The sequence below is a fragment of the Lontra canadensis genome, unplaced genomic scaffold (assembly GCF_010015895.1).
Source record: "Lontra canadensis isolate GAN:19392208 unplaced genomic scaffold, GSC_riverotter_1.0 scaffold38, whole genome shotgun sequence".
Classification (NCBI taxonomy): domain Eukaryota; kingdom Metazoa; phylum Chordata; class Mammalia; order Carnivora; family Mustelidae; genus Lontra; species Lontra canadensis.
This window is the reverse complement of record NW_022631032.1, coordinates 12,486,812-12,558,900: the sequence shown is the minus strand read 5'-3', so window position 1 is coordinate 12,558,900 and position 72,089 is coordinate 12,486,812.

Here is a 72,089-nt window from a genome sequence, read left to right as displayed (position 1 = left end):
GCCAAGCATGAAATTTACCTTTGGTTCCATGGGCAAAAGGAAGACATGGCATATTCTAAAGAAATGTTAGAAAGGGGATTTCAATAAGGAGAAGTGTAGCATCCATGTGCTAGGAAGTCTAAAACGGGCTCACCTTGGGAGGGACAGACATGTGGTATGAAGCAGTCAGGGCGTGGGACTGAGTCCTAAGAGAAGATGCAGAGAAATAGGAGTGGAAAGTTAAGTCAAGTTTAGGCATCTCGTTGTTGATGGGTTTGGGCATTTCCTTATTGAAGATAAAAGGATGTACACAGAGAAACAACCCCTGGAAATCTAGGACCCAGCAAGTCTAGAGATGTAAACTAAACTGTGGAAGTCGTGGTTTAAACCTAAAGAACGATGCATACACAGAGTACACATAGGAAAGAGCAGAGAACCTTAGTCACTCCCAGAGATAGAGGGCGAGGGAAGAAAAGATATAAACTGTGATCTGAGAGGAGAGGAAATGGGACCTTGTGGTGTCACCTGAACTTTGGAAGGAGACACAAGGATAGGATGGGAGTTGGCATCACAGACACACTGCTATGGTTATGACTTATTGGTTGTTCACAAGTGCATTTGCATCTTAAAGAGTGTGGAAAGTTTTGCAGTAAAGAAACTTGTTTCATTTGGTTTAGCACTGCTTTTCCCCAGCTCACTGGACACAGTACACTCCCTTATGGGATTCTCAGAGCACATTCACAATGCCTAGCAGAACCAGAATGATGTCCCAGATCCCTCAACAATTAATGCAGCGTTTTCCAATGTATCACACTGAATGCCTTGAACTCAGCAGGGGAACAGCATTATATAAATCTAAATGTCAGGAATGTTAAACATCCCAGACAGCTGGAGCTAGAAACAACCATGAGGTCAGCCCACATCTGGTCTGTCTCCAGAAGCAGGCTACCCATGGCTCCCACCCCCACCCCAGCCCTCTCAGGAAGAAGAGCAAAGAGATAAATAACTCCTTGCAAACATTCTTCCCTTCTCCACTTCTGCTTTCTGCTTCTTCTCTCTCAGGGCTTTACGTGATGAATACACCATGTGCCTCAAATTATTTATTTCTCTTTCCAGCATTTCAACAATAGAGGGATTAGAGTACCACATTTTTAAACAGCAGACTCTTGAACACTAGAGGTCACAACCATTATGAGCTGGGACAAAAGACAGGGCCAGGGACTGAAGGGGAAGCCTTGCACTAGAAAGTCCAGGTGAGTTCTGGGCATGGGCTGTAGCCCTTCACTTTGCTGGCTGCCTGGGTCTGGCTGGCCTGCATGCATTCACCACCCACCTCACCCTACCACCTACCCAAGACGAAACAGTCCCTCCTGGCTCCTCCTTCTTTCTAGTAGAAGTGGTGCCAACTTTTGTTGTCTGGAGGAAAGGACCTAAGGGCATGGACTTCAGAGCCGCCATCTACCCATGATAAACTACCCATGATCCTTGTAGGACTACAGAGTGATTTAGAGGTACCTAAGAGAAACACACCTTGAAGACTCAGAAGAGACATCACAGTTTATTAACTACTTAGAGCAGGGGTCACAAACTATGACCACTGGGCCAAGTCTGGCTTGTCATTTGTCTTTTTAATAAAGTTTTATTGAAACACTTTATATATTACATATTGTCTGCTTTTACATATTGTCTGTGGCTGCTTTTGCCCTACAAAAATAGCAGTGCTGAGTAGGTGCGACAGAAACCATATGGTCCACAAAGCCTAAAATATCTACCCTCCGGTCCTTTACAGAAAAAGTTTATTGACCCGTGGCTCAGATAACATGGCTTAGAATATCCCCCTTGCCCTCATTCATTCATCCTCTCTCTCTCTTTCTCTCTCTCTCTCTCTCTCTCTCTCTCTCTCTCACACACACACACACACACACACACACCCTTCTCTCCTCCCATTGTTGTGCCCTGACTTAACTTTGCTTAAGTATCTCCCAGTCCCTGAGTGTCCCTGTCAGTCCTTACTTTTCCATCTCTGGCCCTCCCTGGGATGGTTTCCCTCTATCCCCTCCTGCCTTATCTGTTTCCATTAATAACTGATTATGTATAAACAAAGGCATGTTGTTTTCTCATTTGTTGAACTTACTGAGGGACCAGCTCTAATTATGAAAGTGAATGAGTAGGAGCTTTGTATTTCTCTGGGAAAAAAAAAGAGAAAATCTAATTGCTCTTTAGCTCTGTGGTCCTCAGCGTTTTCCTGTTGTGGTTCAACAGCTCACGGTTGAAAGTTCCCTCCTACACACTTATCCCTATAGCTTTAAAATCCTCCTTAAAGAATGTCATTGTGCATAGTCTTTAGTCCTAGTTACCTGAGAAACAGTCAGTAGTGACCCTAAAATATTCTAGCCCACATCTGTAATCCAAGTTAGGAGACAATAATTGGAAGCATGATTCTGTAATACTTTGGGAGGGTTTCAGTCACTTGAGAGGTTTTTCACAAGTGAGCAATTATGGGGTCAAAGCAGAAATTCAGCAACAGTGGTTCCATTTATTGTAGAGCTCATCACAGTCTGACTTGTATAATTGTGAAATTGTGAGCAAATTGGGAACCGAGAGTCTATCTTACTTATTTGCATAACCACCCCACCCTAACCTATCCAAGGACCTTGCTTATTAGCCAGCCCGTAGTGAAAATGAGGTACTGTCAATTAGAGCTGCTGCTTTGTGCCATGGATGTGTTGAGTGATTTGCATTCATTTTCTATTCTGACAACTACTTTGCTCAGAAGTTATTAGTCCCATCTCACATATGAGGAAATTAAAGTTCAGAGAAATTAAGTAGCTTGCCCAAGGCCTTATCCTTCCATGGCAACTGTGTCAGGGCTTTCAGATGGAGTCTGGCTCAACTCCCTGCCTTTGGGTCCCCATGTCGTGTCTGCCCTTGATGGCCTGACATTGACCCTTGCTTCCTCCCTCACACACACCCCGGTCTGTGGCCCAGCATCAGCTTTACCCTGCACTTCTCTTCTATTCCACACTCTTGTCACACCTGGTCTGGATCCTGAGAGAGATGGGTGCCTCTGGGTCAGCGAGGCAGAGGGGCTCAGCAAAGCACCACACCACTGTCCTGAGAGAGGCTGTCATTGCATAGAAAGGCACTGATCGTGCTCTTTGTCTACATTTCTGGAAGAAGGAAAAAGAGGGGCTGGAGTATCACCTTAGGAATCCTATCTGGGTACACAGCCTTGTGAGGTTTTCCCAGACCAGCTGAAAACAACATGGCTCCATTCTAACTTGGCCCATTCTTCTTTGACCTTTGGGCAAGATGGACATCCCAGGGACATAACAAATTCTGCCACTAAGGAAGTACCTCTGGGACATATTCTGCTTCCCAGGGGTTAACCTCACTGCTGCCACCCACACTCAGCCACCAAGCCATCCATGCCCTATATGAATGTGACCCCGACGATGATGTATCCTGGGTATCTTCCTACTCCCACCCCATCAGTTTTGCATAACCAAGGTCACATGGGAGTCCCATGGTGGAACATACCGTTCAGGAACCTCACAGGCCCCCAGATGCTGGCAGCAGATATTTTTGAATGGAGGTAGGCAGTCTCCCCATCCACCACTGGCTTAGCTGCAACTAACACTGGTGCATGCCCAGTCTCCAAGGTGTTCTTCCTTCAAAACTGGCAGAGAACACCACCTGCTCTCACACCTGCTGTCACCAAGCCCAGAGAATCTGAAAATGGTTTACTGCTCTCATCAATCTTCATTCTTACATTCCAGTAGCTCATTTCAAGGTGGTGTTGCTGCCAGGGCCAAGCACTTGGGATTCTGGCTGCAAAACCTGGCTTCCATCAGCAAGTAGATCTACCCCAACCAGTCAGTAGCTACCAGCCCTCCCTTCCCCTGTCCTTCCCACCCCTTGTGTACAGAAGAAGCAGAGAAGGTAAATTTGGAAAGAATTTCCAAATCACCCAGTGGTGGGGTTTTAAATGTAAGATACAGATAGACTTCCAAGAGTTCACGAGTCTCCTGAAGTTATATGGAAAAAACTACCTACACACACATATACACAGTTGTATACTGTTCTGGGGCAACAGTCCATAGTTTTCAATGGATTTTCAGAGGAGTTTATAGCAAAATAAGAGATAATAATGAGCAATTTAATAAGGTCTCCTCATTTTATGGATACAAAAACTCAGACCTCAAAGCAAGCTATAAGAGTTGTGATTCACCAAAGATCCCCAGCTGTCTTTCCTTTCCCTTTTTATTCCTACTTTGATGTCAAAGAGGGATGCAACAAGATCTGAGCAGAAGCTCTTCCTTCCTGTAAGGAAGCTCTTGAGCCCTGATATATGTCCCAAACACCACTGCTTGGAGGTCACTGTAGTAGTTGGTCCTTCATCCACTTGCTCATTGGACCCTTTGCCAATGACAGAAACCCAGTTCTCCTCGCTTGCATCTTCTAAGGGTGACCTCAAAGTGGGGGTGGGGTAATTTACACTGATGCCTATGCATCTCCCTGCCCTCTGCTCCTTCTGCTACTCCATCTCTCCTTCTTGGCTACTGTTGGGGTCACTCCCTCCTTTTTTTGATTTCCACCTGCATTTGCCCACTGTACTGTCAAAGCTTCACTTAACCAACAAAGCCCCAGGCCATCCCTCCATTTCACTGTGGTCTCCCGAAGGCCACTCTTGACCCTCCTGGGACCCCACTACCCTAACACCTCCAGTACCAGTCTAATGTCCCTGCTCTATTCAGGTGGTCCAATATGGCTGGAACCCAGCTATGACTGCTTCGAGCTCTTCATGCCCATACACTATACTCAGCGAGGTTGCCAAATAGAATAACCAACTTCCCCCGTTTGCCTAAGCCCAAAAGGATTCCCAAGTCATGAGATTACCAGTGCTCAAACTGAGACAGTCCCAGGCAAATGGGAATGGTTGGTTACCCTGTGAGGTCAGACAGTACGTGGCAGAGGTGAAACCCAAATGCAGGCCTATTCTGCTTCCAAACCTTTGTTCTTTCAAAGCACCAGCCCATGAAATACTGTATATATGTTCAACACACAGAGCAAAAACATGTAAGAAAGTGACACCAAAATGAGACCTGCTTTCCTCTAAAGAACATGATATGTGCAATGAGCCAATTCACAGGTGTCTAAAAATTAATTGATAAAGTTAATATATTACCTTAGGGTAACCATATGTCCCGGTTTGCCTGGGACAGACTCGATTTACACCTGTTCTCTCGACATAATTATTAATAGCATTCTCATTTTGGTCTCAAAAATGTCCTAGATTAGACAATAAATTACGTGGCTGCCCTGACCATTATATCACAGAACCAGCTGATTAGGATCTTGATGAATAGGGCCCTTCCTCATGCCTCTAACTAAAACCCAGCATGGCTTCCCCTGCTACTGACAGTGCACGTTCACTCTGCAGACCAATTGCCCTGAACACGCAGCGTTCTTCCAGCCCCATCCCTCAGCTGACCGGAGCTCGCCTAACCAAAGGAGCAGGCCCTCCCCAGCTTTCAAGCAGAACCCAGCCTGAGGAATCAGTCTTCACATCACTTCAAAGAAGCAGACCAGGCATTAATTGGCACTCTGCAAAGATTTATGCACCATATATCATTATCTCCTGCTGAGAAACAAGACAGATATAGGGCATATGGCGGGTCCTTTAGAAAAAGGTGTCTTGACAGATCTTTGAACCTAAAATACCTTAAGTAATTGGGACACCCACTCAGGGACATGCAAGATAAATGACCTGGTTTGTAGAGTACCCATGCCCCTGGATGCCTGCCCCTCCCCCTCCTCCATTTTCTCCTCTTCCTCTTCCTTTCTAGAGGCCTTAAGAGCCTCCTATAGCCTCTCTCTGCTCATTAGTAGCTCCACAGTGAGACAAATTGGGGCAGGGAGAAGAAGGGCATATTAGTCACTAGGAGTAGGCTGGATGGGAGAGGAGGTGGAAATGAATGCCTTGAATGAAGTTTGAGTTAGCTGGAGGATTAATTTATTAAACTCTACCTGCTATCCCAGTCCCTCTAATTAGCAGGGGCTAGAGCTTTGGAGTTAACATACATACATGTAAACCACTTAGTGTGTGGCCCAGAACATAGCAGGTACTCAATAAAGTGGGAGCAGTGGTAGTGGTGAGGCCTGCAGTTAAGGGAGTAGCAAGATCAGAAGAGTCCATTGTACCCAGTACCGAGGGCTACTTGGGGCCCAGTTCAACTCAGCTGTTAATCGGAGCATTCAGAGCTGGGTCACACACACATCTCCGTTCTCCCCCAACCAACTATCCTACCACACACACTTCTGCCCCAGGGACTGTAAACTCAGTAGACAGCATGGGGCAGGGATGGGAAGAGCTGTGCGGATCTGTCCCAGGGAGTCCCAGTGCTCTCCCACTGCAGTTCAATAAATATTTTGGCCACAGGATGTTGTGCACAGGATAAAAAGAGGAAAGATCAGGACACTGTCACAATCTGCTGGGGTCTCACAGTGGGGTGGGAAACATACTCAAGTAAAAAGCCCATCTCAATCTGATCCCATAAGCTAAACAATAGAGGTGAGTGCAGAGTGTATTGGGAATGCAGTAGGCCTCCTGAGTCGAGGTCCAGGATGACTTCCTGGAAGAATGGAACCCTGATTAAGCCTGAAGCCCTGTAACAATGAACCAGAGGAAGGGTAGGAAACCAAATATCCAGGACCAGAGGTGGATACTATCAAGGCCTTAGAGAAAATCAGCATTCTGAGTATGTTTGAAAATTAACCTAACAGACATTCTTATTTTTTAACTTGTAAGACGTTTTCAAAGAGAAAAGCCCTTGGGCTCATTCCTGATTCTAAGAAAACCTTTTATATTGGTTGGGTTCATTATAATTCAATCAATAAGGTCATGGTTACAAGTTAATTATCACAAGTGTGGTGAATAAAATCCACTTCCTATAGCAATCATAAATTACAACTCTAAAAAAATAAATTCAGTGTTTTACAGTAAATGCTCTGACATTCTAAATGAATATTTTCTTTTTAAGTTTACCAGTTACAAGTCAGCAGGCCTTAAGGGTATTGAACAAACCTTTTAATACATTAGGAAGGCTAGTTTTTGCTTCTTTCAGTAAATACTTATTAGAAACTCAATTTTACGACAAGATTCGGAGTAAATACAGATTAGCTTAAAACTTCGGTAAGTGGTATATAAATATTCACTAATCATCTTATCTTTCTTTCTGAATGAAGAGTTGTAGTTTATCCACTGATTCACATTTTCAAAAACACTTATATCAAGACCTTCTCAGCCTCTCAAAGTTCCTATTAAACAGTTCTGTTCACTAGCAGAAACTTAATTTTAATCAAAGCCAAATCAAGGATTTGGGGGACATGCATTAACTTATTTCCATAGTAGTGTTAACAGAGCACACCTGCTCACTTGCCTGGCCCTCTGCTTACTCTCCTGTGAGCTGGATAATTGCCTGCACCCTCTCCTTTCTAGAGGCTTGTGATGATTCAAGATGCCTTGACATATGAACTTGAGCCATGGCTATCTCCTTCAACCTGGTTATCTCCTTGCCTCATGTTAGGAGTATGGAGAATGTCCAGTACAATATGCAGGCCCTCAGTGAGAAAGAAGGGACAGTTCTATGAGCAGTATCAATTCCAGAGAGCTATCCTTTCGACTTCCAGTGAAAAAACACTAAGCAGCCCTCAGCAAATTCCTGCTCCAGAACCAGACTCCTCTCTCCCTTCCATGGACTGATCCTTTCTCTCTGCCTCCTCAGCCTTGGTTCACTCCTGTGGTTGACATCCTCCTCACTGCCAGAGCCCTGCTGCCTTTTCCTGCCAGTCCTGTGGCTCTCAGAGGTCTTCAAAGAGAACTAAACAAATCTCCAGCCCTACCTCTTGAGTCCCTAGGTGTGTGAGATCATTCAGTCTCCACCCAGTGCCCATATACTGGGGCCTTTAGCTCTTGGAATTTGGGACACAGCAAGGTGGTGTGTTCCCAAAGCCACTGTCACCACTCACATCTGTGTGGAACTGGGAGCCTGTACCAAGATGTGATTTGTTTCCATAGCTCAGAGCCTGAGAGAGTCTGCAAGCCTGGAGAAACCTCCAGGTAAAAGGAGATTCATTTCTCTGTACCTCTGCACCAAGGCCTTTACCCCCTTGACCAACGAAAGCCATTCCAGGCCACTGAGGTCATTATCTGAACTAAGGACACAAGAACTCAGAAAAGGTTTTGGAAATGAAAAATTAAAAAGTAAATGGTCAAAATAGAGGAGAAATAAGTAGATACGGCATGGATCACAGTCACAGTGGAAGTGAGACTTGGAGAAACCTGCTATAAAAAAAAAAAAAAAAAAAAGATGGAGAAAGAAACCCCAACCAGAGGAGCACGGTGGGATGGGGGTGTCAGTAAGGGAAGCGAGGCTGGCACACCCACACAGCCTGCAGGGCAGCTCAGAGCCGCACTGAAGGCTGGACACCAACTGCCACCTTGTTGGGTTTAAAGGCTGACTATGGGGACTGGAAATGTTTCTACCGAGATCAGAACAAAAACACTGCAAAAGCTTTGGGGAAACCTAAGATGATTAGTGGCTAACTTCATTAGCCATCCTGAGTGGTCCATGCTAGCAGTTACTGGTGGACTCAAAGGTGCCTCGTGCTCCCATATGCATGCTCCCATGAGAAAACTCTCCTTATTAGAGGATATCAGCATCAGATTGGAGACAACTCTGTACAGTATGGAAAAGAGATTCAGCGTGATCATCTTCTCCATCATGTCTTCTTCTCAGCACAAGGAGGGATCAAAGGTGAAAGAACAATTTGGAAGCCATCTAAGGAATGGAAGCTACATGCAGGGAGCAAGTAATCTAGAGAGCAGGAGCAGGAGGCCAAAGTGTTCTGTGTGCTGGGCCAACCTCCTGGAGACTGGGCCCTTGCAGAGCTGGAACCAGCAGGGGAGAGCAAAAGCGTGAGCATGAACATCAGAAGAAAGCAAGAGTGGCAATCCTTATATCAGATCAATTAGATTTTAAGCCAAAGACTATAATAAGAGATGAGGAAAGGCACTATATCATACTCAAAGGATCTGTCCAACAAGAAGATATAACAATTTTAAATATCTATGCCCCTAACGTGAGAACAGCCCACTATGTATACCAGTTAATAACAAAATCAAAGAAACACATCGACAATAATACAATAATAGTAGGGGACTTTAACACTCCCCTCACTGAAATGGACAGATCATCCAAGCAAAAGATCAACAAGGAAATAAAGGCCTTAAATGACACACTGGACCAGATGGATATCACAGATATATTCAGAACATTTCATCCCAAAGCAACAGAATACACATTCTTCTCTAGTGCCCATGGAACATTCTCCAGAATAGATCACATCCTCGGTCCTAAATCAGGTCTCAACTGGTATCAAAAGATTGGGATCATTCCCTGCATATTTTCAGACCACAATGCTCTGAAGCTAGAACTCAATCACAAGAGGAAATTTGGAAAGAACCCAAATACATGGAGACTAAACAGCATCCTTCTAAAGAATGAATGGGTCAAGTAGGAAATTAAAGAAGAATTGAAAAAATTCATGGAAACAAATGATAATGAAAATACAACGGTTCAAAATCTGTGGGACACAACAAAGGCAGTCCTGAGACGAAAATATATAGCGGTACAAGCCTTTCTCAAGAAACAAGAAAGGTCTCAGGTACACAACCTAACCCTACACCTAAAGGAGCTGGAGAAAGAATAAGAAAGAAACCCTAAACCCAGCAGGAGAAGAGAAATCATAAAGATCAGAGCAAGATCAGAGCAGAAATCAATGAAATAGAAACCAAAAAAAAAAAAAAATAGAACAAATCAACGAAACTAGGAGCTGGTTCTTTGAAAGAATTAATAAGATTGATAAGCCCCTGGCCAGACTTATCAAAAAGAAAAGAGAAAGGACCCAAATAAATAAAATCATGAATGAAAGAGGAGAGATCACAACTAACACCAAAGAAATACAGACAATCATAAGAACATACTATGAGCAACTCTACGCCAACAAATTTGACAATCTGGAAGAAATGGATGCATTCCTAGAGACATATAAACTACCACAACTGAACCAGGAAGAAATAGAAAGCCTGAACAGACCCATAACCAGTAAGGAGATTGAAACAGTCATCAAAAATCTCCAAACAAACAAAAGCCCAGGGCCAGATGGCTTCCCGGGGGAATTCTACCAAACATTTAAAGAAGAACTAATTCCTATTCTCCTGAAACTGTTCCAAAAAATAGAAATGGAAGGAAAACTTCCAAACTCATTTTATGAGGCCAGCATCACCTTGATCCCAAAACCAGACAAGGATCCCATCAAAAAGAGAGAATTACAGACCAATATCCTTGATGAACACAGATGCAAAAATTCTCACCAAAATACTAGCCAATGAGATTCAACAGTACATTAAAAGGATTATTCACCACGACCAAGTGGGATTTATTCCAGGGCTGCAAGGTTGGTTCAACATCCACAAATCAATCAATGTGATACAACACATTAATAAAAGAAAGAACAAGAACCATATGATACTCTCCATAGATGCTGAAAAAGCATTTGGCAAAGTACAGCATCCCTTCCTGATCAAAACTCTTCAAAGTGTAGGGATAGAGGGCACATACCTCAATATCATCAAAGCCATCTATGAAAAACCCATCACAAATGTCATTCTCAATGGAGAAAAACTGAAAGCATTTCCGCTAAGGTCAGGAACACGGCAGGGATGTCCGTTATCACCACTGCTATTCAACATAGTACTAGAAGTCCTAGCCTCAGCAATCAGACAACAAAAGGAAATTAAAGGCATCCAAATCGGCAAAGAAGAAGTCAAACTATCACTCTTCGCAGATGATATGATACTATATGTGGAAAACCCAAAAGACTCCACTCCAAAACTGCTAGACCTTGTACAGGAATTCAGTAAAGTGTCAGGATATAAAATCAATGCACAGAAATCAGTTGCATTTCTCTACACCAACAACAAGACAGAAGAAAGAGAAATTAAGGAGTCAATCCCACTTACAATTGCACCCAAAACTATAAGATACCTAGGAATAAACCTAACCAAAGAGACTAAGAATCTGTACTCAGAAAACTATAAAGTACTCATGAACGAAATTGAGGAAGACACAAAGAAATGGAAAAATGTTCCATGCTCCTGGATTGGAAGAACAAATATTGTGAAAATGTCTATGCTACCTAAAGCAATCTACACATTTAATGCAATTCCTATCAAAGTACCATCCATTTTTTTCAAGGAAATGGAACAAATAATCCTAAAATTTATATGGAACCAGAAAAGACCGCAAATAGCCAAAGGAATATTGAAAAAGAAAGCCAAAGTTGGTGGCATCACAATTCCAGACTTCAAGCTCTACTACAAAGCTGTCATCATCAAGACAGCATGGTACTGGCACAAAAATAGACACATAGATCAATGGAACAGAATAGAGAGCCCAGAAATAGACCCTCAACTCTATGGTCAACTAATCTTCGACAAAGCAGGAAAGAATGTCCAATGGAAAAAAGACAGCCTCTTCAATAAATGGTGTTGGGAAAACTGGACAGCCACATGCAGAAAAATGAATTTGGACCATTTCCTTACACCACACATGAACATAGACTCAAAATGGATGAAGGACCTCAATGTGAGAAAGGAATCCATCAAAATCCTTGAAGAGAACACAGGCAGCAACCTCTTCGACCTCAGCCACAGCAACATCTTCCTAGGAACATCGCCAAAGGCAAGGGAAGCAAGGGCAAAAATGAACTATTGGGATTTTATCAAGATCAAAAGCTTTTGCACAGCAAAGGAAACAGTTAACAAAACCAAAAGACAACTGACAGAATGGGAGAAGATATTTGCAAACGACCTATCAGATAAAGGGTTAGTGTCCAGAATCTATAAAGAACTTAGCAAACTCAACACCCAAAGAACAAATAATCCCATCAAGAAATGGGCAGAAGACATGAACAGACATTTCTGCAAAGAAGACATCCAGATGGCCAACAGACACATGAAAAAGTGCTCCATATCACTTGGCATCAGGGAAATACAAATCAAAACCACAATGAGATACCACCTCACACCAGTCAGAATGGCTAAAATGAACAAGTCAGGAAATGACAGATGCTGGCGAGGATGTGGAGAAAGGGGAACCCTCCTACACTGTTGGTGGGAATGCAAGCTGGTGCAACCACTCTGGAAAACAGCATGGAGGTTCCTCAAAATGTTGAAAATAGAACTACTCTATGACCCAGCAATTGCACTGCTGGGTATTTACCCTAAAGATACAAACATAGTAATCCAAAGGGGCACATGCACCCGAATGTTTATAGCAGCAATGTCTACAATAGCCAAACTATGGAAAGAACCTAGATGTCCATCAACAGACGAATGGATAAAGAAGATGTGGTATATATACACAATGGAATACTATGCAGCCATCAAAAGAAATGAAATCTTGCCATTTGCGACGACGTGGGTGGAACTAGAGGGTATCATGCTTAGCGAAATAAGTCATTCGGAGAAAGACAACTATCATATGATCTCCCTGATATGAAGGAGAGGAGATGCAACATGGGGGTTAAGGGGATAGGAGAAGAGCAAATGAAGCAAGATGGGATTGGGAGGGAGATAAACCGTAAGTGACTCTTAATCTCACAAAACAAACTGAGGGTTGCTGGGGGGAGGAGGGTTGGGAGGGGGGCTGGGGTTATTATGGACATTGGGGAGGGTAGGTACTATGGTGAGTGCGGTGAAGTGTGTAAACCTGGCGATTCACAGACCTGTACCCCTGGGGGAAAAAATATATATGTTTATAAAAAATAAAATAAAAAAAAAAAGAGTCACTTACGGTTTGTCTCCCTCCCAATCCCATCTTGTTTCATTTATTCTTCTCCTACCACCTTAGCCCCCCATGTTGCATCTCCACTTCCTCATATCAGGGAGATCATATGATAGTTGTCTTTCTCCGAATGACTTATTTCGCTAAGCATGATACCCTCTAGTTCCATCCACGTCGTCGCAAATGGCAAGATTTCATTTCTTTTGATGGCTGCATAGTATTCCATTGTGTATATATACCACATCTTCTTTATCCATTCGTCTGTTGATGGACATCTAGGTTCTTTCCACAGATTGGCTATTGTAGACATTGCTGCTATAGACATTCGGGTGCACGTGCCCCTTTGGATCACTACATTTGTATCTTTAGGGTAAATACCCAGCAGTGCAATTGCTGGGTCATAGAGTAGTTCTATTTTCAACATTTTGAGGAACCTCCATGCTGTTTTCCAGAGTGGTTGCACCAGCTTGCATTCCCACCAACAGTGTAGGAGGGTTCCCCTTTCTCCGCATCCTCGCCAGCATCTGTCATTTCCTGACTTGTTAATTTTAGCCATTCTGACTGGTGTGAGGTGGTATCTCATTGTGGTTTTGATTTGTATTTCCCTGATGCCAAGTGATATGGAGCACTTTTTCATGTGTCTGTTGGCCATCTGGATGTCTTCTTTGCAGAAATGTCTGTTCATGTCTTCTGCCCATTTCTTGATGGGATTATTTGTTCTTTGGGTGTTGAGTTTGCTAAGTTCTTTATAGATTCTGGACACTAACCCTTTATCTGATAGGTCGTTTGCAAATATCTTCTCCCATTCTGTCAGTTGTCTTTTGGTTTTGTTAACTGTTTCCTTTGCTGTGCAAAAGCTTTTGATCTTGATAAAATCCCAATAGTTCATTTTTGCCCTTGCTTCCCTTGCCTTTGGCGATGTTCCTAGGAAGATGTTGCTGCGGCTGAGGTCGAAGAGGTTGCTGCCTGTGTTCTCCTCAAGGATTTTGATGGATTCCTTTCTCACATTGAGGTCCTTCATCCATTTTGAGTCTATTTTCGTGTGTGGTGTAAGGAAATGATCCAATTTCATTTTTCTGCATGTGGCTGTCCAATTTTCCCAACACCATTTATTGAAGAGGCTGTCTTTTTTCCATTGGACATTCTTTCCTGCTTTGTCGAAGATTAGTTGACCATAGAGTTGAGGGTCTATTTCTGGGCTCTCTATTCTGTTCCATTGATCTATGTGTCTATTTTTGTGCCAGTACCATGCTGTCTTGATGATGACAGCTTTGTAGTAGAGCTTGAAGTCTGGAATTGTGATGCCACCAACTTTGGCTTTCTTTTTCAATATTCCTTTGGCTATTTGCGGTCTTTTCTGGTTCCATATAAATTTTAGGATTATTTGTTCCATTTCCTTGAAAAAAATGGATGGTACTTTGATAGGAATTGCATTAAATGTGTAGATTGCTTTAGGTAGCATAGACATTTTCACAATATTTGTTCTTCCAATCCAGGAGCATGGAACATTTTTCCATTTCTTTGTGTCTTCCTCAATTTCGTTCATGAGTACTTTATAGTTTTCTGAGTACAGATTCTTAGTCTCTTTGGTTAGGTTTATTCCTAGGTATCTTATAGTTTTGGGTGCAATTGTAAGTGGGATTGACTCCTTAATTTCTCTTTCTTCTGTCTTGTTGTTGGTGTAGAGAAATGCAACTGATTTCTGTGCATTGATTTTATATCCTGACACTTTACTGAATTCCTGTACAAGGTCTAGCAGTTTTGGAGTGGAGTCTTTTGGGTTTTCCACATATAGTATCATATCATCTGCGAAGAGTGATAGTTTGACTTCTTCTTTGCCGATTTGGATGCCTTTAATTTCCTTTTGTTGTCTGATTGCTGAGGCTAGGACTTCTAGTACTATGTTGAATAGCAGTGGTGATAACGGACATCCCTGCCGTGTTCCTGACCTTAGCGGAAATGCTTTCAGTTTTTCTCCATTGAGAATGACATTTGTGATGGGTTTTTCATAGATGGCTTTGATGATATTGAGGTATGTGCCCTCTATCCCTACACTTTGAAGAGTTTTGATCAGGAAGGGATGCTGTACTTTGCCAAATGCTTTTTCAGCATCTATGGAGAGTATCATATGGTTCTTGTTCTTTCTTTTATTAATGTGTTGTATCACATTGATTGATTTGCAGATGTTGAACCAACCTTGCAGCCCTGGAATAAATCCCACTTGGTCGTGGTGAATAATCCTTTTAATGTACTGTTGAATCCTATTGGCTAGTATTTTGGTGAGAATTTTTGCATCTGTGTTCATCAAGGATATTGGTCTGTAGTTCTCTTTTTTGATGGGATCCTTGTCTGGTTTTGGGATCAAGGTGATGCTGGCCTCATAAAATGAGTTTGGAAGTTTTCCTTCCATTTCTATTTTTTGGAACAGTTTCAGGAGAATAGGAATTAGTTCTTCTTTAAATGTTTGGTAGAATTCCCCCGGGAAGCCGTCTACCCCTGGGCTTTTGTTTGTTTGGAGATTTTTGATGACTGTTTCAATCTCCTTACTGGTTATGGGTCTGTTCAGGCTTTCTATTTCTTCCTGGTTCAGTTGTGGTAGTTTATATGTCTCTAGGAATGCATCCATTTCTTCCAGATTGTCAAATTTGTTGGCGTAGAGTTGCTCATAGTATGTTCTTATGATTGTCTGTATTTCTTTGGTGTTAGTTGTGATCTCTCCTCTTTCATTCATGATTTTATTTATTTGGGTCCTTTCTCTTTTCTTTTTGATAAGTCTGGCCAGGGGCTTATCAATCTTATTAATTCTTTCAAAGAACCAGCTCCTAGTTTCGTTGATTTGTTCTATTTTTTTTTTTTTTGGTTTCTATTTCATTGATTTCTGCTCTGATCTTGCTCTGATCTTTATGATTTCTCTTCTCCTGCTGGGTTTAGGGTTTCTTTCTTATTCTTTCTCCAGCTCCTTTAGGTGTAGGGTTAGGTTGTGTACCTGAGACCTTTCTTGTTTCTTGAGAAAGGCTTGTACCGCTATATATTTTCGTCTCAGGACTGCCTTTGTTGTGTCCCACAGATTTTGAACCGTTGTATTTTCATTATCATTTGTTTCCATGAATTTTTTCAATTCTTCTTTAATTTCCTGGTTGACCCATTCATTCTTTAGAAGGATGCTGTTTAGTCTCCATGTATTTGGGTTCTTTCCAAATTTCCTCTTGTGATTGAGTTCTAGCTTCAGAGCATTGTGGTCTGAAAATATGCAGGGAATGATCCCAATCTTTTGATACCAGTTGAGACCTGATTTAGGACCGAGGATGTGATCTATTCTGGAGAATGTTCCATGGGCACTAGAGAAGAATGTGTATTCTGTTGCTTTGGGATGAAATGTTCTGAATATATCTGTGATATCCATCTGGTCCAGTGTGTCATTTAAGGCCTTTATTTCCTTGTTGATCTTTTGCTTGGATGATCTGTCCATTTCAGTGAGGGGAGTGTTAAAGTCCCCTACTATTATTGTATTATTGTTGATGTGTTTCTTTGATTTTGTTATTAATTGGTTTATATAGTGGGCTGCTCCCACGTTAGGGGCATAGATATTTAAAATTGTTATATCTTCTTGTTGGACAGATCCTTTGAGTATGATATAGTGTCCTTCCTCATCTCTTATTATAGTCTTTGGCTTAAAATCTAATTGATCTGATATAAGGATTGCCACTCCTGCTTTCTTCTGATGTCCATTAGCATGGTAAATTCTTTTCCACCCCCTCACTTTAAATCTGAAGGTGTCTTCGGGTTTCACATGAGTTCTTGTAGGCAACATATAGATGGGTTTTGGTTTTTTATCCATTCTGATACCCTGTGTCTTTTGATTGGGGCATTTAGCCCATTCACATTCAGGGTAACTATTGAGAGATATGAATTTAGTGCCATTGTATTGCCTGTAAGGTGACTGTTACTGTATATTGTTTCTGTTCCTTTCTGATCTACTACTTTTAGGCTCTCTCTTTGCTTAGAGGACCCCTTTCAATATTTCCTGTAGAGCTGGCTTGGTGTTTGCAAATTCTTTCAGTTTTTGTTTGTCCTGGAAGCTTTTAATCTCTCCTTCTATTTTCAATGATAGCCTAGCTGGATATAGTATTCTTGGCTGCATGTTTTTCTCGTTTAGTACTCTGAATATATCATGCCAGCTCTTTCTGGCCTGCCAGGTCTCTGTGGATAAGTCTGCTGCCAATCTGATATTTTTACCATTGTATGTTACAGACTTCTTTTCCCGGGCTGCTTTCAGGATTTTCTCTTTGTCACTAAGACTTGTAAATTTTACTATTAGGTGACAGGGTGTGGACCTATTCTTATTGATTTTGAGGGGGGTTCTCTGAACCTCCTGGATTTTGATGCTTGTTCCCTTTGCCATATTGGGGAAATTCTCTCCAATAATTCTCTCCAATATACCTTCTGCTCCCCTCTCTCTTTCTTCTTCTTCTGGAATCCCAATTATTCTAATGTTGTTTCATCTTATGGTGTCACTTATCTCTCGAATTCTGCCCTCATGGTCCAGTAACTGTTTGATCCTCTTTTGCTCAGCTTCTTTATTCTCTGTCATTTGGTCTTCTATATCACTAATTCTTTCTTCTGCCTCATTTATCCTAGCAGTGAGAGCCTCCATTTTTTATTGCACCTCATTAATAGCTTTTTTTATTTCAACTTGATTAGATTTTAGTTCTTTTATTTCTCCAGAAAGGGCTTTTATCTCTCCAGAGAGGGTTTCTCTAATATCTTCCATGCCTTTTTCGAGCCCGGCTAGAACCTTGAGAATCATCATTCTGAACTCTAGATCTGACATATTACCAATGTCTGTATTGATTAGGTCCCTAGCCTTTGGTACTGCCTCTTGTTCTTTTTTTTTGTGGTGAATTTTTCCGCCTTGTCATTTTGTCCAGATAAGAGTATATGAAGGAACAAGTAAAATACTAAAAGGGTGGCAACAACCCCAGGAAAATATGCTTTAGCCAAATCAGAAGAGATCCCAAATCGTGAGGTGGGGAGGGAAAGGGAATATAAAGATGTTCAGAAAGAAAAAAAGAAAAAAAAAAAGAAAAAAGAAACAAACAAAAAAAGAAAACCAATAATGAAAAAATATAAAAAGGAAAAAAAAATATATATATATATATTAGATAAACTAGTTTAAAAACGTTAAAAAAGAAAAGGGTAAAAGTTAAAAAAATTAGCAGAAGAAGAGAAAAAAAATTGAAAAAGAAAAAAAAATTAAATTAACTGCAAGGCTAAAGAATCATGGGGAGAAAGCCATGAGTTCCGTGCTTTGCTTTCTCCTCCTCTGGAATTCCGCTGCTCTCCTTGGTATTGAAACTGCACTCCTTGGTAGGTGAACTTGGTCCTGGCTGGGTTTCTTGTTGATCTTCTGGGGGAGGGGCCTGTTGTAGGGATTCTCAAGTGTCTTTGCCCCAGGGGGAGTTGCACCGCCCTTACCAGGGGCCAGGCTGAGTAATCCGCTCGGGTTCGCTTTCGGGAGCTTTTGTTCGCTGAGCGCTTTCCGTAGAGTTCCAGAGGACGGGAATGAAGATGGCGGCCTCCCGGTCTCCGGCCTGGAGAAGCCGAGAGCCCGGGGCCCCACTCCTCAGTGCGCCCTCAGAGAACAGCGCCCAATTACTGCTTCCCCGTGCTAATACCTTCAAGCTCTGCAACACTCAGACACCCCCGATCCTTCTGTGACCCTGCGGGACCTGAGGCCACGCTGACCCCGCGTGGGCTTCACCCCGGTTAAGCCTCTGGAGCGATGTCCCTCAGCGGAACAGACTTTTAAAAGTCCTGATTTTGTGCTCCGTTGCTCCGCCGCTTGCCGGGAGCCAGCCCCTCCCCCCGCGGTCTATCTTCCCGTCGCTTTGGATTCACTTCTCCACCAGTCCTACCTTTAAGAAAGTGGTTGATTTTTCTGTTTCTAGAATTGCTGTTCTTCTTTTCTTCGATCTCCCGTTGGATTTGTAGGTGTTTGCAATCTTTAGATAAGCTATCTAGCTGATCTCCCGCTACCTGAAGTAGTCTCAGCTGCTACTTCTCCGCCATCTTGACTCCTCCCAACTTTGGTTCTTCTTTTTAATGATCTTGTTTTCTTAAATGTTTGGACATTCTTAACTACTGTTTACACTTGAATTTAAAACTCCTATTTGCCTGAATATGTAAGTACCCATTCCAGCTGCCTTGGGTGACTTGGTGAGACGGGGGTGGTGTGGGGGAGAGGGAGAGAGAAGGCAGGAATTGCAAGCTAGGAGCTCTCACCTTCCGTCCACCCACGAATGTAAGTCATCTGAAGTCACTGCTTCCCTGATCTGACTCAACTGTCCATCTGAGTTTCCTGGGTCAGGACTCCTTCTGCATCAAGACAGCTGTGTTCAGAGTTTATTCTGGCAGCAAATGCATGAATGAGGCACCCTCTTTTTTTCTGTCTTTTCTCCTTAGATGTCTGGGGTAACTTCCAGCTCTGTTCTGCCTCTCTGGGTTGTCGCTCCTCTTTTGGAGGTTTTATCCTACATCTAAACATCATCCATACTCTCTGTTCAGTAGGTATGGGGAAGGAAAGGGACCTGGTAGGTTCTGCTGTTCCAAATACTAAGTTTTATTAATTAAGCTGGCAGTTGCCCCAAAGCCCCTCCTGATCACTATTTATTGAGTTTGAGCTTTAAATATTTCTGGAATCTGTATTACTTCCACAGTAGTTTTCTATTGTCCATGTTGGGGGCTGTGGTTTTTTCTTTCCCTTATGTTTTTGTAGTCTGATCCCATCTGCTTTCCATCTCCCAGGAATTTCTCAGAATCTGTCTAGGGATAGATCCCTTTCTTGTTTCACAGGCCTATTGTGAATTCCTTTACCTCCTCCTCCTTTCATCCATGTATCTTATTAACCTTCGCAATGATTCAAAGGCTGAGGGAATTACTATTACCTTATTTTTCAGAAAACTGAGCTTGGACAGGCTGACTGCTCTAAGGGGTCACAGCTTAGCACTGGGACCCTGGTTCATGAAACTCCCCACAGTGTACAAGTATTCTCTCCATTTGTCAAAGACCTTCTCTGTGTTTGCCTCCTGGTTCCCTCTAGCTTGTGACTGGAGAGCTCCTTGAGGGCCCTCGTTGTGTCCCCTGTAGCACCTGCACAGTGCAGACAGCACCAAATACCATGAGCACAGGTCAACAGCAACTTGCCCAAGGTCACATAACTATGAAGTAGCAGGTCAGGATTTGAACCCAGAAAGTCTAGCACGGGGGCTAGCCCCTAAAACCACCTTCTATTCAGATCTGAGGTGTCACTCACCAGCTTCTTCCCAGCACCCCCCTTCTGAGAGGAAGGCATATCACTAGGCTAATGGCCAATTTATGCCTCAGAAAGACTCCCCTTAGGGGGCTTCCACTGCTGTATTTCATTACAAGCATCATGACACTATCTGACTCTTAAAACCAAGACCAAGTATTACATTGATGAAACAAAAGGAGAGAAGCAAAAAGAAAAGAATACCAAACGTGAGCTGTTGGAGCTATCAACAGACTACGCAGGCACAACAGAGAATGGGAACATGCAAAGCGGTAGAGGCCATGTCTAAGTGCAGAAGGGAGCAGGGAAAATGGACAAAGCAAGACTAGTCCATGAGGAAGCAAGCAGCTGTTGCTCGTGATCTGCCACTAATGACAGTGTCACCTTCACAAATGGACCTCTGGGACGTTCAGTTTTTCTATTTGTCAGATAAAGGCACTGCTCAGGTCCCTCTAATGTTGACATTCAAAGATTCTAAATAAACAGTAAACTCACCTCTAACAGAACTAAAAAATGAATTTATGAGTGTTTCTGGCCCCTCTACTTGCCCTTGTCTTTCAGAGCTCTGAGTGCTTCTCCCATCCCACCCTTGTTATTCTTTGCCTCACACTTTTGCCCTGAGCCTGCAAACCCAGGCATAGCTTTCTTGTGTAAGTAGCATTAAAGTTTCTACGTCCAGATCCTTCCTTTTCTCAGGCTGCACCATCCCCTTTCTGACCACTTGCCTACCCTCCCCCCACACACACCCATTTGGGGCCAGGCCAATTGTATTTGTTACTCTTAAGACTCTGTGTAAGTATCATTTCCTCCAGGAAGACCTCTCTGATATCCTTCTGCAGGCTGAGTGAGACATCCCCCCTTCGTACTTCTCTCTGCTGCTCAGTAGCAACCCATGATATACCACAACATTAATCTAATTAAGACCTAACATCCAGACAACTGAATATAAGCTCTGTTTTTACAGATGTGGAAACTAAGTTTCAGCAAGACAGAAGAACCCACTTGACAGTGCTAGGAGTCCAACCTGGTGCCATGCCATCTTTTTCTACATCCACCTCATAAGTCTGGGTCATAACTGGGGTGATGCCCCAATATCCCAAGTTGGGGTGGCAACCTTAAAAAGGCCAGTGCATAGGTCATGGCAGCTAGAACAAGGCCAGGCTGGGGGACTGATGCAGGAAGCACTCAGGCCCTTGTCCCATTCTGAATGGGGAGGGGAGAACAGGGGCTGCCTGCATGCAAGTCCCACTTCCTAGGCACTGAGCTCATATGTGACTGGCTTCCACCAACAATACAGGCAAAACTGGTACACAGACATCTAAGGTGTTCGTTTCATTGTTTCTTCTTCTGGGTCTTGAGGTGCCAAGTCACTTGGCCTATGGATCTCACACATGGTCTTGGGGGATTAACTAATGACTGGGCTATCGTTGTGTTGATCTGTAGGTTGAAGAGTTCCACTAGAGTCTCTCCCACTCAGGACCACCAAATATAAATTAATGTAATCAGACCAGAATTGTATGGCTTTCAGCCAAATGCTACTACAAAACACCCAGAGCGAAAAGTAATGTAACAAGCTTTTCCCAATAAATTATGGAGATAGAAATAGAGTAAAATAAGTGCAAGTTTCTAAGTAAAGGACTAGGCAAAAGTTTTAGAGCAATTTTAAAAAATAGAAGCATTAGGACTATACATCTCTGTCATTTTAACTAATGTTTAGTTTAGAATTTTGAAGAAGTAAAGCAAATGGGTTTTCTAGTAAGTAACTTACCCTATCTGAAGATGCAATAAGAATTAAAGGTATAAATATATTATTTAAAATTGGAGTGGCTAAGACCATGGGCTCTGGAGTCAGGCTGCTTGGGTATAAATCCTTACCTTAATTCATGTGTCTATACCTCAGTTTTTCTCATCTATAAAATGGAAATAAGGGTATCTACCTATAAGATTGTATAAAGAATAAATGAATTATGCCCACTGGAACAAATCTTGGCATTTGGTAAATACTCAATATATGCTAGTTATTAGTTACTAGGCATTATTATTGGCAATTGAATATAATTAATAGAATAAATTAAATATTTATATTTATACTTAATTTTTAACTCTCCAAAATCCTTTGTTTAATAAAATTGGCAACTTACTTTTTAAACTGTGATGGCAACCTGATTATAAAAATTTAAGTCCACAAGCAGAATTTCTTATTCTCAAGGAAACCTGTTTTGCTCTGAAGATCTTTCAACTGCTGGGAAGAGGCCCATCAAGATCATAAAAAATGACCTCCTTTGCTTAAAGTCAACTTTAATCAAATTTCCTTTACTTAAAGGATTGTAAATGTTAACCATATCTACAAAATACCTTCATAGCAAAACCTAGATTAGTTCAATCAAATAATTAGGTACTATCACCTAGCCAAACTGACACATAAAACCAACCATTAAGTTTGAGGAAGAGAAGCTGAGTTGGAGGAATGAAAATATATCCTAAGCAAAGGGATAATGTGTGCAAAGGCACAGAGAAGCAATAGAACTAACCGTAGGTGTTGGGGTGTGTGAGTCTACAGAGGTAAACAAGTAGAACCAGCTTACAGAGGGGTCTTTGCCTGCCATGCTGAGGAGATTTATCTTACACTATGGCCCAAATCAGGTTGATCATCAGAATCGTCTAGAATCTGCTAGGCACCGTTTTAGAAAGACAGATTCTTTGGCCCCCTCCCAGACCCAATTAATCAGATTAAGCCTGAAGTTTATTTTATTAAAAAGCCGTGTTTTTGTCCTCCAATCTGATAACCAAATTTGAGAGTCCCTTCTTCAGGCAATGGTTTACTGTTAAATGACAAGCTCCAAATTTTGTCATGTAACTACCTTCCTGGCTTAAGTGTTGTGATTTTCACATGAATAGGATAACTTTTCCATGGCAGCTCCAAACATTTATAAAGGTAGAATGTGCCTGGGAAAAACTTGGCTGAGATCCTGTCTGGTATGCTTATCTTTGCAGACACAGCCTAATTGGGATCAGAAGGGCCAGGGAGCTGGAAGGCAGAGGGATGGAGTTCTCTGTCACTGTCAGCTCCATTTCCATGGAGATCTATTCATTCATGGAGCCCTTATTTAAGGCTTACAGAGTACCCGGTCCATGCCAAACTCAGTGGGGGACAGCAAGAGAGCTGAAGCCAGCTTACAATTTTGCAGACACCTGAATCTGAAACATACAGTTTTGAAAAGAGCAGAACACAGAGCTCTTTTAAGGAAATATTTAAGACAAGCGTGAAGCAAGATGGTACAGACACAAGGCTTACAAGTCAAAGACCTAGGCTTGTTTAACACAGCAATGCACACGAAGTGCCTAATACACACCTGGCTCATAGGCAGCATTCAGTGAAAGTCAGTGCCTCATCTTCCTGAGTTGTTATTAATGCCAACACTCCCTTTTCAGTAGTCATAGTCCTTGGGGTCCTGGAATAAATTTTAGAAAGGAAAAGCATGTCTGGCCTCTAGAATCACAGGAAATCTTATTAATATCATGGTGTTCATCCGGCTGACAGAGAAGACAGGGCACTGCCTGTACATAGTTGAGCTCCAAAATAGATATTACAAATAAGGTTCACATAGGAAACAGAAACACCCTTTCCTGGGGATCAGGCTTGTCAGTCCTCTCTCAATTGAGACCCCTTCAAGCACAACCAGGGAAACTCATGGCTCATCACTGCCACTTCTACTCCAGCAAAAAGTGTTTTTCTGGGGGAGATCCTCCTTGTTTGTATACCTTCAATACCTTGTGGTGCTCAGTACTAGAGCTCTCACATCCAGACTCACATTTGTCCTGCATGTCAGCTAGGAGAAAAGTTACCCTTCCCAGAGAATAGGCTAAAGTTTTTCCACGGGTGGTTTTTAAGATGGTAATAAAGTGCAGGAGCACTTTATTGGATGGAAGTTGGCATAAGCCTGCCTCAGCTCTGATCCCAGACACATCCAGGCCCAGGGTTACTTTTCCAACTCTAAAGGGAACTGAGGCCCTAAGCTGCAAAGTGACCCAATGGTGTATCTCTGAATTTCTACCACTTCATCTCCCATGCTTAGTCCTACCACCACGTAACTAGGAAGGTCTTCACTCCTCTGTTACTGGGCAGACCAAGCATCACCTTCTCAGCCAACTGGTTTGCAAGCCCAAGACCTATACTAACCATTCCCCCAATCAGGCTCATGTTTACCCACCCCTCTACATAGCTGCAGTTCTCTGAGGATCCAACACAGTGAGTTGGAATCAAAAGAAAAGATCTTAGAATCCAAGGACTGAATTAAATGATTACAAATCAAGAAATGATGTCTGCTAAAATCTGACATGTAAGGAAAGAAGAGAATAAAATCTTGATGAATTTAAAATCTTGATAAATTCTAGATTGTTACTCCTGGAGAGATATACCTTGAAACACAGGAAAATTACCTCAGGGTGATGTGTAGACATTTTGCTAAGAGGTACCCAAGCTTTTCCCTGAAGGCTGACCAAAAATAGGACTAAGATGCTAGGCTTCTAGCACAAAGCTCAAGTATAAGCTCATGTGAAACACATTCTCTTCTCAGAGAAGCAGCTCCCTCAGTGGTGTGAGTCAAAGACTGCTCCCTGAGAAAAGCTGAGAAACATTTACTTTGAAGGGAACATAACTGGCCAACAACAAAGCTGTGGCTACCACAGAATACAGCTGGGTCCTATATTATGAGGAGTGTGTCCCTGAGCTGGGCCTCACCAGAATTCCAGGCTTTATCTTAAACCCACATTAGACTGATACTTAAAGAGACATCTGCTTCTGTCGTAGCACCGCAACACTCCTGCCAAGAACAACTGAAAAAAAAGGGGGAGGTTTGGGGGGAGAGAAAAATCTGTTTTAAGGCACCAGAGACCCATCATACCCTAGGACTTAAAGGCCCAAGATCCTAGAATAAACGGAAAATCACTGAGGTGAGTCCTATTATTCTACCCTGCTTTTCCGCTCAAGGCTTCTTAAGTGATGCTGCAGGTCAAGCAGAAAGCAGCTGCTAAGTACTAGATAACCTGAACAGACCCTTATGTGGTGTCATGGACATGGGGGAATAAAACTGGGGTTCAGGAATACCAAGACAGCCAGGACATCCGATTCCAGAAACCCAGAGAGAAAAGAAATGCAGAGTGAAGCCAACATCAGGCACAACTTTTCCACTCACAGCTTTGCTGCTTCCTGAAGAAGGGAAACTGAGCAGAAAGGGCACTGAAAGAGGCTACAAAGCTGTGTAGAGCTCTGGGCAAGCTCATCAAGCAGAGAGAGGGAGGGAGATCAAGTACCAGGATCTCTGCACAGAGGAAGCTCCATTCAGTTGAGATACATGAAGGGCTAAGTCCAAGGATTCAATCCAGTCAGGATTAAGGTGTGCTTGGTTTCAGTCTTCCACCTTGGCAAAAGAAGAATTAGTAATCTAAAAGATGAATCTGTTGAAAATATTCAGACAGAAACACAGAGAAATATAAATAGAAAATACAGAAAAAATGAAATAAATATTCATTATCAGCACACTAACAGAATAAAAGAAAGCAATATTGGGACGCCTAGGGACTTCAATTGGTTGGGCATCTGCCTTCATCTTGGATCATGATCCCAGGATCCTGGGATCGAGTCCCACATCAGGCGCCTCACTCAGCAGGGGGTCTGCTTCTCCCTCTCCCTCTGCCTGCCGTTCCCCCAGCTTTGTGTGCTCTCTCTCACTCTGACAAATAAATGAATAAAATCTTTTAAAAGATCACTATGATCATCTGAACAGTTACAGAAAAGCATTTGAAAAAATTCAACACTAATTCATGAATAAATAAAAAGAAACAGACCCTTAAAGTATATCCTAATGATCTATTGATAGAACTACCTCATTCTTCTTAACCTCTGTATAATTTTCATTGTACAGCTTTAATCTCAGTTTATGCATAAACTCCCCTATTGTACATTTAGGTTGTTTGCAGTATTATAACAAACAATACTACAATTACCATAATTGTATATGCCCTTTCTGTGCACATGAATGTCCATCTAGGGTATAAACCAAGAAATGAAAAAGCTAGATCAGAATGTGCCCATATTTTTTCTTTACTAGATATTGCCAGATTGTTTTCCAAAATTCCCTAGAAGGGCAGGTCAAGTTATCTCAGTACTCTTCAGTGAAAATATTCCAAATTATTTCTTTTATCCACCACGTAGAGACTTGGAATATTTAACTTTCCATGAACGCCTTGTCTAGGCTTCAGCTCCTAAACCATAAATGCTATGTCTTTTATTTTTCTGTATCACACACAGCAACTAGCACTCATATAGTTATTTAATAAATACAGGTGTTTGTTGAATCAATGAGCAGATACGTTTTGTGTTAATACTAAAAATAAGTTGGGGAAATAATCATTGTGATTATAGCAACACACAGTAAACATCAAATAAGGATGACAGTGCACAGACCAATTACTATACGAAGAGCTCTAGGCAGTGGACATGTTTCTCTAGCCCAAATGACACAGTAATGGTGGTCATTAACTGGGAGCACAAAACGATTGGCTAAGTGCCAGTCCTCTTCAGCAGCAATATGTTACCAGTGAGAGATGGTGGAAATTGCACTAGGGAGGGGAAGATGGTTCCATTCCACATTAATGACACTTTCAATGTTCAGATGATACACAAATGTGACACATAAAGCATTCCAAGGCGAGGACAGTGGTAAGAGACTTAAGCTTGCTTCTGCCTGAGTCATCTTAAGAAGCAGTATATTAGAACTTGCTGACCTGTCTGGCTTGCTTTATGCCTAGACAGGTAGGGCTTGGACCCATTACAGTTCTCCAAAGCAGCCTCCAAAATCCCACTATCAAATCCACCTCATTCTAATAACGCTGATTCTCAGAAGCCTCAGTCTCAAAGGTGAAATAAACACTAATCATTAAAGCAAAAGAAATGTTACCCTCTCAGTTCCACAAGTGTCCATTCCTTCCAAGTTTTTCTAATCATTTTCTCATTAGTCTCACTCTCAATCTCACCATCATTAGCATTCTGCTTATGTAATACCACTCGCTGAGCACCTTCCAGACTCCTTCCCACCAGCATGCACAATACATTCCAATTATGTAATTATGCCATTGTAATCAAATCATTAAGATTCATATTAAACATGTATTAAAGTTCACAAGGAAAAAACGAGCATCAGACATAGGCACCAAGAGGAAAGAAAACACACAAACATGCTTGTAATTGCAACTTGCTTTTAATGAGTCTATGACTACAGATTTAGGGTCTTGGAAGGATTTTATAACTGAGAGGAGATGGTTGATTTTTTTTTCTTTTTTAAGATTTATTTATTTATTTGAGGAGGGGGAGAGAGAGAAAAGAGCAAGCATGGGGCTCCCCAGGGTAGCTAATTTCTAAAAATGGAAAGCAGAAACTCTCCCCTCCCTACCCTTATGACTCAAGTAAATTAATCCCTTGATTATATAATGGATTATAAGAAAAAGCTCAAGACGAGTTGACTACATTTGGGGCACACATGCACATGTGCATGTATGTACACACACACACACACACACACACAGAGTGAATAAAACAAAAGGACTGTCCAAGAGACTTGCAATCACTCACTGGCCTGGAAGAAATAATACTGTATCTGTGAAAAGCCTCAAAAGCAATTTCCACTGATTTGAATGGTGTATGACACCTACGTCAACTTAGAAACACAAGATGAGACTTAGTGATGTTGGTTATTTACTATTGAAGATGGTTCATACAGCACTACCAGCTGATAACACACAGATGACCACAGTGTCTTGAGTCAGACATGTAAGCCCAGTGGTAGGGCCCATGATTGTCACCTCCTATTAGAGAGCCTTGGTGAAGAGGGGCTTTAAAATAATACTCAGTACTATTGCCCAGGTCCCACCCAGACCTACTAAATCAGAAACCTGGTATACAGCTACAAACCTGTTCTAACAAGCCAAGCCCTGCTAGAGATTCTTGAGTGCACTAAAGTTTGAGGATTATACCTACAAGCCTGGACAACAGAGAGAAGGCACATTTAAGGAGCATTAACCATGCCGTGGCCACTAGGCTAGACCACGCAAATGATTCAGAACACCTGTTAGAAGACCCTTATTTTGTCTGCCTAGGATCTCTCTGAGGAACCATCCCTGTACCCATTTTAATCCTTGTGTTTCCAGTGGTACTGACACCACCTGCCCATAGCCCCCATCAGGTCAATCAGGGAATCTCAGATCCTGGCCACAGTCATAGGCACAGGGCCAACCTTCCTGATAGAAGCCAGGACTTTGGGTGGAATTGCTAGAAAGAGGCTAGAAGGAGGCACCTGGGTGACTCAGTAGGTTAGCTGTCTGCCTTCGGCTCAGGTCATGATCCCAGGATCCTGGAATCAAGCCCCACATCAGGCTCCTTGCTCAGTCTGCTTCCCCCCTCCCTCTGCACCCCGTTCATGCTCTCTCTTTCTAATAAATAGAAAAACTCACTCCGTCTAATAAATAAATAAATTCTTTTAAAAAAGAAGAGGCATTCTGTTGCTGTAATAACCAGTTATGAAAATAACATAAGCCAAGAACAATAGGTGACCATCTTTCCACCACATGGAGAGTCTGTTTAAGAATGAGGCCAACTCTGAGGACAAAATGAGCCAAGAGATAGAGAAAAACAGAGTCCTGATGATGCTATTTGAATCTCTGCATCCAGGCTTACCGAAGTCCACCTATATTCCTCATAGTTACAAAAGATGAGCCAATACATTCCTTGGGCCTTTTTTTAAAGCTCTTTTGAATTGTTTTTCTTTTTCTTTTTTTTTTTTTAAGATTTTATTTATTTATTTAGAGAGAGAGAGAGAAAGAGAGCACAAGCAGTAGGGAAGGGCAGAGGCAGTGGGAGAAGCAGGCTTCCCCGAGAGCAGGGAGCCTGATGTGGGACTTGATCCCAAGACCCTGGGATCATGACCCGAGCTAAAGGCAGATGCTTCACCAACTAAGCCTCCCAGATGCCCTCGAATTGTTTTTCTTTCTTTTACAACCAAAAGGGTCCTAACAAATATGTAAGTCAGTACTAGGAGTGGGATGTAATGAGTAACAGATCTACATGGAAGTGGCTAGATTTAGGTGGACTGAGAGGCAATAAGGATTCCCCCTCCCCATATTCAAGTTGGTAATCCTTTTTATGGGATTGCAAAAGAGCTGGTTAAACTGTCACGTTATATTTTTGGATTCAGCTTAGAAGAAAAAGTATCACGATGTTAGAGTGAGTTGTTATTTCAGTAGAGCAGAAAGGGAAGGCGATAGAACCTTGCTCAGAGACAGTGGCCAGCAATCAAAGAGGGCTAAGAGTCAGATACTATCTTCCCAACGCTAAAGCTAGTGTAAGAAAAGGTAGTTAAGTGGGAAGCAGAGAAATAATTAAGATCGTGATCCAGAAGAAACCACGAAAGAAGATCCAGAAGAAACCACGAACCATGAATGAAAGTGGAGTGAGCCTAAAGGCCCAGGCCCCTTCCTACACCTCTTATAGGTCACCTGCTGCTCAAAAAATACAAATTACCCCCATTGTAAAGAGCTTCAGAGTGAAGACACATTAGCCTTGCGTCAACCCATTGTTTGAGAGGACAAGATGGAAGCAGTTAACCCAGGGCTAGGAGCTTGCACAGAGCTCTTGAGCCTGTTGCTAAGAGACAGATACTATAAAAACAGGGTCAAAATTCATGGACCATGGCTCCCTAAGATCTCTGGCTTTGGTTAATATCCCTTGAAGGTTCTGGAAAGCTAACTGACTGGCTAATTTGTCCAACTTCCAATTCCTGAAAAAAAGGCCTGTGATTACTCAGTCCCTAAGGTCAACCCCAGTTCTCCAGACACCCTACAACAGGAAGTAAGCTATGACAATAAATACAGGTCCTGGGGAAAAAAAAAAACACAACAACATCCCACACCCATCTCATACGTGGTAATAGAGAACAGAAGATACAGGGAATGCTTCCGAAACAGAACAAGGATAGAGCCATTTCTTCCCAACAGAGAACTCGCTCCACTATCACATAGGGCATCCTGATTGCTCACCCAGGAGGGTATGGGACATGACATTCACTAGTGCCAACAGCATTATTTCTCCTATTCTCTATTTTTCTTTTCCAAAAAGAAGTATCTTATAGTGGCTAGATTCGTTTGCCTCCACATTTCCTTCCTGGTATGCTGGGAGTGATTAAATGTATGATTTGGACTTTGTTTGCATCTGAAGAGGCAGCACATCACACAGACACAGCAAAGGGAGGATACAGGATAGGACAGATATGTAAATGGGGCTACAAGAGATCTGTAATGCATTATTTCTTTTAAAAAAATCTGTAGGAAAAAAATGGGGGGGATTTCTTTTTTCATAGTAAAAAACTAAATGTATTGGTTCACAGAGAGTCCATATGGAATACTTTTAGTATTTTACTGGTTTAAGAGTCAGACCTAGATTTAAATCAAGTCGTTTGCCTTCCCTCCCACATAAAAGGAAACCACTTTTCTTAGATTGACATTTTTTTCTGTTTTTATTCTTTTACTACCTTTGCACATGATCATAAATAATATATAATATTTATTTATATTTTTAAAATTTACATAAGTGGTATGCTATACTTAGCCTTGAGAAACTTGGCTTTCTCACTTAACATCATGTTTTTAAGATTTATACATTTGGATATGTTCATTCATTTTAATGAATTGATAGTATTCTAATATATGAATAAATCATCCTTTACTTATTCATTCCCATTCTGATTCACTATTTGGGTTTTTTTTAGTCATCATTATAATTTGCTTTTATAAGCACTAAGGCAGTTAAGATCTTTGGGCACATCTCATATACATGTGACAATTTTCTAGAGCATATACCTATACATGAGCTTTCTGGGTGTAGTGTTGGCTCATCTTCAGACATAGTAGATCTTGCTAAATTGCTCCCTGGTGTAGTTTTACCATTTGACATTCTTGCCAGTAGTAAACAAGTATTCCTGTTTGTGGTATCGCCTGACCTTGATGTGTGATGGTTTGATTCATGAGGCTTGTCTGTTTTTTATTGTGAGCCTCTCTTCATCAGGGGTATTAGGTCTATGGAATTCTGTATGCCCTGGACTGTGAAAGGATTCCTGCTGAGAAGTTTTATATTTGCTTTTACCGGAGCCTATAGGGTTTCAATGGTCCTTGACCGGGTTTATGATAAATTCTTGGGTGTCCCACACCAGACGGGTAGTGTAAATTTGGATCACATATCTCTACATAGTTCAGGCCTAGAGATTAGGTTTCTCAAATAATTTTTTTCTTCCTTCTGCCTAAATCTCTGGGCAATTGACAAGCTTCCATTTGCTTCCCCTGGCCAATGGATGCGATTTTCTGGTCCACATTTTGTGAGTGGGCAGCTCTATGACTTTCCAGGACATATATAGGATTCCTCCTGCCTCCATTTCCTATGATCTGGAGGCCACATAACTGTTCCTCATGGGGACACTACAAGCCCAGCTCAAGTCTTATGTTGATGCTAAACTCCCATGAGTCCCCTGCATCAGCTCTCCCTCACCCACCCACTACAAAAGCATCCATTTTCCTCTCCCTCCCCTACACCTGAGATGATCTTTTCTTTCTTTCAAGCTTGGCAATGCTATTTCACCAAAAGTCCAAAAGTACGTTTCCCTTTTATCTGGCATTTCTATATATTTGAAGTTAAAGGGAAATGATCACACCAATTACCTTAGTCTGTCAAATTACTTAATGTCCTTCGAGGTAATTAAGATCACTTTCTATTTTAAAACTCTACAATTTTAATTAAGTACTCTATAAGAGACAAGAAAAAGAAGAGACATGTTATGTAGGAAGATCTAAAGAACCATATATATATGGGCATAAATAATGCCTAGTTTTCCTTAATATTCCACTCTTGTCATCCGTCACTTACTCTGACTCTGAGAGTCAACCACTCATTATAAGCTCATTCTTAGCTCAGATATTTTCCCAGGGTGCAACAATATGATTGTTCAATCTCTGGAACTCCAGAGTGAAAGCTATCAACTTGTGCTCAAGTTACCTGCCCCACCTAAACACACATGTGCACCTAGTCAGGAATGGTCTGTGAGTAGGGAAATGCTTTATTCAAATTCCTCCATACAGGATCTTATCTTCCCCTGCAAACAGTATTCATCTTAGTTCAGTGAAGCTGCCACAAGCAACTTCCCACTCTGCCCTCCCCTGCCTCACTGATCATACCAAAACAAAGCTTGAAAACACGGGCCTGATGTGCAGAGATTCTTCAGTGAGGATTTTGACTGCTAACTTATCCTGATTCCTTCTTGTCCCTCCTTCTGTTTCTGTAACAGTTATTCACAGGCCTGTCATTTCCCCAACAAGCTGTAAGTCCCTTCATGGTAGCAGTTATATCTATATACCCAATACCTGTCACAGTGGCTAATACACATAAAAACATAGCTCCTCCTTGACTTATCATGGGTTACATCTCAGTAAACTCATAATTGAAACAATTTAAGTCAAAAGTGCATTTAGTATACCTCACCTGCCGAACATCATAGCTTACCCTAGCCTATCTTAAATGTGCTCAGAATGCTTTCATTAGCCTACAGTTGGGCAAAATCATCTAACACAAAGCCTATTTTACAATAAAGCACTGAATATCTCACGTAGTCTACTGAGCATTGTATTGGAAGTGAGAAACAGAATGGTTATATGGGTGCAAACAGTTCTAAGTATATATTGGTTGTTCACCTCACAACTGCATGGAAGCAACAGTTCACTAGTGTTGCCCAGCATCACAAAAGAGTGTCCTACCACATATCATTAGTCCACAAAAAGATCAAAATTCAAAATTGGAAGTATAATTTCTACTGAATGAATGAATCATTTTCATACTATGGTAAAGTAAAAAAAAAACCCTAGGTAAAATCATCATAAGCTGGGGACTGTGTACTCGATAAATTATTCTTGGATATATTATAGTCATTCAGACACCATCACTTATGGGGATCCACTTTCTCAATCCCCCTCCTCAGACCCTGGTTGGCCCACAATGCTTCTTCTCATCATTACCTAGCTGTCTTCAACAGCTCCCAAACTTCGGCAAGGGTGAAGGGCTGATGACCAGCTCTTTTTAAGATATCTGCTACATCATGAGGACAGTTCACAAGATAAATGAAGCTTCTTTGGCTTCAAACTGGAGGCAAATGATAAGAAATGTGTAATGGGAAGCTATTCCCCATTATAAGGGATATGAGAAGCCCACCTTTGTGGGAGGAGCAAAAACAAGTGGGAGAATCCAGTGAGGGTATATGATGTGCCCTCTAAGATGACTGGTGAAGACTCAGTGGGCACATGTGCTTTTAGAACCCAACTTCAGGGGTGTCTGGGTGGCTCAGCCAGTTAGATGTCTGACTCTTGGTTTCACCTCAGGTCATGATCTCATGGATCATGAGACTGAGCCCCATGTTGGGCTCCATGGCTCAGCGGGAGTCTGCCTAAAGATTCTGTCCCTCACTCCACTTCCACACTCTCTCTCAAATAAGTAAATAAATCTTAAAAAATAAATAAATAAAAGAGCCCAACCTCAAATATGAAGTAGAACCCCTAAAATGTCCATGGGTTTTGTCTGGTTATCTAACTTCTGGAAATAAAACCTAATAAAATAATGCAAAAGTAAGGGTGGGTGGGAACATAACCTTGAACAGTATCATTTTAATGACAGAGTGAAAATTTTTCAATTGCAAACAATCTAAATATTAAAACAATCAAGGAATGGTTATGTAATTTTTTTCTCCACTAAAGGAAACCACACAGTCATTAAAAACTATGGTTATAAAAATCACACAGCACACTGAAAAATGCTCATGGCTGAATGTTAAGTGAAAAAAGAAGAAAAAAATCTTGCATATTCAGTAGGCTTACAACAACAACTTTAGATTTTAAAAGTGGGTGCTTTAGCATAGAGACTAGTAGGAAATACACCAACTTGTTAACAGCAATTTTGTTACATTACTAGTATTGTGGAGTTTTTTTTTTTCTTTTCCTTCATTCCAACATTTTTGTAATGTGGTTCTATTATCTTTGTAATAATCTACATTACACATAAATGTTCAATTTTTTTAAAATTAGGAAACGATTCAATGCTCGTGAAGTGTTCATCTGTCCTCACTCACTCCTTTATTTATGTCCTTCCTTTCTTCCTCTTTCTTTCCTTTTCTCTTTCTTTAATGGGGCAAAGAGTTAACAAACTCTTTGTTAACAAATTGAGTTTAAGATATTAGATATCTTAAAGATAAACATAAAGATAAACAAACAAATTGAGTTTAAGATATTGGAAGAATATTCTATTTTATTAAACAAGTAACCTTTTGAAGTAATTCTTTTTCCTTTTTCTATTAGCAAAGGTAGAGAAGGAAGTTAGAGAGAAACAGGCACTGAAAGAACCAGTGGCAAAACTGTTCAGGGAGGTGGCCAGTGCACACAGGTACAATCAGTGAGTTTAGGGGAAAGCAGCAATCAGCAGCCTGGGGGAACCAAGTTTCATGGGCATGCAAGAAGATGGCAAAAGTTAATTTGGGAAAGTGAAGGGCAAACATGGGCTAATCAGTGCTGAACAACTGGGCAAAATGCTATTTACAAAACACTACAGATGCCTTCCTGCTTTATTTAACAAGAGTACCAAAAAAGCCCCACTGAATTTTGCTAGATTGTTGTTGGCAGTGAATATGGATTAAAGGATGAAGCAGGGATTGATTGTTGTCTCCTGTGAGCCTCAGGCGTGTTCACATGAACTGTTCCCAGACATTTAGTTCAATCTTTGGTCATCAGTCGGGCCATGCACACACCTGGAAACTGATGTCTGATTAACCGCTCCCTCGTGGTGCTCCCACAAGCTCAGCCTGGATGCTTGGCAGGCCCACAACTAAACCCTGGTTTAGTTAAAGATTAACTCTTTCCTACTTATCTGCCTATCAACCACCCGTATCCCCTATTCAGCTCCATACCCATGCAGCCTTCCTGAAAGCTCTGCAAGAGAAAAGACCCTAAAATGGCATTTAGGGCCATGTTTGGGACAGTCAGCCAGAGGTCATCATCTGGCCATAAAAAGGCAGAACTCTAATGAACTGGCCAGAGCAGCTTAGATCATGACCATGAAGTCTGGTAGACTTGTATTACCTGGGAAGTACAGAGCTGAAGACTGTCGTGGAAGGGGTCACTATAACAGATACCTCGGAGCCAGGGATTACAAGTACCTAGAAAAGCTTGGAACAGAAGTTATTCTGACAGCTATCAGGGGCCTCTGCTACGTCTAAGTTAATGCTTTCCAGCCCTAAACTCTTATACTGTTTTTTGTTTTTGTATTTAAAACAATGTATATAAACACATATAAAGGGACTTTATAGTGGAGCCATATTTCTTGGATAAACAAGATAATCTTCACAGAACATTTAATCCTCCAACACTTGGCACCTGCCATCCTCGTCTTCACAGTGCTGGTTGATCAGTGCTCCTGACCATAGTCCAGACACTAAAGGGCTGAGCACAGACCTGTGCATGGTGTTGATTGGGAAATCCCCCATGAAGGTCAGTTCTCTCTGAGGGAGTCCATGATGTGAGCCGGCATAGAAAGGGCAAGAGGCAAAGAAGCATCATCTCAGAGTCACGGTGCCTGAAAATGTATTAGGTTTCAGGGAGAGAGCAATAACCCAGAAAGGTGATAGTCAAGGTGGCTCTGTCTCCATCTTACTCATCCAAGTCTGACCAGGATAAGATGGTGCCTTAGACAGGACTTCACTTCCCTCCGTCGCCCTTCTGGATCCTTCTTATATCTATAGCTTTTCCTCTCTACATTTTCCAGGCAGGAGATCGCTCACCAAAGGCAGCCACCAACAAATGATCTGTATAGTGTATTCTTTAGTGAGAACTATTCTAATGGTGTTTTTCAAAGAGGATGTTTCTTAAAGATCCATGGGTATCACTCAAATTTATTTTAGATGGTGCACAGTAAACAACATTACTGGTTTACATGTTAATTTTAATATCAGTTAGATATAATAAAATAAAAGCTTCAGAGCAAACTTGTGATTTCATCACTCTTACTGGTTAAGAAAAAGCTAAGATTATCAGTTAAAATTAAAATAATTTAAAGGAAAGTATTAAGTAATATTATTGGTGATACTCCAACACAACAAATACCATTAAAAAATGGGACTTGAAAACCAAAACTTGGGAAACACTCTGTGGTTTACCTCTTTTAGGTAACTTTACATTTAGCCTAAATCAGGTTTAGGATGAAAGGATTTGTCCCCTGTTAATTCACATCAAGCAATCTAGGAAGGTGGACTTATGAGAGGGCAGTGCCCACAGACCAGAGCCCACACTGCTGAGATGGAAGGCTATCCTTGTTTCTGCAGCACAATAATTGGGAGTTCTGCCAAGAATGAAACAGACTATCCTGCAGCTGTTACTTCATTTGTATGAGTAATATGAAAAATGCAGCACAATTTAATATGCCATCTAATACTTTTATTCTTATCTCACCAGTAGGGCAGGTGGTAGCATACATGTTTGAAAGCCAATGCAGATTATTACAGGGGGAGGGCCCCAAGAAATGATGTTAGCTGCTATCTGAGCTGAGTAAAATGATCTGAGCACAGATATTATTTTATAAAGGCAATCTCACTTGTATCTTCGCCAGTGAGATCTTAATCACAGCACGCAATGGAAGTGGATACCTCCTTTCCTGGTTATCTGGGTGCAAGATGACAGCATCCCCATCACTGGGAGAATGGTTATCTGTTATTTCACTTGTGAGAGACCAACGAGAACATTATCGGGGCATTCGTAACCGAACGTGTACAGCTCAGAGTGATAAAAGAGGAAGGAGGCGGCTCATCTCCAAGGATATGGAGATAATGCCACTTGCAGGGGGAGGAGATGGATGGCATTGTTGAAAGTGGTTTCAAATATTGGGAACTCACTAGGAATCTCTCACAGCAGCTTAAATTTTGGCTCAGAAAAAGAAAGAAATAAATAAGAGGACCTGGGTGAAGAAAGGAAGTCTGGATGAGAGAGTGATCATCTCAACTCCTTCGACCTTAAGAGAAATGTGGTTAAATAAATCTTCCATGACTCTCGGTATCTGAAGATGAACTACAGCAACCTTCAAACTACTGAGGGACACAAATAATATTTCCCCCCTATTCTTGGGCTTATTTATCTTTTCTTATTTTCTTTTCTTTTTAAACAACCAGGATCTCAAAAAAAGCCTTCAACAAATAAAGCTGCTAAGATGTTAACAACAACAAAAAATCAGGGCACAAATTCTTCATTGTAAAAGACAGGCTGAAAGAACCTCACTACTGTAATACTGAGCATTAACCCAAAAATAGCCTGTATCTGTAATTTATAAGAATAACAACCTCAGGTTAAAGAGCCAAACTCTACAGCAGCATTTCTGTTCACTCTTACTGCCTTTGACTTATGACCGCTTTTGTTTGTGGTTGGGGAAATCACTGCTTTCTCCCTCATGAGAATAGTCTAAAATGTTAATGCTCTAACCTGTTCTTTCTCTCTCCCCCACTCCCACCAATGCCGCCCCCGCTTTCTCCCTTCCACCCTCCTTCTCTCCATTTTTTTTTAAACTTCACTTCTACCTCAATGGAAGCATTAACTGTGTAACAATTCAAACAAAAGAGAAACATACAAAAATGCTAAATCCTAGCTTCCTCTTGCCCTCAGATTCAACCACTGAAGTAATCAATGTCAGTAGTTTGAGGTATTTGTTTCTGTAACTCCTTCTAGGCCTTCTGTGCATCCTTTTCAGGAAATACATATAAATCCAAGTCATGCTTTTTAATGACTTTATAATATTCCATATTGTAAGTTACTCAGTCATCCCTGAACTGATAAACATCCACATTCCCCAAGTCCTCATCCCTATTTTATAAAAGCACTGCTATAATAGGCACTTTTGTATATTTCTTACTATGTACTAGCACTTTTATTTCTCTGAAATTGTGGAATTATTGGATCAAAAAACATGTACTTTTTTATTTTTTAATTATGTTGAAATTACTTCCCAAAAATGTTGTAACTACTCACATTCCTACAAATAGTGGATGAAAGACCCCATTTCCCCACACCACCCCAAGCTTTCACAATTCTTAATTATTTCATGTTTTGCTGATCAATTGAGTGAAGATAGTATCCCATTCTTTTAATTTGCACTTTCCAGATTTCCAGTGGGGCTGTACATCTTTCACATGTTTACTTACCATGTTTGTTTCCTTGGGTATGACTTTCCTTTGCCCTTCCTTTCAATGGCTGTATGCCTTTTTCTTAACATTCAGTAGAGTCCTTGAGATACTGACCCTTTCTCTATCACATGGGTTGTGGGTTTTTATCTCCCCAATGTTTTGTTGTCTTCAGATTTTGTTTATGGTACCATATGACATACAAAAGTTTTAAATATTTATCTCATCAAATATGTCAATGTTTTCTTCTTTGGATTATGGGTTTCCCGTCTTATTTTAGAAGATCTTCTCCACCTCAAAAAGTATGTATTTTTCTAACACTTTGTTTTTCCTTTTTTAATTCTTAATGTTACTTTGATAAATTCATATAATAAATAGGATATACCTTGTCAGGTATCAGTTACTTTACTTTTGAAGACAGTCTTCCTGTTATCACTAGCATTATCTGGTCCTTTTAGGCCCAAACAAGTGATCTTTCCTTCTCTCAAACGAACAAACAAATAAAAAAAAAAGAAGAAGAAGAAGAAAGAAAAAGAAAAGAAATTACAAGTAAAACAACTGAACTAAATAAAGTATACAATCTTTAATGAAGGTGCAAGAGGTAGCATCAAAAATAGAGAAAGCAAATAATCAAGAATCCAGGAAGGTGATACTCAGCCTCCAAACAGTGTTATACCTGATTCATGGCTGCATCCCCACAGGACCTCTCCCAGGTAGTTGGACAAATTAAACACTTTAACAAGTGTGTTTTTACTGGTTGGATGGCTGGCTGGCTAGAAGGATGAATGGGTTTCAAACACACCTTAACAAATATATAGCCAACTTGAAAACTAACCAGGACTCAATATGAGGGAATTAATGATCAGAATTAAACTCCTACAGATAGAGTCTATACGCAAATGATAGTTTACATTTCATTCAACTGTATAATGAAATATATCTCTCAGTTTACTCACAGAGTGATTAAATTGATTTCAAAGACATTTTTCCAGCTTCAAGTGCCAATCAAAGAACTCTTAAGTAGTAATTATCTGAGGTAGAAACCACTGAAACCAAAGGCGATCTACTTATCCCTGGTCACTGGATAGCAAAACTTAGCTGCTCCTGATGTGATTTTCATGACAATAATTAACAACCATGACCTTACAGATGACAAAGAGCTCTCTACATGTTACCACATCTGATTCTCACAACTATACTACAGATAAAGAAACTGAGTTCCAAAAAACTTAAGTGAACAGCCTGAAAAATTAAACCAAGAGTCAAATGAAGGGTTCTCCCCCTCTAAATCCCATTCTGTTGTCAATAGAGCAAATGTATTCACCAACACCACTACTCTCATTTCCTAGCAAAGGCAGGAAGTAAGATTACGTGATTATTGTCCCCCAAAGGGGGAGTTTTTAACCTTCCAAGTATCTGCACTTGAGATCTCTTTTCTTCTTCATGTTTCATAAAACCCACAGACTATCTTTATTCTGCACCAGATTCTTCATCTTCTCAGAGACAAGCATAGTTGGATTTTAAGCAGCAGAGATTTGTGCTAAGGCAACGGATCATAAGCTATGGTTACCCCTCCACAGCAGGGGAGAAGGGGGGAGGCTGAACCCAATCAAGTGAGGGATTCTTTTGAGCAGAACTGTAGCAAATAAGAATGTCCATCCGCAAACTTCATGTGTGGAAAATTATGATTCTTTTCATCAATGAGCTTTAAGCAGGATGGGGCTGGGGTGCCTATGCTGGCATCTGGGGAGACATCTGGCTCCTTCAGGTTCAGAGGATCAGGCCATGCAGGTCATCACTGGGCCATTCTTCACTTCCAGCACAAGGCTCCTTTGAGGTCCCAGAGCCCCTGCCACATTCACTTCACAGTGATGCTCAGGACACTCTGTGTGGCCCTGTCCCACCCCATCTCTGTCTTTTGCAGCTCTGAGGACCCTCATGGAAGGATGCTTTCTGCCAGCCGCCCTAGGTCCTTTTCAACCCATCCCACAGATGTTTCCGGTCTGGGGTTCTGCTGGGTTTCTGGGGTTCTGCTTTTCCCTGGTTCCTGTCCAGGAAAGAAAATCCCTAGACCAGTAGCTCTCAACCAGGATAAGTCCCATTCCCCATGGGGCATTTTGGAAATGTGTGGGTGTATTAATTGGTTGTCACAATCGTGGGAATTATATTACCCGTGAATTTCATTTTACTTCAAGATAGTAAAGAGAACTTCACAAGATATTTACAACACAAAGGAGTCGTTAAGTTTTAATAGGACTGAGGATAACTGCCTTCAACTGTCTTTCCTTCTCTTCCCAGAGTAATCTGAGGAAGGGTGACCACAGAGCCCTATGTTCCTAGTACCCCTATCATCCCATCCCTTCACCTCCCCTTCTGACCTCCCCTTCCCCTAGGAAAAGACCATCTAATCCAGAAAACCTGTCTGTAACTCCCTCTGACTTCTCTATTCCCTGGGCCCTTCATAGTCTCAAGTTTTTTAGCCAAAGCCCAGCCAAGGCTTCTGCTATCACCTCCCTTCTCTGAGACAAGGATGCTACCCAGACAGAAGAAGTGTCACCAGGTAAGGAATGTACAAGGGAAAACACATCTGCTAGTATTTCCAAACTTTCTCCCACCACATAATCAAGAAAGATTTGCTTACTTAGTAGTCATTTGAACCAGCCTCCAGAATGGTTTTGTGACCTCCTCACAGCCACAGCACAAAACAGGGGAGGTGGGAGAGAGGCTGTTAGGAAGCTGTTAGATGGACCTCACTATAGCTAAGCTGCAGCACCATCAAAACACAGCAGACCCCTAAGCAGAAGGGTTCTAGTCAACCATCTGGCTTCCATCTTCCCACTTCTCCACCAAGAGAGTTCTTACTCACCTTCAGGACCTTGCCCCCAGATTCCCCTGATACACTTGGGCAGAACCAACTTCTCCTGTTTCTGCACTCCCATGGCACATTTTACAGATTTCAGTCCTAATATGTTACATGGCGTAAGAGGTCACCTCTGCATATCTCTCATTAGACTCTTCCTTCAGATAGAGACCCTGTCATATTCACCAGAATTTCACCAGAATTTGACACTGTGCCTCCAGTTCACCCAAGGGAAAAAAAAAACAAAAAAATCAACATAGTGTCATAAGACAGCTGTGCACCCATCCAAAAACCGTGTTTCTTAGTATTTCTACCACGTAAATGTAAGGGCCTGCCCCTCCCATAGGAACTGGCTTGTGGACCCCGGATGTAGAGGCGGGGCAGGCCGGGTGGAGATGTCCAATCGGTGGGCCGTGGGTATATCCACTGGGTAAATTGGGATTCAATTGGCTACCTGTGTAGGGGCGGGGCTCAACCACCCCCATAAAGGTTGGTCTGTTAGGCTCCCCAGAGGGGAGAAGAAGGAGAGCTGTCAGAGGAAGAAGGAGCAGAAGAAGGAGAGTTGGCGGGAGCAGAAGAAAGAGAGCTGTAACAGCTCTTGTGAGAGCTGTAGGAGCTAACAGCTCTTGTAAGAGTTGTGAGAGTTGTAACAGCTCTTGTCAGAGCTAGAAGAGCTGCCAGTGGTCCCGAGCCGCTGGTGGCCCCGAAGCCAGCAGCCCCGCCCACACCGCGGCTTCGGCAGCAGCGCCACGGGGAGCAGCGGAGCCACCAGCAGCCGAGCCACCTGCGGACCTGAGCCGCCAGCGGTCCCAGCAGCCCCAAGCAGCCGAGCTGCCAGCGGTCCCGAGCCGCCAGTGGCCCCGAGCAGCCGAGCCGCCAGCAGTTCCGCCGCCAGCAGCCCCAAGCCACCAGTGGTCCCAGCGGCCCAGAGCCGCCAGCAGTCCCAGTGGTCCCACGCTGCCAGCGGCCCTGCTGCCGGCAGCCCCGAGACGCCAGCGGCCCCTCCAGACGCCAGCGGTCCCGCGCCACCAGCGGTCCTGACGCCTGCGGCCCAGACGCCTGCGGCCCAGAGACGCCAGCGGCCCAGAGACGCCAGCGGCCCCGCCCACACACCGCGACCCTCCACAGCGGCGCCGCAAGGAAACCGCCTAGATGGCAGCAACCTCGCCGGGAACCCTGAGCCACTGCCTCGCCAGAGCTGTGTCATTCCGGGGAGCGGCTTCGTTTGGGAAGAGGCCTCCTCGGTGAGCGGCCCTGCAGGAGCAGCATCATCAGGAAAGAGGCTTCCTCCAGAGTGGCCTCGCCGGAGCAGCCTTGTCTGGGGAGCTGCCTTGCCAGAGCAGCCTTGTCAGAGTGGCGTCATGGGGAGCAGAGTCTTTGTCATCGGTGTTGTCCTCCTCGTCATCGTCGCTGTTGTCATCGCCTCTTCGTCATTGGGAGCAGCCTTGTCCTGGGAGCGGCTTCCTCCAGAGTGGCCTCTTCTTGGGAGCGGCCCTGTCCGCAGAGCGACCTCACCAGCAGCAGCCTTCTTGGGAGCGGCCTCTTCTTGGGAGCGGCTCCAACAGGGGAGCGGCCTCATCTGCGGAGCAGCCTCGTCCAGAGTGGCCTTCTTGGGAGTGACCTTGTCAGAATCATCGTCGTCGTCTTTTCGTAAGAGATAGCCCTGGCCAGTCAGTTTGATTTTTGATGCTTGGCGTGAAATAAAGCTTTGTTTGATTTTCACTTTATATCAGTCTCGTTCCTTTGATCACGGACCCTAACAGTAAATCCGATTGAGCCCCATCCACAGGGGTTGGTGGGAACTTACAAAGGACCTCTCTCCAGCTTCTTGAGGTTGCCCTGGAAGCCCTGTGAGAAGTTATGCATCCCAGAGCAATTGGATCCCCTGTCTTCCATTCACAGGAGACAGAGCCAGCTAATTATAGACCCCAGTCAGAACAAAAGAAAAATGCAGATCTGTGGTTCAACAGTGACAAAGAATTTCAAGACAGTGTCAGCAGAGCATTAAAGCAAGTGCAACTGCACATGCCTCAGGCCCATGGAGTCAGTCCAGCCAATGGACATCTCTCCCATGCTCCCAGCCCCAAGGCATGAGTCCTCTGTTTGGTAGCCTGTGACTTCCCTGCCTCCTTAACAAACTTTCCTACTCCTCCCAGGCTGCATACAAATGGATACCACGTAAACAGTGGCCAGGTGTCTGCCACACAAACAAGCCTTATCTCCCCCCTTGCATAATGAACCCTTCCATTTCCAGGTTCCCAGAGATCTTTCACCCTCATAGATCAGGCTGCCCAGCTCAAAGCCAACCTCACCTTCTCCCCTTCAGGTACTTGTTCTGATGAGCCTATTCTTGTGAACAAAGGCCCAGGATGGGAAGTTTTCCTCACAGGACCCTGGCACAGAAAGAAGCAATACAAGAAGATTCTAGACTTGGGATCCTAAGCCAGGGGACAAGGCAGGCAATCCGGCCTCATTGTCCGTTAACAACAGGGAGCTGTGGGTTTGAAGAATGCACACACTCCCATCTAAGGAGGTAACCACAGCACCACACTGGTAAGCATTTAACAATGGGCTCTCTGAAGGAACAGGAAAAAACAAAACTGACTTGTAGCATTTGCTAGTGTTCATGGTATAAATATCCCCACTACAGCTGATCTCAGTGATCTCAAGCTACCACTGCAGAGTTGGGAAGCTGTGCACATGCTCGTTCTCTCACAGGCTGGCAGGAGCCAGTGCCAACACGCACCAAAGAAAGGGCACCCGCCCAGTACTGCCACGTGGGCACGGTTGGCAGATCCTCTGAACTTTCAGAAAGACTGGAAACTAGATTTTCATGTTTAAGCCTCCATTGCTAAATATTGGCTACTAATTCAAACCTTTTCAATATACTCTGGAAGTCAAAGCTATGAGGCCAAGCGAGGGTCCTGAGGTTGGAATCCTGACCCGGCCAGAGAGCTCATATGGGTAATGAGATGCAGAGAGAAATCTCACCTCTTAGTCCTTCATATCTCCTACATCGTGCAAATGACACATTAACATTTCAGATTACCCTACCCTACTAGCCTCTCTCATGCATTCACCCATCAGCCTCACAGAGAATTCTGAGGCTTGTCACTGCTCAGCCAGAACCATTTCCAGCTACTACACTGAAAGATGTAGAGTGCTCGCTACAGCAGTACATTCACTGAAATTGGAATGAAAGAGCTCAGATAGAGACACCAGTTCTTTGGTATCTTCCCAGTGATATCTACAATATCGGCGAGGTATAAAAGTAATTGATAATAATGACTGATGGTGATGATCAAGGATAATGACGTACTTTTAAAAGCACAAGGCTCCAGGTTTGCTGGGTGCAGTTTTTCCCTTTTCCTCCTCTCCTGTTCTTCTTGGTGATACTTGATGTATATTCCATGTCACTCAGCAGCTACAGGAGACGGATGACTATGGGAGCAAAAGATAACAGGCGGAAGTAGTGAGAATTTTCTCTTGCCTGCGGCAGACAGCTAAATACATTTTTCAAGCCCGAAACATCGTAAGAACAGAATGATTTTTTAAATGCCCTTTCTTTTATTTTCATTCATTTGCTTTTTGTGGTTTTTTTTAATTGCTCATTTTGCTTAAGGAGCCTCAAGGCAGGAGCACAGGAAAGTATCATTAATTAAAATATTTAAAATTATAGCAGTGGTAACAATGCTCCCAAATAAGCTCAGGCAGCACAGACAGCAAACACAATTATTATCCATAATAGCAGCCAAATCATCGTTACTGTGCTCTACTCAGAGACAATGCCTCCTTCCCAGAGTGCTAAGTGACTATGACAATGAGTAAATCATGACTACCTAAAATGAGACTAGATGGGATCTCTGGGGCACTCTTGATCTGTGCACAAACCTTGCCATTCCTCCTCCCTTAACCTCATTCCACATGAGGGTTTTCTAGGTGGAAAACTGCTGCATGGTAGCCACTTCCCCAGCTTTTCTCCAGGAATCTAGGGGGGATGCTCAGCAGTGAATCAGCCAGGGCCCGGTATGCCAGCTTGTACCCCATAAACAAGTTAGTGCTTCCTCTGCACCTGGAAGACCCCTCCGTAGGAAATTATTCCCATTAAATATAAGCCCACTAGAGTAGAAATGGTAATAATTTACATTAAAGCTTTTAAACACAGGAATACATAGAGAATAACCAACACTATTTCAAATGAGAATTCTTCATCCATTCATTCACTCAGGACTTACTGTGCACCCACCATGTGGCAGATTCTGGGCCATGTCTTCTTGTAGGCACCACAGAGACAATGAGATAGGAGAGCTGGTCCATATCTCTAGTGACCTCAGAGTTTATCAGGACAGATCCAGACAGTGACAATGCAGTGAAGGATGGGTGGCAAGGGAGCAAAGCAGAGAGGCACCCAACCCACTAGGGGAGAGAAAAGGAGGGGCCATGGAGTGCTTCTCAAAGGAGGCAATACCTAACTTGAATTCTAAAGGTACTCACAAAAAATGCTACTGGTCCCCCTCCCATATCTCCTTGGCACTTAACTCTTCCCTGCAGGACCAGCTTCCAACTGCCAACTGCCAGCTCCTACAACTCTGGGGCCAAGGGCTTCCTCTCTCTACCATATAAGCTCTGTGTGCTCAAGTGCCAGGCCAGCATGCCAGAGAATTAACTCCTCCTGAGAGCAGCCCTCAACCAGTGACACAAGGAAATTGGTGGAATCTCATCTCTCAGGTAAGGTAACTCAGAGCCCAGTTCTTCACTGCTCTATACTACTTCTCAGAGTTCTTCAGAGGGATTAGCCAGTCGCCTGTTCAGGTAACTTGGTTTGACTGCCTTTACTGCCCTATGTCTTACCAATGCACTTTCCTCATCTCCAGTATCTCACAGGACCGCCATCTAAATCATCTATTTGGACTAAAATTCCTTGTCTCAAGGAATGTGTTAGCCCATCTCAAACTAAGACAGTGCTCCCCATGCAGGGAACAATGTGAGAAAAGAATGGACAGAGGCAGGATGTAGTTATGAACTGCAAATAAGTTCCCTGGGTCAGGCAGAAGCAAGAAGTGAGTGAAAGAGAAGCAAGTCCCTGCAGTGGTGATGGCCACGATTACACAGACCCCCTCTTAAGGTCTTTCTCAGTTTGAGCCTTTTCACAAGGAACTCTCATACACAGATGTTTAGGTTAAGTATACAAAGTTACTCACTTGGTCCCTTATGCCATACTGGCTCTCATCTTGGCTCCCCCTTCTCATTTTATCCTATCTCAATTAAGTGATCTGGCTTCAAACACTCTGTCCTGACACAACTGACCTAGAAGCCCTGTAGGAGCCCCAATTGTCTCAGTCCCAAAACCACTGGCCCAACAACAGTGTCTGTGACCACCAATCTCCAAGATGGCTCCAAATGACCCCTAGCCCACCCCAATATTCACAGCTTTACAAAATCCCCTCCCACTTTGTTCCAGGGTTGGTCTGTATGACCAAGAAAATATGGGCAAAATGACAGCATGTGCCTTTCAAGGCTAGATCATCAAAGACATTGTGGTTTCTGCCTTGGTCCTGGATCACTTCCTCCAGTAGAAGCTAGCTACCACATTGGGAAGACTCTTATGCAGCTCTTTGATGAAGTCCATGTGGTGAGGAATGGAGGCTTTCTTCCTACAGGAAGCAAAAACCTGAAGCCTCCAGCCAACAACCAGGGGAGGAAGATATCTTGGAAGCAGGTCCTTCAGCCCCAAGCAAGTTTTTGGAATACTGCAGTCCCAGACAACATCTTGACTGCTACTGGAAGAGAGACTCTGAGCTAGAAACACACAAATAATCCACTCCCGGACTCCCGAGTCTCAGGACCTGGGCAAGACAACACTTATTGTTTTTTTGTTTTTTGTTTTTGTTTTTGTTTTAAGATTTTATTTATTTATTTGACAAACAAAGATCACAAGCAGGCAAAGAGAGAGAGAGAGAGGAGGAGGCAGGCTTCCCACTGAGCAGAGAGCCCCACATGGGGCTCGATCCCAGGACCATGACCTGAGCTGAAGGCAGAGGCTTTAACCCACTGAGCCACCCAGGCGCCCCAACACTTTTTGTTTTAAGCCACTAAGTTTTGGGGTAAATTGTTATGATGAAGGAGCAGAAGGCAAGCTGAGGGCAAAGCACAAGCAGACACCCAGCAAGCTCCCACTGCACTCCCTGGTGGGGTCTGTGAGACATTCCTCAGGTTCTCCTGGCTGCCCAAAAGCTAAGGGAAGAGAAAAACAAATGGTTAACTGAGAGAGATTGCATTCCTACAATTCAGGAGTCTCAGTCAGTTTACAGATGTCTTCATGATTTCCAAGAAAAAAAGCATTCTTATCAATAGCCTAACTTCCAGAGACCCACAGATTCAATTTCCTGGAGCCCTAACATCACCCTCCCCTCTGTGAGTGATGTGGGAAACAGAGGCAGAAGGGAATGTAAACAAAATTAAATTTCTTTATGATCTGCAGCACACTGAAAAGGACTTGGGATAGGAAGAAAGTAACATTCCTCCAGGAAGCTCCCAACTATCCTAATGTTAATGCTTTGCTAAGGGAAAAAACAAGGTAAGCTTGACAATAGTTAGGCCTCCAGCATCCTGGAGTCTTCTCTGGCATATGAATGTCCTCTTGGACAGCTCCCTTCTCATTACCTCCCCCAACTCCCGAACAATCAGCCCTTTCTCATAACCGCCCCTTCCCAGTGCAGCAGCTCTTTCTGCCCATGGGTCCTGTCCCCATGCTTTAACAAAATCACTTTTGTGAGTCTCAAGAATTCTTTGGCTCTGGACCTCACCAACATTCCAAAACTATATCAGTTACACAGCAATAGATAACTAATACAGTGTCATATCCCTACTCCACATCCAACCTAGCCCCACCTCTCAGTCAAGACAAAAAGAGAGGAAAAGATTACAGCAGGAGATGAGGAACATCCAAGAGATGATAGGAAGTAGACAGTTGGAGATAAGAGCCTGGTATCTGTGCAGGTTAAACACTAGGTTGGAGCCCCAATATGTAGTAATGAATAGTCAGGATATAGGCAGTCAGCGAAGACCCTGTTATGAAGGAAAAGGTCCAAGAAGTGCATATGTGGTATATTTGTTCAAATTCTTCCTCCATAAATACTGGTAGAGTCAGTCAGTGTTAATAGCTGGGTTACAAGGAAGCAAACATGTGGCAGGTTTTCCTACTTCAAAGATGAAAAACCTGAAAGTCCTAATGGGGCCTGTATTAGTTACTACTAATTGCTGCATAAAGACTTATACCATTACTTAATGGCTTAAAATAATAAACATTTAATATTCTCTCACACAGTTTTCATGAGTCTGGAATATAGAAGCTACTCAGATGGGTGGTTCTGGTAATATTTACAAGAATAATTATCATAATATTGTTTAAAATAACAAAATAGTTATCGTATTAAATTTTAAATATTAATAAAAATGATCAAAATGTGCAACAACAGGAAACAGGAAAAAAAAAACTATGCATCTGCTAAAACTGAGGTTAAAAAAACCTTTTAGTAACATGGGAAACTATTCTTAATGTCATCAAAAAAGCACGATGTAAAATTACAGAGTATGATTCCAATTTTATTAAAATGTTCAAATTATATTAAAAGAATTCCATGTGCCAAAATGGTAATTGTAGTTATATTAAGTTATATTAAGTTAAGTAACAAACTACCCCCAAAATTAGTGACTTCAAACAAGAACCAGGGATTCGTTCATGATTCTGGCCAGTTTTTCTGCTGGTCTCTCCTGAGGTCTTTCCTGAGCAGCAGCAATCACCTGGTGGCACGACTGAGGCTGGACATCAAAGGGGGCTTCTGACACCTGTCTGGTGCCCCAGATGGGATGGCTAGAACAGCCAGATCTTTTCACGTGGTAGTTCAGCATTCCCAAGAGGAAGTGTTCCAAAAGAATAACCCCGAACATGCAAACATTTGTTAAGTCTGTGCTAGCGTTACATTTGCTAATACCCCATTAGCCAAAGATAGTCACATGGTGTATTAGGGCTATCAGGAAAAACAGAACCAACAGGATTTGTGTGTGTACACACCTTCTCATGTGCACGCACCTGCACACACACATGCCTGAAGCCTTAGGCTAGGCTGACAAACTGAAAGCTAAGGTAAGAGTGGCTGCTACAGTCTTGAGTCTGAATTCCACAAAGCAGCAGACTGGAAACTCAGGCAGTGTTTCCATGTTGTGACCTTGAGGGGAATTTCTTCTTCAGAAAACCTTAGTCTTTGTTCTTAAGGCCTATAACCGATTAGATGAGGCCCACCCACAATATAAAGAGTAATTTGCTATACTCAAAGTCTGATCTGATTTAAATATTAATCATATCTTTAAAAAAATACCTTCACAGCATCACCAAGATTTATTTTTTTTAAGATTTTATTTATTTATTTGACAGAGAGAGAGAGAGATCACAAGTAGGCAGAGCAGCAGGCAGAGAGAAAGGGGGAAGCAGGCTCCCTGCTGAGCAGAGAGCCCTATGTGGGGCTCGATCCCAGGACCCTAAGATCATGACCTGAGCTGAAGACAGAGACTTAACCCACTGAGCCACCCAGGCAACCCCAAGACTGACCAAAGAACTGACCGAACAACTAGGTACCACAGCCTAGCCAAGGTGACAAATAAAATTAATGATCACACATGACCAAGCCTAGTGTCAGTGTGGCAAAGGTCTACACAAAGGCATTAATACCCAGAAGCAATGCTCATTGGCAACCACCAAGAGAACAGGCCACCACATCTAAATGTATCTGGATTGGGGTTGCTGGGTGGCTCAGTGGGTTAAGCCTCTGCCTTCGGCTCAGGTCATGATCCCAGCGTCCTGGGATCGAGCCCCATATTGGGGGTCCCTGCTCGGCAGGAAGCCTGCTTCTCCCTCCCCCACTTCCCCTGCTTGTATTCCCTCTCTTGCTGTGTCTCTCTGTCAAATAAATAAATAAAACCTTTTAAAAATAAATAAATAAATAAATAAATAAATGTATCTGGATGGCAGGTTTTTTCCTTTTCTTATCTGTATGTTTCAAATTTTCTGCAAAGAGCATATATAACATTTGGAAAAATAATAAATGTTATATGATTCATATTCATTATTTTAAAATGTGAGACATACAGAAAAGTATAAAAAATAAATCAACAAATCATTAGGAATCTCATCAATCAAAAATAATCAGTGTTGGGGCAACTGGGTGGCTCAGTGGGTTAAGCCTCTGCCTTTGGCTCAGGTCATGATGTCAGAGTCCTGGGATCGAGCCCCACATAGGGCTCTCTGCTCAGCGGGGAGCCTGCTTCTCCCTCTCTCTGCCTGCCTTTTTGCCTGCTTGTGATCTCTCTGTCAAATAAATAAATAAAATCTTAAAAAAAGAAATAATCAGTGTTAATATTTTGTGGTCACCCTTGCACTTTTATTTATATTTATACAGATGTTAGGAAAGAGAAAAAAGGAAAGATGGGGAGAGAGACAGCCAGAGATTTCCAAAAATGAGATAATTGTATATAAATTAAAATTTGTGATTTAATTTGTAAATTTAATAATTTTCTTAAACTTAACAAAAGAGGAAGAAACTGGAGAACATTTGAAAGATCTACAGTACCTCAAATGTTTTTTCTTCCCTGAGAGATATTAACTTCTTAAAAATTATCCTAAGGTTAGGGACATCTGGGTGGCTCAGTCAGCCAGACTCAAGCAAGCATCTGACTCTTGCTTTCAGCTCAGGTCATAATCTCAGGGTCGTGGGCTGGAGCCCCAGAGGTCTGGCTCCATGCTCAAGGGGGAGTCTGCTTGAGATTGTCTTTTCCCTTCTCCCTCTCCCCCTCCCCCTGCATACATGCACTCTCATTCTCTCTCTCTCTCTCTCTCTAAAATAAATAAATCTTTTTTAAAAATTAAGGTTAGGCAACCCACGGAATGGGAGAAGATATTTGCAAATGACAGTACAGACAAAAGGTTGATATCCAGGATCTATAAAGAACTCCTCAAACTCAACACACACAAAACAGACAGTCATATCAAAAAATGGGCAGAAGATATGAACAGGCACTTCTCCAATGAAGACATACAAATGGCTATCAGACACATGAAAAAATGTTCATTATCACTAGCCATCAGGGAGATTCAAATTAAAACCACATTGAGATACCACCTTACACCAGTTAGAATGGCCAAAATTAGCAAGACAGGAAACAACATGTGTTGGAGGGGATGTGGAGAAAGGGGAACCCTCTTACACTGTTGGTGGGAATGCAAGTTGGTGCAGCCACTTTGGAGAACAGTGTGGAGATTCCTCAAGAAATTACAAATAGAGCTTCCCTATGACCCTGCAATTGCACTACTGGGTATTTACCCCAAAGATACAGATATAGTGAAAAGAAGGGCCATCTGTACCCCAATGTTTATAGCAGCAATGGCCACGGTCACCAAACTATGGAAAGAACCAAGATGCCCTTCAATGGATGAATGGATAAGGAAGATGTGGTCCATATACACTATGGAGTATTATGCCTCCATCAGAAAGGATGAATACCCAACTTTTGTAGCAACATGGATGGGACTGGAAGAGATTATGCTGAGTGAAATAAGTCAAGCAGAGAGAGTCAATTATCATATGGTTTCACTTATTTGTGGAGCCTAACAAATAGCATGGAGGACAAGGGGAGTTAGAGAGGAGAAGGGAGTTGGGGGAAATTGGAAGGGGAGGTGAACCATGAGAGACTATGGACTCTGAAAAACAATCTGAGGGGTTTGAAGCAGGGGGGGTGGGAGGTTGGGGGAACTAGGTGGTGGGTATTGGAGAGGGCACAGGTTGCATGGAGCACTGGGTGTGGTGCAAAAACAAGGAATACTGTTATGCTGAAAAAAAAAATAAAATTAAAAAAAATTAAGGTTAAAGAAAATTTTTAAATCATATGAAAACCATTAACAGATTACAGTCTTATTTTTAAACTAGAATTTAAAATGTTATAGACTAAATCACTGCTCCTAACAGCATAGGGATGATAATACTCTCACACTTCCTCCAGCTTTCCCTCCCCTGCTCCACCTTGCAACTTCCACTGTTTAGGCTGGCTTTACCGCACCTAAGTCTGTAATAGCAGCATTCTACTCCATTCTATGCCGCTGCTCACCTGACCAAACCTGATCCCATTACCAAAGAGCTCTGGCTTCATGCAAGCAGATATAGTGAGGGCTCATACCCAGCTGCAACTTCATATTTAAGGCTGCTTCGTATATGGGCATCTCCTTGGCTGCACAGACTTTCCTTAGGTCTCACTTTCTAAACCTCAGAACTTTATAGACATTGCTCCATCATCTTTGAAAGTTACTATGGTGTCTCGGAGAACAACCTAATCTTTCCCACAAGGAGGAACTACTCTGTGCCTAGACACCTGAGGAATTCTTTCCTTACAAGTTCAATAATTTAACCTAGAAAAATTCCAGATGAGGGTCATTCTCTATATGTTTGTCCTGGCATGTGGTACACCAGGCCACATGCAGATCTGCAGATTTGCATGTTCTCTGAATTCTTCTTTGTTGCATTGTCTTTGACAGAGACACCCATTACCTTATTCTGAATCATCTCTGCCTCACTTTCTCTTTTAATTATTTAATCTCTTTTTTCTCTTCCCTCTGTATTCAGTATGATCATCTCCAGCTTTCCCTTTACTCCATTAATTCAGTTTTTAGCTATGTCTATTCTATTCCTTGCTATTTTATGTTACTTTATTTCAATTCATCTCCCAGGTCTGCGGTCTCCTTTTATAACTCATTCTGTAGTTTTATCATCTCATCTTTCAGCTCTTGTTTTATCACATTTATATTCCTACTAATTTATTCTCTAAAGGAAAACATTCATGTGGAAGCTACTTCTATCCCCTGATTTATGTTTCTTTCAGATCTCACCTGACTTTTCCATATCCACACCTGACTTTCTACCTAACTGACTTTTCAGTGGTATGTTTGCCTTGTTGTTCTGTCATTTCTTTTCATCTTCTTGGGCTTAATGTGAGCAGGTATCCGTAACGCTCTTCCCTCCTTATTGGGGCCAGTTTGCCTTCACCCACTCTGAGTTTTGTTTTGAGGCCTGGGTTTTGTTGGTTGAGCCACTTTTCTGCAGCCTGAGAGAGGACAGATCTCAGCCAGTAATGAACCCGGCCTTTGGTAATGGATCTGTGTTCTGAGGTTTCCTCTGAGAGCACTAAATGCCTATGACCAGGGCCCACTCACCATAGCTGAGAGCAGGGCTCAGTCCTATGGACTGTGCTTCATCCTCCAGCCTAACCCAATGTCTTAGGAAATAACAAGCCCTCTACCAACACCACCTCTGGAATTTGCAAACTGATAACCACCTTTCCAGAAAACAATTGGCAATGAGAATCAAGGCCTTATATATCAAGACCTATACTTATAACATTGATCCAGGATCTCTTTTGAGATTCTAGCTGAGAAAAGAAAAAGAAGGAAAACAAAGATTCATTTGCAAAGAAATTCTTTGGAGCATTTTGTATACTAACAATAAACTGGAAACAATTTAAATGTTCAACATCAAGGCATGTTGTAGTAAAAGCTGCAGCAAATAAAAATAAGGTTTATGAAGAGCTTTAAAGATAAGATTAGATGTTTCTGATATAATATTAAGTAAAAAAAAATACAAAGTTAAAAATCCAATCTATGTTTTCAAAATGCTTAAGAACCATACCTAGGAGAAACCAATAGACTCAAAACTCCAGGAAGGTAAGAACCATGACTGTTTTGTTCATGTCTATATAACCAGAACCTAACATAGTGCTTGGCATATAACAGAGGCACAATGAATATGTATGAATAAATGAATAAATTAATTCAGGAAAAGAAATTTATCTCAGGATTCAATAGCAAGAATAGTTATTTCTCAGTGGCTTTGATTTTACAGATCTCTGATCAAGCTCTGACTAGTAAAACTATAACACATTTGGTTAACTGAGATAGAGGCTTTCACAAAACACATTTTGTATATCACTATCTCATTTCCTCTATCCTTATTTTTTCTTTGACAGGAATTCTTTGAAGAAAACAGTTTTAGAGGTATAATTTGCATACCATACAACTGACCCACTGTAAGCATATAATTCAATAATATTTAGTAACGTCATAGAATTATGCAACCATCACCACCATCTGGCTTAAGGACATTTTCATTACCCAGAGAAATTCCTTCAAACTCATTTATAGTCAGTCCCAATTCCACCTTCAATTCCAGATAACCACTGATCAGCCTTCTGCCTATATAAATGTGCCTAACTGGACAACTCATATGAATGAAATCATACAACATGAAGTCCTTGGCAACTGGCTTCTTTCACTTAACATCTATGTGATAGCGTACAACATAACATCCACATTGTACGTCATTTCTTTTCATTGCTGAATAGTATGCCACTGTATAAATATACCACTTCTATTTAACCATTCCTTGATAACTAGTTGATAGACATTTGGATTGTTTCCGGTTTGAGGCTATTATGAATAATATTGCTATGAACATTCTCATATGAGTCTTTGTGTAGACACATGTTTTCACTTCCTAGAAATAGAAATGAGGGGTCACAGAATAAAAAAAAAAATTTTTAATCTTTTAAAAGCTGAAGCATTTTCCGCAGTAGCTATACCATTTGAAATCTCCACCAGCAAGGTATGAGGGTTCTAGTTTCTCCACATCCTGGCCAATACTTCATATCATCTGCTTTCTTAATTTTAGCTGTTCTAGTAATGCTGTACAAGTATCACACTGTGTTTCTAATTTGCGATTCCCTAATTAAAAATGTTAATAATGTTTTCTTGCATTTCAGAGCTATGTGTATGTACTATTTAGTGAAGTATCTATTAAAGAATTTTGGCCATATTTTAATTGGCTTGTCTGCTCATTACTGAGTTTTAAGAGTTCTTTACATATTCTGGATAGAAGTCCTTTATCAAACATATATTATGCAAATACTTTCTTCAAGTCTGTAGCTTGTCCTTGAATTTTCTTAATGGTATCTTTTGAAATGGAAAAAGTTTTAGTTTTAATGAAATCCAATTTTTCATTTTTGTTCTTTTTTGCCTTAAGCTTTTGATATCATATCTAAGGACTCTTTGCCTAACTTAATATCACAAAAACGTTCTATATTCTTCTAGAAGTTTTCCAGCTTATCTCTTACATTCAGGTCTTTGATCATTTCAGTTACTTTTTGTGTATGATGTAAAGTAAATGTCTAAGCTCATTTTTATTTTTCCAGATGGTTATTCAGTTGTTGCAGCACCATTTGGTAAAAAGATTATTCTTCTTCCCATTAAATTATCTTAACACCTTTTTTGAAAAATCAGTTGACTAGAAACGTACAGAGACTCAGTTCTATCCCATTGATCTGTATACCTATAGTTATATCAATGCCACAGTATTCTGATTATTATAACTATATATTAAGTTTACAAATCAACTCCTGCAATATGGTTCTTCTTTTTTTTTTTTCAAAATTGTATTTCCATATACATTTTAGGATTAGCTGGTCAATTTCCCCATAATTCTGCTGGCTTATTGAGACTGCATTAAATCCATAGGTCAATTAGGGGAGAATTAAGATGTTAATAATCTTGAGTCCTCCAATTCCTAAACATGGAATTTTTCTCCATTTATTTAGATATGATTTAATTTCTCTAAGAAATGTTTTGTAGTTTTCATTGAACAAATATTACACTCCTTTGCTAAATGTATTCCTAAGTATTTTATCCTCTTTGGTTCTTTCATGAAAGATATTAAGATTTTCATTTTTTGGATTGTTAGTTGCTAAGATATATAGAAACACAGTTAACTTTTATATATTGATCTTATATCCCGCAACCTTGCTAAACCTTTATCAGTTTTAGTAGTTTCTGTGTGGATTCCTTAGGATTTTCTATATATGAGATCATACCATCTGTGACTAAAGACAATTTTACTTCTAACTTTCCCAATCTAGATACCTTCATTCACTTATTCACTCATTCATTTGTTCACTCATTTTTGCCTTATTATACTTGTTAAGACCTACAGTACAACACTGAACACACATAGCAAGAGTGGACATCCTTTCCTTATTCTCAATTTTATGGAGAAGGAATTCAGCCTTTCTGCATTTAATACGGAGTTAGCTAACTCTATAAGTTTTTTATAGATTCCCATTATAAGGTAGAGGAAGTTCCCTTACTTTGTGTAGTATTTTGATCATGAAAGGTGAATTTTTGTCAAATGATATTTCCACCTCTATTGAGATAATCATCTAGTTTTTGTCTTGTATTCTATTACTATCATGTATTCTATTAATGTATTTTTAGCTGTTAAACTTCGCATACCTTAGAAAAACCCTATCTGATCATGATGTGTAATACTTTTTATATACTGCTGAAATCAGTTTGCTAATATTTTGCTTAAAAGTTTTTATTTATGTTCACAAGGGATAGAAGCCTTTTCTTTTTATGTCTCTCTGGATTCGGTATAAAGGTAAAATCTGATCTCCAGAAAGGAATTCACCCTGCCAACAACTTGAGACTCATATTAGACTTCTGATCTCCAGAACTATAAGTTAAATGAAATGATGTTTTTTAAGCCACTAGACTTGTAGAAACTTGTTACAGAAGCAATAGAAAACCAATACAGATTTTCTCAACTTCTTTAATCTTCTCAAAGAACCAACTTTTTGTTTCATCTACTTATCTTCTCTTTTTTAAAAGATTTTATTTATTTGAGAGAGAGACTGAGAGAATGAGTGGGAGGAGGGGCAGAGGGAGAAGCAGAGTCCCTACAGAGTAGGACACTGGACACAGGGACTGGATCCCAGGCCTTTGGGATCATGCCCTGAGCCAATGGCAAATGCTTAACTGATTGCGCAACCCAGGCGTCCCATTTACTTTTTATTTTCTATTCCATTGGTTTTCACTTTGCTCTTTATTACTCATTCCCTTCTGTTTGCTTTGGGTTTAGTTTTACTCTACCTTTTTTCTAATTTCTTAACGGAGAAGCTTGGGTTATTGACTTAAGACCTTTCTTCCCCTTCCATATAGACATTTAGAGCTAGGTATTTCTCTGTAAGTGCTGCTTTATTTTCATACTATAAACCTGGATACATTGTTTTTCTATTTTCATTCATTTCAAGATTCTTTCTAATGTCCTTTTCAGATTGCTTTTTTGACCAATGGGTTATTTAGGAGTATGTCATTTAATTTCCAAACATTTGCCATTTTCCAGAGCTCTTCCTTTCTTTCTGTGAATTCAAGTTGCTCTCTGCTGTCACTTCCTTTCAGCCCAAAGGATTTCTTTTAGTATTTCTTGTAAGGCAGGTTTGCTAGCAACAAATTCTCTCAGTATTTGTTTATCTGGGAATGTTTTTATTCCACTTTCATTTTTGAAGAATACTTTTGTTTGCTTTAGAAACTTTTTCTTTCTTTCAATATTTTGAAAATGTCATTCCACTATCTTCAGACTCCATTGTTTCTGATGAAGTTAGCATTCATATTGCTTCTCTGGACATGAGAAATTGCTTTTCTGTTTTTGTTTTCAATATTTTCTCTTTTCTTTGGCTTTCAACAGTAATACAATGATGTGTCTATTTGTGTATTTCTTTGCTTTTCTTATGCTTGGGTTTTACCAAGCTTTTTGAAATTGTAAATTAATGTTTTTCATCAAATTCAGGAAGTTTTTGACCATTATTTCCTCTCTTTCTGAGATAACCATTACATGTATGTTGATACACTTGATGTTGACTCACATGTCACAGAATTTGTATTCACTCGTCTTTGACCTTTTTTCTCCCTGCTAATTAGTTTGGGTAATTTCTTTCTATTTACCTCCAATGTGCAGATTCATTCTTCCGCTATTTAGTCACTCAAGTGAACTTTCATTTAAGTTATTATACTTTCAAATAAAAATTTTTTAATTGCCATATTTTTTTCTTAAGATTCACTTTTCACTAAATCCTGTTATTCTACTTTTGTCTACTTCTTTAGGTGTGATTTCTTTTAGTTATTTTAAAGTACTTAAAATACCTAATCTGAAGTTCTCATCTATCAAATCCAGCATCTAGAGAAACTCAGTTTCTATTGACTGCTTTATTTTTCCATACCATAAGTCAGATTTTCTTGATTATTGGCATGTATCATAATTTTTTATTGAATCTTGGACATTTTAAATCATATATTCTAACAACCCTAGGTTCTGATCGCCCCTCACCCCTAAAGATTACTGTTGCTACCGCTGATTTGTCTGATTCTCTGTTGAGTAACCTGCCTAGACTAGGTCTATGAAGTCTGTCTTCTCCATAGTGTCTGGCTTCTGATGTCTCTGCCCAGTTTTGTTCTGACTTTTTATTTTCAATTTTAAGCCTAGCTTTCTAAAGTTCATTCTGATGTCTGTTCAACCACGGATTAATTACAGGTTGTGCGCATATACCTTGAGCCAGGAAGGCTTCCATTCTCTGCTGATGGATTGGTGTGTGAGTTAGGGAGCCCATTCAAAATCAGGACATTTTCAAGTCTCTCCTGGAGTTTACTTCCTGCCAGTCCCTCTCAGGTTGTCTCACATACTCCTCAGTACATGAGCCCAGGCTCTATTGGTCAGGAATGTGCAGATGGCTTAGGCTCACTCCCGTTTCTTCTGTTCATATGCACAGCCTCAATCAATCCAGGGTATGCAGAGAACATATCAAGCCTATTATGGTTGTCTCACTCCCAGAAACTTCCGTTAAATTTCTAATGAGTATGTTAGTTCACTGCATGTCCCAAAGAGACCCACAAACTTAGGCTATCAAAGCCACTAGACTTCCCTGTTTTCTTACTGCCAAGATCACCACTTTAATTGACAATGGTCCAAATCAAGCAAGCCTCTTCTGGAAGTGGCAACAAATAACTAGTTTTTATGGCCTTCCCTATGTACATTTAGTAAACTATTTGTAGAAGTAGAGGAGTGATGGGAGCAGCCCCATGCAAGGTTACCACAAACTACCATTCTTAACCCAAAATTCTATCATTTTCATGAATAAATTCTTTTCTCTATTACCAGTAAGCTAAATGGTTGTTTTTTGATAGTGCAACCCAGTTTTATAGTTACTTGGTGGGGAGGAGGGAACTTTGTTGACCCTTTCACACAGGCATGTGAAAGGTAAATCAGGAAAACTTTTAAAAATCAGTTTTGTGTTTTGTGTTCTTTTTCTTCACCAAGTCATATCAAATCCCTTCTCTAACAATGCAAAAAAGAAGGAAACAAACAAGAGGGAACAAGAAAGTAAAATGAGAAAGAATTCCCAAAGTAAGAATATAAGCAAAAATATTTTAAAGGAGATTTCACTGGCTTTTCCTGCCCTTTTTTATATTTTCATTTTCCATTTTGTAATTTTAGCTGTATATTTTTTATAATCTGATTTTCAAATAGTTAGCTAATAAATGTTATGGTTCAAAAATTAACCTGAAAATTGATGTATATAGTCTCTCAGTCCTTTAACCCATTCATCTACTTCTCAACCCCATTCTTCCATGGTTCATTTATTTCATTTTTATTTTTATTTTGTATTTATTTATTGTGTGCACTGCCTGAGTTTCTTTATGTAAATAAAGCATATATAAAGATATATTTTTGTTTATCTCCTTTTTTTAATAAGAGTCAAAACCCAATATACACACTGCTCAGCTCTGGCTTTTTTTCACTTCATAATCAACCCTGGAAAGCTTTCCATATCCTGCCAGTTTCCTCACGGTTTTGTGTAGTTGTGTTGGATTCCATTATAGAAGTAACACGGTTTATTTGACCAGTCCATTACTGATGAATTTATTCCAGAAGACACAGAGCACATAAGGATATAGGGGGCACTTGAACTGAAAAGTGATGTACAACATGGCTGGAGAAGTCACCTGCCCAGAAGCAACATTTATGAGCCTAAATTGAAGAAAAATTCTTCTCCTTGATTGCAACCTAAGGCCAACTCTCCCATCTGGATCAACTTCAAAGCCCTTCTACATTAGCTGAGGCTGCAAATGATCCCACTGCTCAAAGCAAAGGGCGTTTGTATGGCCAGCAATGTCACAAGCTATCATCAAACAGTATTTGTTCTGAGTAGCAAGATCCCAGCATAGAAAGGTCCCCTTAGGTGCAGCCAATATCCGCCAACCCACCCCCCAAAACACCCCCTGACCAAACCCGTCCTCCTCTGCCCTTCAACGGTCTCTCCTTTTTGCACTCCTTTAATTGGACTTGTTTTTGAAGCCCATAGAATTTATTATTCAGAAAACAACCTTCTCTGCAATATCAACCTTAATTAACTGTGTTCTTTTTCTATCGCCTCCCACCCTCCACTTCATGCATTTGAATTAAGGCACTCCAGAGCCCCTGGCCAGCACCCCTCCCCCATCACAGACCCATCAGTGTCTACCAGCCAGCCATGACCAGATAAGGGAAAATGGAATTCCTTATCTCTGCCTGCCAATGTGAAAGGGTCAAGGTTACCAAGGAGAGACCTTCCAAAATGAAGGAGAGGAAGAAAGAAGCCCAGCCTCTCTGGTTTCCATGGAAACAGGAGGTTGAATCATGGCGCATCCCCGAGAGCCTGGCCTGCTTAGCTCTGCTGACATCTTTCCACTTCATTAGCCTCTTTATCAAGTGATTCTGCATAGGACCAAGCGTATTTTGGTGTCAGGGTGCACTGTAGATGATTCAAAAACAGAATGACCTTTGCCGCAGATCCCCAGTGCCTTGGAGAGCCACAGACATCTGCTCCCCCCGTTCCTCTCAGTCCTCTTTAGGGCTCCGCTCACTCCTCACTTTAGTCAAAGCCCCAGCCAGCACCATGAGGCCTTGGCTGGGAGGTGCCCCTATCCAGCAGCCCAGGAAGCCAGGACCCCAGCTGTCAGGGACGCCCAGCACCCGAGCCAGGAGGAAGATTAATGACTTTGCCCACAGAAAACGGATAAAACAGCCCCAAAAAGACAATAAACAAGGGGCCGGCTGCGAGGAAAGCTCTGACAGTAACAAATACTGACTGACATGGCATTGTGTTCTCTTTCTAGATGGCTCTGAGCCGCCAGTGGAAACACAGATTCATTTAATAAGCACTTCAGTGAGACAAAGGGGCCTTTAGGGGTTAGGATTGATCTCCACCGTGTGTGTGTGCACACCAACATTTTGTGCGTGAAAAGGAATGTCCGCGTTTGGTATCTATCCCTTTGGAAATCCAAGGAGCGTGCTGTAATTTCCCAATCTTGTCTCCACGCTTCAGCAAATTTGTCACTAGTAGGTTCTCTCAGCCATGAAAATTCTCCTGCAACCAAGAGCCCAGGGCTGAAAGAAAATCAGTTAGGGGACTTAAAACACCTTTGATAAGTTTGACCTCTCTTTCAGGAACCTTACATTTTGGTGTCCGCAGCGGGACGCTGTTCCTCTTGTACCCAGGCTGCAGTGACCTTTACAGGAAGCCTGTTTGGCCAAGGAGCAGGCAAAGGAAGCCAGGAGCCACAGGAAGGAGGCTGACAAGGAGATGCCAGGAGGCCTGGGAGCTGCCTTCCTTGTATTTTGCTTTCTTTTTTCCAAAGCAACTCACAAAGGCTGTGTCATGGAGGCCAGGGAATCTGGGTCCCATATCCTGTGTCAACACCAGCTCGATGTGCTCTTAAAGAAGAGGTTGTTTGATCTTTCTGGGCATCAGACTGCCATCAGGAAAATGGGATGACTAGACCTGAAAGCTGCTCAGATCTCTTCTAGCTCTGTCGTGGGGGTCAGCCCTAATGTGACCCTGCCGCCTCTCACACCCACACCCCAGCATGGCTTCCTAAGCCTTTTCCCAAATCAATCCCATTCCCTCCACACTATCTCCACCCTCATCTCCCTAGCTTTGAGCCTGGCCAGAGCCTTCACATCTCCTGCTGGACTGGCACCATGACTCCCCACTGGGCCCACAGCCTTGCTCTCCTCCCATTCATTCTCCAGACCAGCAATTCTCAGGGTACAGTCCTGGACCAGCACCATCAGCAGTACCTGGGAACTTGTTAGAAATCCAAATTCTCAGGCCCTATCCCAAATCAGAAATTCCAGGCTGGGGCCCAAAGATCTGACTCCCGCAGATCAGAATAGTAAAACCTTCTTTGACCTGACCCCTCTGGGACTTTCCAGGTCCTTGTCTGACTACTACTTTCCTTGGAAAATATTTACTGTCTGGCAACACATACTTGTTATTGCAGATACACTGTGCTGTGTCACAGCCTTGGTCCAGAAGCCACTCCTTCTAGCTGGGATGTTCCTTATGGCCGATCCTCACTTCACAGGGCTAAGTCCTTATCAAACTTGAATTCAGTGCAGATGACACCCCTCCAAAAAGACTTTCCAACTTCCCCCACCCCCAAAGCTAGGATCAACACGCCTCCTTGTATTCCCAGCATTCCTTATGTATACCTCCACTTTGTATATCTCACCTTGTGTGGCAGGCAGGATTCTAAGATGGCCTATAAGATCTCCCATCCTACTCCTACCTGCCCCCCTCGAACCGCCTTGTACACACCCTCCATAACCTCTGGTATGGTGAATATGATGGATTTTACTCCCATAATGCTATATTGTATATGCTATATGGTTGATTTTAAAATAGAGGGATTAACCAGGTAGTCCTAACCTGAACACAAGAGCCCCTTAAAAATAGTTTCCTTGAAAAAGAGAAAGCCAGAGATTCAAAGTGCAAGAGGAATTGAACCCAAAGAAGAGGTTCTCCATTTCTGAGATGGGGGGAGGAGGGCGTATGGCAAAGGCCTAGAAGCAGCCTCTAGGAACTGAGACTAGTCTCCAGCTGACAGCCAACATGGGAATGGGAACTCTAGTCCTACAACCTCAAGGAACTATATTCTGCCAACAACAAAGATAAGCTTAGAAGTGGATTTTTTCCCACAATGTCTCTGAACAGAAACCTAGTCCAGCCAACACCTGGCTTTCAACCTAAGCAGATATATTGTGAACCTCTGACCTACAAAACTGTGAACTAACTTTAAACCACTAAATTTGGGGTACTTCGTTACATTACAACAACAACAACAAAATCTAACATAACTTATCATGTAATTGTCGGCTTCACAGCAGCTCCCCCACTGACTGAGCTGCTTAAAGCAGAAACTGCCTTATTCATTCATGTCTGCATCACCAGCACCTGTCTTGGGCATGCCCAGAGCTTAGTAAATGGATGGATGAATGGATCTTAGAGCACTGGATGCCATTGTCCCAGAACTTTCTTTGGGATGAAGACAAAGGAAAAGAATGTTTAAAAAAATATGTAATAAACAATAAAATTGGGATAGAAAAAAATGGGGTTTTGCCACTTTGTTGATTTTTGCAGTATGAAGATGTCTTCATCTGTTAAGAGTCTGTCCTCCATTTATGTCTTGCAGTGCAATACCTCATAGCACCAGGAGCTAAAGATAGTGCCCTGCTATGACATCTACTATGGTTCTATCTAATGGCCCTTCTCTTTTTTGTGTGTACAATACTGGTGGAGTATAGTGACCAGCCTCCCACATCAGAAGCCCAAAGAGGGGCGATTCTGGCCTGTCTCAACTCCCTGGAAGTACAGACAGTGGGACTCTCAACCCAGAAGCTAGGGTGAGTGGTATGAAGATGCTGGGACAATCAGGCTTATTCCCAGTAGCTTCAGGGGCATATAATTCCTGGTGTCTAATAGAAGGTCAAGTGGCATCATGGTGCACCAAAGGTTGTACCCTGGCCCAGATGTCTTATTATAACAGGGTTCTGACTTAAGCTCTTGGTTTCTTCCCATATTTCAAGGGTCTCTGGCTACCCATTGAATCTCTAAACCTCTGATAGATTCCTTTCCTGCTTAAAAAACCTAGAGTTGGAAAAAAAAAAAAAAAAAACCTAGAGTTGGTTTTGTTGTTTGCAACCAAAAACCTAATTGATACAGATTCTGATCATGTTGAAGTGACCCCTGAGCACTTTTCCTAGTCCTAAAAGTCTTGGAGACTCTACAAGCTCTCTCAGTTACCTGTTGTACCAGTTGAGGTTCTTAATTGCAAATAAAAGAACCCTCTGTAGCTAATTTAAGTGGAAAAGAAATTCATTAAAGGATATTCAGCATCTCTGAGAGGCCCTGAAGTCAGGAACAACAGATAAATTTTGCCACCCTCCAGATTGCTCCCATCGGGTCCTTGCCAGCAACCTCACTGGCACAGAAACCACAGGTTGCAACAAAAGTGCACCCTGTGTTTCTGCCAGAAAGCCTGTCACAGCTACCCTTGGATGCTCAATGTCTCTGCCTAGTCCCTAGTCTAAAGGGACCCCTCCTGACACCTGCTTCCTAATATCAGTGGCCTCCTAATTGAAGCCTGGCACAGGTGTTATCTGATTGGGAGGACCTTAATTCAAGGGAAACTGGGAAAGCCCATTTCTGGCTTCTCCCTTGAGAAGGCACAAACTCAGAAGGCAAGAAATTCTCCAAACACAGGAAAAGCATCCAAGAGTTCTGAGTGCCCAAGTGCTTGACAGATATCCTCTTGACTACCAGTATCTTGACTACATCTGTCATAGTGTTAAAAACACCTTGCATCCAAGAAATCCTTCCTAGAGGCTAACCAAACCCACCTGCTACAAAACACTAATGTAACCAGAGTCCTCTGTATGCTGCCTTCACTGGAGCTGTACAAGAGCTCATCACTGTCTTCCAAATATTTGACACTGACCTTATGTCCCCTTTTCATTTCCTATTATGCCGTTTAAGAAGTTAAAAATTATTTTCTCCTTCTCTCCTCCCTAGGATTCCTTTTTGCTTTCATCACCTCTGAAACCATTCTCTCAGCTACTAGGACTTGTCTTCAATTGCTCTAAAAGCTCCATTCCTTGTACTGCTCTCTACCAGATAACATAGCTGCTTTCCTTTTTCTCTCTTCATGCTTTCTCTCCAGTTCAGCCCTTAGCTCCCTGCTCCACTGAACAGCATCCCTCCCCTAGGCTTATACAACTCTGCTAGGTCATTGTGCCCCTGTGGCCAAACTACATAGGAATTTTGCAGTGACTTGTTCTTATGGGGTGCTCAGAGCTAAAAGCACAGCAGCCCTTCCACCCCCTTGTCACTGTATAGCTATAGTGCATACTCAGCTCAGAGGTCCCTGGAATTACAGGGGTTCGAAGAAGATGCAGGTGGGCACACCGCTACTCTAGAATGAAACTCTCCCCCAAAGACTTCTACCAACTGTGTGACCTCAGGCAAAACACCTTAGCTCTCTGAGCTTCAGATTCCTTATTTGAAAAGTTTAGATACTAATAATATTTGCCTCACAGAACTGTTGTAGGGTTGAAAAGGGTGATACTTCTAATGTACATGCACTAAGTGCTCAATCTATGCCACCTTATAGGGATAACTTGGAGACCCAGAGTGATGATGGGTATAAAAAACCTGTAAACTGGAAAAATCCCATACAATTTCAGGTTGTTACTAACATCATAGTTACCAGTATCATTGGTAACTAAGCTAAGTTGTGATATAAGGTTGTGGGTACAACCCCGATAAAATGCACTTCCTAGGAGGACACTAGTGGGTTTCCATAAATTGCCCTGAGAAGAAGAATGAATGTGATGGTTAATGGCTTAAGGGATGCTCAGACACCTGATAAAATATTACTTCTGGGTGTGTCTGTGAGGTGTTTCTGGAAAAGATTAGCATTTGATTCAGGAGACTGTGTAAAGAATGTGGGCAGTCCTCACCGACATGGGTGGGCATCATCCAATTTGCTGAACCGAACAAAAAGGCAAAAGAACCATGAGTTCTCTTTCTTCTTGAGCTAGGATGTCTATCTTTTCCTGCCCTCAAACATTAGAGTTTCTCCTTCTCAGGCTTTTGGACACAGAATGAACTATACCATGGGCTTCCCTGATTCTCCATCCTGCAGACAGCAGAATGTGGACTTCTCAACCTCCATAACCATATTAGCCAGTTTCTGTGAGATAGGTATAAATATAGATATAGATATAGATACAGATACAGATACAGATACAGATACATAGCTATCCCACTAGTTCTGTTTCTGTGGAGAACACTAATACAGTGATTATATACCCATTACAGACATTCCCAGAATGGTGGAACTACTCTTGAGATTTATAGAGGCAGGAAGTGGGGGGACAAGACCTTGTCCAAAATGGGCAACAGCAGAGATGGTCCTTTAATCTAGTGTTCTTGACTTAGTCAATATCACCTTGGCAAAACAAGGCTTCCACATTGACCTTTGTGGGCCAGACAGTGCTTCCCACCTCCCCTCACACACCCAGCCAGGTTTCCAAGAGGCACCCAACATCCAGACCACCCAGACCAAAGCTAACCTCCCAGTAACCAGACTTGGTTTTCTGAAACATAATCTGAAGAGTCAAGGAGATGTAGTCAGCAACACTGCCTCCCTTATTCACCTGCCTTTGTGTCTGAAATCCCCTGCCCTTGTATTAACCACTTTAGGAAATGTTAAAACGGAAAGAGCAATTCAAGAGTGAACTCTGGAACTGTTATTTTGCTGAGAACTAGTCCAGTAGACCCCTGAGTAAGAGCAAAGATGGCAGTTTGTATGGGGAGTGGGTACAGAGTAGAGTTAAATATAAGTTGACAAGAAAGGTAGAAAAATCATACAAAGAATACTTCTGATACAACAAATAGGACTTCCCCATATTAAAGCCTAAGGTGGGGGCCACTGGGGGATGTATTAGGCTCCCTAGGGGAAAAGGTTAAAGAGTGTCATCCCACAACTGTCCCTCCTTCCAGTCTCAGCCCAGATATCCCTCACCAGGAAGTCTTCCTGGGCCCTCCATTTGCCTTCAAGGATTTCATAACATTCTGAGCTACCCCATCATGACTCTTCTATCTCACTAGCTGTGAGCTCTCTGATGGCAAAACTAGGTCCCGCTACATCCCCAACAGAGGGTGTGCCTGGATTTATGCCTGGTGCCTCAAGTTGAGTCAACCTGCCTTAATGCATCTGCAAGCCACACTTGGAGGAAAGCCCCTTAAGGCAAGACTACTTCTTCTGAGATCTAGGGTCCTACTGATGTTCATAATTCCTTTAAATTCAGAGACCACTCATGTGTGCATCAACTGGGAGATAAGAAGAGAAGCCCTCCTCTCTGGCTAGCTGGGGGGCCAGCTCTAGAGGAGCAGCAGTTTCTGAAACTCTACAGAGGAAGGACAGATAATTATGGCAAGCTATGTGAGGGGCTAGGCCACTTATCGTGGAGCTGGTTCTGCATAGCTGGCTCTCAGTTTTTAATGGGATTACATGTTTCAGGTCAATTTTTAATTTTTTTTTAATTTCAGGTTTTTACTTAAATTCTAGTTAACACACAGTGTAATACTGATTTCAGGAACAGAATTTACTGATGAATCTGTATGACACCCAGTGGTCAACACAAGTGCCCTCCTTAATGCGCATCCCCCACCTAGCCCATGCCCTGCCCACATCCAACCCCCCCCCACAATTTGTTCTCTATCATTAAGTCTCTTATGGTTTGCCTCCCTCTTTTTCCTTTTCTTCCTTCCTCTGTATTCACCTGTTTTGTTTCTTAAATTCCACATATGAATGAGATAATATGGTATTTGTCTTTCTCTGACTTATTTCACTTAGTATAATATACAATAACTCCATCCATATCACTGCAAATGGCAAGATTTCATTCCTTTTTGATGGCTGAGTAATATTCCATAGTGCACACACACCCCCTGCATCTTCTTTATCCATTTATCAGTCAATGGACATTTGGACTCCTTCCACAATTTGGCTATTGTTGATAATGCTGCTGTAAACATCCAGGTCAATTTTTAAAACAAAATTTAAAAATTGCTTTTGTTTATATTTAATATAAGAATGAGGTAATATCAGTGGTCCCCCTCGAAGAATATATATATATATATATATATATATATATATATATATATATAAAATCCATCTTGGGGATGAAGGTAGTCTGGGAAGCCCCTGGGGATGAAGGGAGGGCTGTGTCCCTGTGTCCCCACTACAGAACTGCCACTTTCAAGGACACCTAACCTAACCTGCTGCTCTCTGACTCACTGCCTTTTACTTGAGTCAGAAAATGAATTTCCCAGCTCCACTGCAGAAACCCACGTCTTTCACCAAGACCATACAGCAGAACCCAAACAAAGAAAAACCAAAGCAGAAAGAAAACATATCACATCCAAACATGGGCCCTCCTGTGGGCCCTACCATCCACAAGGCCAATTCAGGAAGCTGCTATTGATTTTCCAAGGGAAAGAGAACTAGGCAAAGAGAAAGCTTGCAGGGGAGTCAGGCCAGACAGAGACTAATATCTCATCTCTCTGTGTTATCTTTTTCCACAGTTCAAAAATCAATTAGTGATGAATTTCTCTGGAAACTTCTTAAACAATGTTATTTCATTAAAGATCTGTGCAAGCACCATCAGATTTGCTTTCCAGGTGTGAATTAGAAAATTAGCCTCATCCTTTTAATAATTTCCTCCTTGGTAACGTTACATCAGTCTACACAACATTTAGTACCAGCTGAGCTGAAGCCAGTGGGAAGCACATAATTCCTTTTCCCCTCCAGTAACAGAAATAAAAGCAGGCAGGATGGAAAACATGGGTACTTCCTAAAATGGGAGCAGGAGACAAAATAGAGGAGAGCCCTGGAGAGGCTGAGAAGAGCCTGGGAAGACAGATCTTCATAGCTACTGGGAATAACCCGCCAACAAATAGCAAAGGAAAGGGGTGGAGAGTGTTTAGGAGGGTGGCAGTACCTGACAAAGGGGCCAAGAGGCAGGCAGAGGGCACGGGGTGGGGAGAGCGGAGCCTGTTGTCCCTGCAATGTGCTGCCTAGGGGAAGCCAGCAAAGGTGTTTCCCAATGTTGTGCAGCTCCCAGCCCAGGCCTATCCACCTCTAACCATGGGCAGCACTGCCACAGGTTGGAGAGGTGAGGGCTGCTCTGTGGGCAAGGAGGACCATCACTGTGGCCAGGCACGAGGCTAGCCTGATACTGCACCATGCAACTGCCTTATTCCCTGCTTCCCTCAACAGAGGAAGATGAACCCTCATTAATTCAGCCTAATTTTCTAGAAGGCCAACCATAATAGAGAGTAGTAAGATGCTCTTAAAGGATTCCATTTTATCACTTTCATTTACACATAGTAAAAAGAACTAAGTCTGCCTTTGATGAATAGATAAAAATGATTAGTAGTTAGCTCATTAAAGCACAATTTAAAAATAACTAACATTTTACTGATTGAACAAAATGACATTAAAACTGTGCCATGCAGAGAAAACAACCAAGTCACCATCCCTGTCTTCAAGGAACGTGCAAGCTGAGTAGAAGGTCAGTATCCAGGTCAGTAAATGATTGAAATAGAGTAAAATTTGTTATTAGAGGTCAGCTAAGGGGGTGGGGTGATGAGAGCACAGAGAAGCAGGACTTTACCCAGACAGAGAAAGCTGGATACTAGGAAAGCCTTTTTGGAAGTGCTCCTGGAACTGATTCTTGAAGAACAGCTAGAAGATAGCCAGGTTGTAGGTAGGGGAAGAAAGGGGGAGGAAAAAGTGGGAACCACATGGTCATCCTAGGCATTTGTATAGTAGTCTGTGGTTTGCAAAGCTCATAGTTTACTTAGGTTTTCTCATTTTTTTACTTAGAACAGCCCTCTGAGAGAAGTGCTCTTATTTCACCCTTTTGTAGATGAAGACAGAGTCCAAATGACTCCCCCAACCCAGCTGGTAAAAGAGGAAGGAACCAAGGAATGTAATCAAGTCCCCTCCACTCCAGACTCCGCACCCTGTCAGAAATCTGATGAAAACCACAGACCCTCTTCTCAGAAAAAAATGCACATATGCTCGCACTCACACACAAAAAATTCATATACTATTGGATGGCACTCAGAAACCCTCTAAAGCTGGGATCAGCCCAAGGATCCCAGCTAAGAGCTCCCTTCTCTGAGCAGAGCTGGTCTGTGCTTACGCTGTAGTCACCCCACACTGTTCAGAGAGAAATGCAGACTTCTGGGCCACTGCAATGATTCTACTTTCAAGCAAGTAAACAGTCACTCTTCATCTGAATTTATTTAACCTACTGCTGGTGAGCCTTGGGTGCTCAGATCAAGCAGAGTAAACCTTCAGCTCCACCACAATGGAACCATCTCAGATTCTAAAGACTTGGAGTCACATCTTAGGCTGACTGTGTCCACCCAAAATGAATTCTGTTTGCTGGAGCCTTGGGGATCCAGAGTCAGGCTCACATTTTGTGGGGAGGGTCTGGGTGTGAGGGCGAGTGAGTGGTCAGGCTGACAGGGCTGGAACTCAATGAGATAGGCAGACAGACATCTGAGGAAGGAAGCCCTCTCGTTCCTTCTCCCACCTCTAGGTCTTACAATATTATAAGCAGTTTCAGGGCTGAACTCCCAAGCTCTAAAACCTTGCTGGAAACAATTTTCTCAGCAGCAGAAGAGAATTTTAAGTGTAACCACCCCCCAACCACCTCTGACTGTGAACAGCAACCTCCTCACCTTGACTGCAGGATCAGGGCAGGGGGCACCTCTTCTTGCTCACCCCATATGTGCACTGTGGCTTGGTGCCTGGCCCACAGCAGGGGGCTACTAAATATATATTGAAGTGAAACATGAATGATGTTCCATATCGCCCCATCATTGATTCAAGAAAATCTCTGGAAGTGACAAAAAGGAAAAGGATTTTTAAAAATCTCCTCCCCCTGCAGGTTTCATGTCTCTACAGCACATTTTCAGAGGTCCCTCTCCCTTACCTGGGTATCCACAGACACGATGCGCTAGTGGACTTGTGCATGCACCAGCTGCCTTGCCGCAGGACAGCCCTCTGCCCACAGCTAGCAATGTCCCCGTGGGCCATGTCCAGGCTCCCAGGAGGCCAAATGCGCACCCTTGTGGCTTCTGGGGAACCAGCAGCCAGCAGGCCCCACCTACAGCCCTCCTCCCCTAGGGTGAGGACACTAACTGAGAAACTGCAGAATGTAAATGATCCCACAGGAAGGAAATCAACATCTCTTAGAGAACAAATTCTAGGACTGGAGTAGAAACTGAACATTCTGGAAGCGATAATTGGTCTCATTTATCTAAATTTAGAAGGTCTGGAAAGGGAAAGAGTAACTATTAAGACAAGTTATTTAGAAGATAAGCCTTTAATCAAAGAGATGAGTCAAACCCAAATTCGAACCAAAATCCTGCTCAAATCAGGGGTTTGAAATATAAGTTCCTTTGGGGATAAAAGTCAGATCTTATTTAACTTGAAAATGAATAAGAACTTTCACAAAAAGAATAAACACTAGCAACAAAAATAGGCCATCTGATAACTGTGATAACCACCCAAAATCATTAATTGTAAATCAGAAATATTTTGAACAAAAGTGATACACTGAGAGACTGGCTAAGCACTGAAAGTTCACAGTGCTTTGAAATTACCTGCAAAATTGGTCCAGATCAAGTGGGTTAGGTATTCACTGCCTTGTGCTCACTATTGATGCCATCCAGCTTGCCCTGGACGACCTTGCTCGTGCCACTCACCTTCCCTGGTAGGCTCTTCTTTTACCCTCCCCCAGTCTCTTCAACAGCAAAATGGAATTGATAAGCACTCATTTCTCTCCCATCTTCAGTTCAGTTCAACAAACATTTCTCGAATGCCAGTTCTGTGCCTGTAGGTCCTGTAGGTG